Source organism: Cibotium barometz, chromosome 36 (assembly GCF_041138505.1).
Source record: "Cibotium barometz isolate CiBa-2024 chromosome 36, ASM4113850v1, whole genome shotgun sequence".
Taxonomy (NCBI): Eukaryota; Viridiplantae; Streptophyta; class Polypodiopsida; order Cyatheales; family Cibotiaceae; genus Cibotium; species Cibotium barometz.
Genome location: NC_141081.1, coordinates 10151036 through 10223124, shown reverse-complemented (window position 1 = coordinate 10223124; position 72089 = coordinate 10151036). Strand labels below are relative to the sequence as shown.

At 39.8% G+C, this 72089-nt stretch overlaps 1 protein-coding gene across 1 annotated transcript; it reads left to right on the top strand.

The window, feature by feature from the left end:
* Positions 1-43065: 43065 nt before the first annotated feature.
* Positions 43066-49348, top strand: LOC147617468 (cytochrome P450 724B1-like). Its single transcript, XM_086775719.1, has 9 exons — positions 43066-43428; positions 45654-45972; positions 46626-46778; positions 47405-47656; positions 48261-48347; positions 48445-48523; positions 48595-48701; positions 48797-48921; positions 49143-49348. The coding sequence occupies exons 1-9, from the start codon at positions 43109-43111 to the stop codon at positions 49249-49251; spliced, it is 1551 nt and encodes a 516-aa protein (XP_086631845.1). The 5' UTR covers positions 43066-43108; the 3' UTR covers positions 49252-49348.
* The last annotated feature ends 22741 nt before the right edge of the window (positions 49349-72089 follow it).

Here is a 72089-nt window from a genome sequence, read left to right as displayed (position 1 = left end):
CTTCTTCACTTTTGCCTCTAGCATAGTTGGTGAGATTATGGTCGATATGTCACCAATGGGGATGACAAGCTGTGTAACTTTGGAGTACTAGAGTTATGGCATAGTTATAGCGCCAACTCATATAGTCGAGTTCACACTATAGACCAACCATTTTGTATGGTGTGGTAGGAGAGTACTTTCCCTTTATGTATGCACCCTTATCTTTTAGTTATCTGGTTGAAGAAAATTAAGCCATCCATCTCTCTCTTGTGTCTTCCATTCTCTTGTGAGTGTGTGTATTTTCTTGCAAGGAACTCAAGCTCTCTCTCTCTCCCCCCTACATTCATGAGGTCTTTGGTGGCTGTTTGTAATTAACGATGCCTATAAATGGGCCAAACAATGTGATGTGTTCCAGTGACTCGGCCAGGCGACTAAGAGAGTCCAAATGCCTCATAATCTAATCCTTTCCCTAGAATCATCCCAAAAACGGGGCCTAGACTTTGTTGGACCATTCAAACCACTAGCCCAATTCACTGGTAACAAGTACATCCTGGTGCAACCGACTACAGTGCCAAATAGGTGGAAGCTAGAGCCCTCTAGGATAACATGGCCAAGTCCATCACCAAATTCCTTCATGAGATAATCATCAACCAGTTTGGCTACCCGATCGAGTTGATGATCAGTGACTATGCAAACACTTTGGGAATGATGTCATAAAAAAAAAATCGACAACACCTCATCCTACATATAAGAGATCCACAGGCTAACAGTCAAGTAGATCCCACTAACAAAATACTCCAACAGATCCTCAAGAAGCTAGTCAATAATAATCGCACCAATTGAGATGAGATGTACTCAGCGTAATAATGGGCATTTTGCACACCCTACAAGGTCTCCATAGAAATGACTCCATTCAAGCCGGTATATGGCACGGAAGTAGTCGTGCCAATGTAGTCTTAGTGTCGAGCCTTTGGATCGACATAGCCGAGAAGTTAAGCCCCAAGGAATCCCTGTAGCACCATCTAGATCAGCTCATCGACCTAGAAGAAGATTGATTCAAGATCTTCTTTGCACTACAATGATCGAAAGTAGAGAAAGAAGTGGGTCGACCTCCATTCCATGTTTTGACTTTTCAAATAAGAAGATCTGGTTCTCTTGTTCCAATCACGAATGGGTCCACATCTAGGGAAGCTCAAGCTCAGGTGGACTTGAACCTTATGGATTGTGGAAATATTATATGATAGAACATTCCTCCTCATCTCGGGACGCTCACAGGCGAGTGCTTCCAGAAGCTGATTGTGACTGTACAACGGGCCAATGCCACCTAATCTATTCATTTATGTGGCGGTGCTAGTAACCCGCTACCTAGGAATCCATCACATTAATATGGGTACATTCCAAGAAAAATCATCGTAGATTTGCGTGGGAAGTCAAATGATTTGATACCCCTTCATCATGGTTTTGTGGAAATCATACACACCGCAACATACGGTAACTATTTTTAGGTTATCTTGCACTGCAATTAATTTTTTTGTATCTATCTGTTTTCCTGCAGTTTCTCTTCTTGTGTAAAGCAACAACTCTGCACATGTTTTGGTATCTATCTGTTTGCCTGCATTTTCTCTTCAAGTGTAAAGCAACAACTCTGCACATGTTCTTAGCTCGTCCACAAGCTTGCACCTTGCATGTAAATCTCATCTCTCCTCTCTCGCGCAAGGCCTTCTTTGCTCACAACCATGGTGACCTTTGCACTGTTCAACAACATTGTCACCAGAGCACGCTGATGTGCAGTAGTGGCTAGGCATCACCCGCATGGTAGACTTCCTCAACATGCCATTGCACACGATACCAATGAACCTTGAAGCTGAAGGCCTATTAAAACGACAGCTGTTGCTGCAAGTAGCCCCACCACCGTCATCCTACACGTCGTCGAGAGCACACTCATAGAAAAGCTGGTGGCTAGGCAGCTGAAGATTCCCTTGGTAGGCTTGATAGATGTTGCCTTGGCCAAGCATGACTACATGGTGAAGCACTTTGGCGACCCTGTCAGCATGAGCACAAGATGGGCAATCACAAGAATGCCACCTCCATTCTATGTTATAATAAAATGTTCCTAGAAACCATCTGGTTGCAAAACAAGATGCAGCACATCTCAGCAGCCATGGGCTAGCTCCACAAGGTTGAAACGGAGAAGACATCAGCCGAGCGACCCTCTCCTTCGCCAAGTTGCAAAAATAAGCCACCCTCCTTCAGAAGAGAAACATGCACACCAAGATGGGCCAACTGCTCACAATGGACTTGCTTGAGGCCTAGACATGATGGTATTTACCTTATAGTTCCAAGGACCGTGACTACCCGTATATACCGAGGATATAATTGCATCTCTTTACTGGCAGTATATACGAGTAAATCTAAGACTTGAAATTATAAGCATTAATACTATCCATATGATGAATTCGAAGGTGGTTGATATGATTTTAAATTCTGGTTAAGAACTAATGAGTTGATTTGGATTCTGATTGAAAAATGAAGATTCCTGAATTTTGGTTGAAATGTAATAAACTAAGCAAAACCACAATGAGGATGAATGGGACGCGTCCCTATGATAATGTTCATATTAGCTAGAATGACGTTAATGACTTCAGCAAATCACTATGAGATTAGTGGATTGTGCTAGGCAGATTGCTGCTGTTAACACTTGACCCAGTGGATCAAGTTAAGGGGTGTCAAATTAAAAATCTGTAAAATTAAAAATTTCCATGAAGGAATGTTCAGATAGAAATTTTGGTCTAATGGACCATTATTGTGATAAGGATTTGAATGTTACAATCTGAGTGAATTATTATCTGATGATGATGAATTTTATATAAGGGATCTTTATCCTTATAAGCATAAGTCCCCCATATTGTGTTAAAGGCCGTCTTGTGTTGGTCCTCTTTGGTGTGCAATGGACACTTGGTTGTATCCCAAAAAACCTTCTAAGAAGCTATAGACTTCGTCATCACTTGCTACCCGTTCTAATACATGCTCCGTATATGGTAATGGGTAGTGGTCTTTCCTGGTAGCTACATTGCCCTTTTTTAGATCAACAAACACATTGAGCTTCTCATTATTTTTTGGCATGATCATGATTGGTGATAGCCAATCTATGTGCTCAATCTTGTAGATGAAATCCGCAGCTATGAGCGTATTAATTTTCTCCTTTACAATAGCTGCGTATTTAGGATTCATTTGGTAAGGTTTTTGCTTGGATGGTCTCGATTCCTCTATGTTCAGAATAGTGTGTTGAACCACCTCCAGTGGTACACCATTAATTTTAGTATACTTCCAAGAAAAACAATCCTTGAACTCTTTCAAAGAGATCAATGAGCTCCTCTTCTTCCACAACAAACAAGTCATTAGCAATGTAGAAAGGTTTGGGATCCTCTCCTAGCTTAGCAATGCCTATCTCTTTAACTTTTACTGGTCCATCGTAGGACATGGAATGGCCATTCTACTTCACTTTTTTGAGCCGTCAGTTGGACTACCTTCCACTCATCAATGGTGTAAGTTTTGAAATGGTCTAGCACTAGGCTGGCTTCATCATTATCACCCTCTTTTCGAGCCATCGCCTTCCTTGCCTCTAGCTTGCCTTCAACCAGAGCCATCCTTAGTAAGTTTAGGTGAATCAGGCTCTTGAAGAGTATATTTCTCCTCTCTTTTTCCTTCTAAGGTGATATTACTCAACTCCTCAGCCCAGTTCTTAGAGAACTCATCGTGCACCTTAGTGACCTCGAGCTATCTTAACCATTGAGCATCTGTGGGTTTAATTTGCCAAACAAGGCATTGCATCAAGCGATATACCCCTTTTGCTTCTGCCATTTCCTAAGGCATTTATTTTGGTTGTTGCAACCTTGCATCCCAGTTACTCCTATGCTTGAGGCCTCATCTTCTGTTTCCTCTTCCATGAGTTGCACATTCACCATGCACACTAGTAGGAATGGTTCCCGATTCAACATACTTTATTCCTCTTGGGGGAAAATCTATAGTCGCAATTGCATACATGCATCCAATTTTCACTAAAGCTCAGAGGTGGAAGCGATGTGTACATCTCATTCTCTTCCTCTTCATGTGATCGTTATTTAATTGGTTTGCAGACTTGTAAGGATGTGGTTCGATTTGTTGTGACCGAATCATTGCCAAACAACTATCCTTCCATGGGGTGTACCTTCCTAGTATTGCACTCTTGGAACATATGGTGATCTAGATGCAGCAAAGCCATAGAGGGTACACACACTCCAGCTGCTGCGAAGTCCATCAAGATAATTTGGCTTGACATCATTCATACCCTCTGCGGTCAGTGGGGGAAGTTGCAGGGTGGCTTTAGCTGCATGTGGAGAAGCTTTCTTGAGGATCTGGAAGCCTGGCACTTTTCTCACAGATAGAGCAGGTGATCCTACTTGGCATTATAGACCACATGTGTGGTTATTCCCCTCTCCCCCTATATGAGATAGCCTTCTCCTCATAGAGCAGCCAACCAGAGGGGAAGTGCATCTTTTGTGTGGTTGACAAGGCTGGGGATTAACTTCTTCAAGTCTTTATAGGACCATGCAAAGACACTAAAATGTTTAGCTAAAACATATTGGAAATCCTCCAAATAAAATCCCTCTAACTAAGAACCTATTAATAAACATTTCCCTTTAGTGATTTCTAATTTGGACAACTCTATTCCAATATCATGTAGCACGTAAGTAGACCGATATCTCTGACTAGATACTCTAGGAATCTCTCAAGATATGTTCATAGAGATTTATTCTAGAAGACCATGTTGATTTGGCCTAGTTGTTTCTTTATGTTTATCTTTCGTTACAAGAGTCATTGGTACATATGGACAATCTCATAACATTTGTAAAATTCCTCTCCTTGCGTCTCCATATTAATTCAACCCATAAACAACAAAGTTCAACATCAGAAATCCTCTTTTTACATTCAAACTCTTATAATTTCAAACTCCTACATGATGCAGGAGGATGACATACAGATGGAGGTTCAAGACATCTTGGCAATCACAAGGGCAAAAGAAAATGAATCTAGTGTAGTAATCACTTTGCTAGATAATGAGGACTCACCCAAAGCCCGCAAGAAGGCAGCTGTGGACTAGGAATAATAGAGGAGAAGGTGAGGATCCAAACCACTAAGGAAATAGAAAGAAGGTAAGGCAAGTAGAAGGATGGTGTCTCATGCAAAGTCATCACATAGATCACGTGGAAGCAGGTGAAAATATGCACAAGATGCTTGCAGAGAACAACAATGAAATTTGCTTGGAAGAAAGGAAGAAGGATGTTGATTGGTTGCAAAACAATGTAATATCAATGCTATTGGGGATACACAGGTTTTGCTAAGACAAGTGCTGGACTTATGTCCAAGATTCAAGGGTAAAATCTTGATGGCAAGAATTGAAGGACCAAGCAAGGAATTGAAGCACTCAGAAGAAGAAGAAACCCCATAATACAGCAGAGTGAAAGCTGAGGAACTCCCAGCAATCTAGAGATGATGAAGTGACCAAAGTCACAATCCAACTAAACAACGTGCTCATCAATGATGCAATACTGGATGGTGGTGGATCCAAAGTAAATGTCATTATTGAGGAAACTGCAGAGGGATTGGGTCTCAAATGGGAGCCCATTCCATCCAACATAATAATGGCAAATAGTAGAATGGTGGTTCCTAAAGGAATTATCAAGAATGTCCAAATGAAAGTCAAACATGTAGACTTCAAGGTCAACTTGGTGGTCATAACACTGAAAAACACACCGGGTCTTACCAGGTGTTATTGGGAAGGCCTTGGTTGAGACATGGCAAAGTAAAGAAGGACTGGGGCAAAATTATGATCTCTATCAGTAGAAAGGGGAAGCGGAGAGTTCATGTTGATCTTTCCGATGTAAAGGGATCAGTAACACCTACTCAAAGTCCAGTTCATGTGAAGACATTCAATATGTTAGAAGGCTTCGATGATGATGAAGAAGACAAAATACTCCACCAACATCCTAACTTGGTGACCTTGTATATGTTACATGTGGATGAAGTGATGGGACACTATGCAGAACCAAAAGATGAAAACGCGGAAGAAGCAACCAAAGAAATTAGGAAAAAAGAATAAGATTCCATAAAACTAGAGGGCTCAAGGAGAACAAAACTAAGTAAAACCATGTAGGAGAAAGACTCAAAAGAGATTGAATGGGCCCAAAATCTGGAGTAAGAGGAAGAGATTCAGGAGATCAATGCATTAGGGCCAAAAAATTTAAAAAAAGGCTGCATTTTAATCACTTGTATTGGATTTGGATTAAGCTTTGGCCCAATAGAATCAACCATAAATATGACATTGGGTGTCATATCCACTTTTTACTAACTTCACTAGTTTTTGCTATTTTAGTGGGTTATCACCACTTTAATGTGATATGGCGCGGCTATTTCAATGTCACTTTAGTGGGTTCCAACTTCAAGGGCATGTCCTCATGTGCCAAATGTGAGTACTTCAAAAACTAAAAAATTAAAATTTAGGTTCTCCCCAAAATGAGTAAATGCATTTGAAATTCCCTAATCTACCTTAATTTCACCTCTTTCTAGTCATCATTTTGCATCATCCTCTTCTCTATTCATCATCTAACAATGTTGAGACAAGATTCTAACCCGAGGCACACTCCTAATGCCATTTCATCATGCATTCTTCATAATGTTAAAGATGATCAAGGTGTGTGGAATGATATGAACTTTAAATTAAACAATTGGGTGACTATGCAACCATCATGAAAAGGTCCTCATAGGATAAAAAGGCAAAGAAGAGGCTTAGTACAATACTATTGGAAGGGACATATCTTGGAATTCAGGATAGAAAAAGATGGATGGAAGGCAAAGGTGCAACATGTGTACACAACAACAAGAGAGATGCACATGCATCCTTTTACTCCAACATCTATATTACAAGCTCATTGTAACATATTTTTTATAATTTTATTTATGTTCTTTATGATTCTATGCTTTATTCACATGTGTTGTATATGTGATAGATGTTTATCCATCAACAAGCATTGAGTGGCAACCTGTGGAGTCATTCATCGGGGACTTTTGAAGCCTGCATGCTGATGTTGGCAAAGTATTATTTTTCGATCAACCATCTGTTTTTTTCATCAATAAACATATATTTTTATACAACACTAAGTATATTGTCCCAACAAGAATAGAAGCTTATGAAAAACTGGAGAGTTTGGTTATACCAAGCCTAAATTCATTAGATTGGGACTTTCCAAACAAAGGTACTCTATTAGTAGTTAAACCCAATATTTTCTTGGATATTCAGAAGTCTATGAAAGCAAGAAAGTTTTCTAAGAGGATTAGGCTATCATGGTTTATACATCTTCATGTATTTGTGGCATGTTTTCGAGAAGAAACTTATGAAGAGGACAAAAGAAATATGTGTAGATATCTGAGTCTGACTTGGATAATGTAGTTGGAGCAGAATTGAAAGTGAATGAAGTCATCCATATGGGTGATCTTATAAAATGTAATGCTTGCATTGAATCTGTAGTGATGTATGAAATGTTTCCCCCCTGTAATCCTAAAGTTTTCTTAATATAATATAATTTTGCAGCCATATATCTTGTCTTATCAATTCATTTTGTTATTAAGACAAGATAACCAATGTAAAATGAGAAACTAAACTCAATATTAATTTCATATATATATTTATTACAATGGTATCTATACAAATTGGTTGGTTACAATGTATGAGAACAGAAAACTATCTACTTTGGAGGGTCAATGTCCGTAGAAGCCTTTGCCTCTTTGCCTTCCTTGGTCGGCTTGGACTCCGATTTCTTGGATGTTTTCTTTAACTTGGCCTCTTTTTTCTTAGATTGTTTCTGTTTTCGAGAAGCCTTTCCCTTATCCGCGTCTGTCGTTTTCTTCTTTTCGAATTTCAATGGAGACATCATAGGTCCTTTCTTTTTCGATGGCATCTTTGCCATCATAGGTGGGATTGATGGTGGTGGTGATGGTGAATCTGGATTTGTGGGAAGATTCACACAATTGTCGAGATCAATCTGATTGCTTTTGCTCTCACCCACCAAATGTATGTGTCTGTATAACATGAAGTTGTGAACTGCAAAAAAATTAGGACTAAAATCTTAGTATGTATCAGGATATAAAAATTTAGGAAAAATATTTAAATTTTTTACAACTCTTTTTTATGTGTCTATTGAAAATACTAACAACTACTCTTTGTGATATGTCTACTGGAAATTTTTGATTGCATATATCTCCATGTGTTTGCATGACCACTCTCCATCCACATGAGCTTCCATCAGTTTGTAATGGAACCCATAGCAATGATAGTCCTTGTTTAGACTTGAAACTAAAGCTTTATTACAAACTTAAAAGTTATCATTTATGTTATTATAACTTACAAGCAAAATGAAAAACTGATCCGGGGGTTTATTGTCAAAGAGTGGAGGATGGAGTGTTCCTAATGTGCTTATTATGCGTTTAGATGCCTTGCAAAATAACAAACCACATGAATTATTCAATCTAATACAAATTGAATCTTAAACATAATCTCTATTAAAATTAAAAACTAATAATTTGGCTTCTCCATGCATACCAAGCATGGAATTCAAGAAACATGTCTTTCTTTTCTTGATATCAATTATAATTACACTCGAATGGCTCCTACAAAATAGAGAAAACAAAAAATAATTGATAGATATCTATAAAAGAATATAAAACAAAGTAAAACATATTTAAAATAAAATACTTACACTTTATTATAAGTTACAAGATATTGAATGCCCTAGGGTCACTAACTTCTCAAATATGTAATAACTTCTCAAATATGTATCTTATTACATTGGTATAGGATGCAATAACTTCTCAAATATGTATCTTATTAGTTTGCAAGTGTGCATGCCTTTGTCCATAAGAGTGACCCTATGTGCATGGGTAGAACAAATGTAACTATCAATAAAAAATTCTATAATGAAATCTTCTGCAACCTCTTGAAGGGAACATATTGCATTGCTAGCCCATCTCATACCAAGTTTACATTCATCACAAATCTGTCTCACAACTCTCATGAAGGTAATCTTAGGTATGAGTAGCTCGACATGTTTCTAGGCTTTTCTTATCTCTCTCAAGACATCCCTCCCCTGCAAACTTGGCCAAATTTGGAGAGTGGTGTGGGCTGGTGGGAGGCACAAGAAACAATGGAAAGACGGCATGATATATGATATCGTGTGTTACCAGATTATCCTAGTCATGCTGTCTTTCCTCCCACGCATTGGTGAGCTACTGACTAGCATCACTCATATATGTGCTAGTGGTTGTGCAAATCCTATCCCTCCCTTGCAAACTTGGCCAGATTTGAAACATTACACATTGGAGGTTAAGTTACCCTGAATATTACACATTGGAGGTTAAGTTACCCTGAATATTACAATGATTCAGAAGAATTTCATGGGGTTTCCTAGAACTTGAGATGCCAAAATTACAATGGGGTCTCCACCCAAATTTCATAAGGTCCACCTAAATTTCCTAGATCTTGAGTTACCCTATTACAAGATTTACAAGAATTTGATGGAATGCCAATATTCAGCCAAATTTTCTACTTTTCTACAATAGTAGTAACATGTGGCTCCTAGTTCCTTGATTGGTCCTTCATGTGCAGAAAGAGGTGTGGGCTGGTGGGAGGCACAAGAAACAATGGAAAGACGGCGTGATATACCATATCGTGTGTTACTGAATTGTCCTAGTCGCGATGTCTTTTCTCTCACATGTTGGTGAGCTACTGGTTGGCATCTCATATATGTGCTACTTGTAAGATTCCTCCCTTCATCTTTTGAGGAGTAAAGGTATAAGAACCTCCCTTCTATTCTTATAATTATTCCCCTCTTTGAAAATAGAAGAAAGATCTTGTTTTACTCTGTTTTGGCCTAGAGAGAGAAAATGTGTAGAGAGAGATAATCCAAAATTGAGATATCTTTGGATATAAAAATCCTCCTAATGTCTAAAATGGATTCCCCTGAATCAAAAGTTCAAAATGAACTTTCCAATGTGCATTAGGAATTAATTAAAAATGGTATAAGGGATCTTAGCCTAAGGGTCTACATTTTTTAAAAAAATAGATTATGGTCCAATTAAGGTTCCAATGGGCCAATTGGATTAATCCAAAAGTGTTGGGATGAGATAAATCCAAAGAAAAAAAAGAAAATACCCAAAAATGAGAAAAATCCTCACATAAAATGAAGAGTTAACTGAGTACAAGGTTTATTAGTTAAAAATTAAGAGATATTACAAAAAAAAGAGATATTTTAAAAAAATGATGCATTTTTGACACCTTGGTAAGGAAAGGGGGACCTTTGAGGTAGGCACCTTTTTCACATGTGTGGAAGGGTTTCTTAATTCAAAAAATGTGATATTTTTATCTCTCCTCTCTCTTGGATCTAACTAAATCAATAAGGGAGCCAAACTGGTCCCAAATCCTGTCCAAATTGAGTCAAAATGAACCTCAAAAATTCTAGAGCCCAGTTGGACTTGGTAAGTGGCCTCCCTCACCTATAAATAAACCCTCATTTCTTTGTATTTTCATATTGGAGCTATACCATGCCAGTATTATATAAAAATAATCATATTTTCTATTATTCCTTAAATTTTCCTCTCTCTTGGGAGCTTGGAGCTTCTCTCTCTCTCCAACAACTCTTGGAGTTGTTCTTCTCCTCTTGATGGACCAATTGATTGGTCGGCGGCTTCATTTCTAATAGAGAATCAAACCAATTTTAGAGGTAAAATCGATCTATGTGGTTTTTTCAAATTATCTCAACGACTTTCTTCTTCTCAATCCCTCTCAAGCTTGAGAAGCTTTCTAAATGATTGTTTTGATTACAATCAAGCTTTCCCTAAGAGTCTTAATGTTTAATTAATAGAAAGTCAATCTTTATGCTTATTTGTAATACTTTCTTTAAGTAAATCTCTCTCTCTAAAAGAGTAGCCATCTTTATGGCTAAATCTCTTGGAAAAGGATGCTTCTCAATGTTAGTCTCTTAATTCAAATCTAAACTCTAGGCTCCATGAGCTAGAGGATAAGAATTGATATTTTCATGATTATGGATTAGTAAAAATAATGACAATTAATCCTTTTTAGATTGTTTATGATAAAGATTACTTTTATTCATTCTAAATGAGAAATGGATTATCCTAACAATTTGGGAAAAGAGGAATGTTGAAATTAGCTTAATCTAGTGGGATAATTATAGTTATGTCTATAATTATGGTTAAAATTATGATTTAAATTCATAGTTTAACTTTAAGAATAAAAGAGAAACTACTATCATATTTTCATTATTTACAAGCTTTTATTCTTTTAGAAAAATTTGAGAATTATCAGTAATAGCAGCGAAGCTATGGTAAATTTTTCAGAAAATAATACATATCTTATTTTTATGCATAATGCTAAAAGAGGACTTCCTACTATATTCTAGGATTAGACATCCTATGCAAAAAGAATGATTTTCATCATATTCATGGGAAATAATTTTTTTTATAATTATGCATAATTAATTGATTATGAGAAAAGAGTAATTTTTGGTAAATTTATTTTTATGCAAAAAGAGGAATTCCCATGGTATTTGAGATCCAAATAATGAAATGTTAAAAGAGGAATTTTTGGCTTAATTCAAATTATGAGTATTTATCAAAAAAATTCTTTTATGCATAAAAATCAGTATTGATGAAAGTAATACTTTTATAATAAAAAATTTTCTTTTTTGCATCAGTTTATGCATAAAAATCAATAATGATGAAAGTAATACTTTTATAATAAAAAAATTATTTTATGCATAAAAATCATTATTGATGAAAGTAATACTTTTATAATTAAAAAAATTTATGCATCATTTTATGCATAAAAATCAATAATGATGAAAGTAATACTTTTATAATTAAAAAAATTCTTTTATGCATCATTTTATGCATAAAAATCAATAATGATGAAAGTAACACTTTTATAATTAAAAAAAATCTTTTATGCAAATGGATGTGGATAGATGTGAATGTGAATGAATGGATGGATGTGGATGAATATGATGAGATGTGAATGGATGTGATGAGATATGGATGTGATGTAATGTGGATGGAATGAATGTGATGCGATGCACTACAAGCGATCGGGCTCATACCCGCGGCACTGTTAGCCGTGGAAAATGACTTGTGAAAAAAAAGTAGCGGGCTCGTGTATGAGCGCATGTATAATCACAGCCACAGACATGCGTGTAAAAGCGCGTGTATGATGCCCGTCAGATGCATTGATACACGGGCTTATACACGCGTTTGACCAGTTTTGCTGTGCCGATACACGCGTGTTTAACAGATTTTCTGCACATATAAATGCGACTTTGGCAGACTTTACGTGCAGATACACGCGAACAGAGTGCAAAAATAAAAAATCCAGACAGTGGTATTTGTTGGTGCCTGAAATCTATTCCAGCATTCCAGCACCCAATAGCACTCTCTAGATTTTTTTTGGGTGCATTGCACCATCCACGGAGAACATCTTGTGCATTGTCAATACACGATTCAAGAATGACATTATCAATACACGATTCAAGAAAGACATGAATGCAATACTATCAACAATTTTATGTGTGCTGAAATAAGCCCATGGCTTTACATGAATGCAATACTATCAACAATTTTATGTGTGCTGAAATAAGCCCATGGCTTTCATTATGTAAAAACATATATACAAGGGAGTCCATATGTCGAAGTAGCTCATGGCTTCAATATAAACAAATATATACAAAATCAAATTAGTTTGTCTAGAAAAGCCCATGGCTTCAGTTACAAAAATATATATACAACCACATCCTCAATACAGATGTGATACTATAAGTCTGAGTACTACTCAGACGCAGATGATGAGACAAGCTGCTCCCTCCAGGATCAGATGAGCTCACATCGGTATACATGTCCGAAGAGTAGTGGTCACCCTGTCGTTCACATCAAACAGGAGCAAGAGTAGCGGCGGCGGGTGGATCATCAGCGATGCGACAGGAGCATCAGCAGGTATAGTATCAGCTTGTGCCTGTTCAAGTAATATATCATATATAAGTATATATATGTGTAATTCAAAATTTAATAAACCAAAATCATTCGTTTAGAGTTTTCAAGTACCTGTCGACCGTACGGTCTCATGGCCATCTCAAACTGTGCGTTTGTAATACGTCCCTCGGTTCTAAAGAGAGTGCCCATGTGTCACGTCTGCTATGCCAATGAGCATACGCAGTCTCGTGGGTTGTGGGCTTCCTCCCCATAACCCGTCGCTGTAACATAATCAACACAATCTGTAGAGTAAGATTAAAACAATTAGCACATCAATGACTATACCAGGGAATCTAGGAGGAGGTTGGGCATACATATACTCTGTAAGCTCAACTGGGCCACTAGGGTGGTGCCCAAAATGATTTAGCATCTCCATCATCCAAGTGTCGTACGTAAATGGATTGAATGAAGAACCTGGATCCATGAAGAATCTGCAAAAAGAATCCATTTGTATGCATCATGTATCATGAAGTGTATCATGCATCATGAAGTCGCATGTAAATGAGCGTGTAAAATCCCGTCCAGGATTGCGTGTATCTCCGCATGAAAAAATTATCTAGCAGAGTACACGCAAGCATACACGCGATTATACACACAACTCTGCAAAAAAAGTGCCGAAAAAAGGCCGCCTACCGACCAACATCACTTTCGCATAAAGAAAAGGACACTTGCATAAAGAAAAGGGACACTTGAAGGAAAGAGAAGATAGGACAGTGACACGCATAAAGAAAAGGGACATTTGCATAAAGAAAAGGAAGGGAAGAGATAGGACCAACTGACTCACCTCTTGACAAGTGAGTTTCCTTTTTGGCTTTTGTGTGCACCCGTGTGTATGCTCCTTCCACCCGCCTGCAAGCTCCTTGCACTTGTGATGCTTTGGTAGCGACGAAGAAGATGAAATTGAAGAAAGCGATAGGGTTTTGGAGTAGGCGGTGGCTTTTGTTTTAAGTATGACATTGACCGTTGCGTGTATGATCGTGTGTATGGTAACATTGCAGCGCAGATACACGCGTTTTGAAACAGGGTAAATGCGTAGATACACGTGGTTATATACGCAATACTATAGAGACTTTTCATACTTTGATTAAAAACTAATTATGATTATGTATTTGCTCTTTTGTACAACACAGAATGTCATCAACCTCCTCAAGCAGTCTGGTGAAGATGAGACAATGCGTCACCATAATTGCGATGTGTGGTTGGGACAAAGGATCAAGTGTATGTGTAATCGATGTCAAGGATGCATTGTACGAGCGCGTCGCGTGTATGGTAACATTGCAGCGCAAATACACGCATTTTGAAATAGGGTAAATGCGTAGATACACGTGGTTATATATGCAATACTATAGAGACTTTTCATACTTTGATTAAAAACTAATTATGATTATGTATTTGCTCTTTTGTACACAGAATGTCATCAACCTCCTCAAGCAGTCGGGTGAAGATGAGACAATGCGTCACCGTAATCGCGATGTGTGGTTGTGACAAAGGATCAAGTGTATGTGTAATCGATGTCAAGGATGCATTGTACGAGCGCGTCGAATTACTTTGAATCACATCTCCATGTATGGAGAATGGAATCAAACACGTTTAGAGGTGAGTACATGTAAATTGATAGTATCCAAATGACTCATGGTGTCCAAATTAATGGAGTTGTTAATATATATACTCTAATTGGAATAGGATGCAGTACCACACCCTAACATGGTGCCCTACGCTCGGCGAGAGCATGCAAAGCATCGATGAGATGATGCTGGAGCTTTGGGATCTATTGTCAGAGATAAGTGGAAAAGGGATGACAATAGCCCTGCACCCCACAAAGTCATGGAAGAGGAAGTGTTTGATGATATGGTGCAGAATCTTTTTAGGGATGATCCCAAAGGTATGGACGACGATGAAACTGATCAAGAGCATCTTTACAAGGCTTCATCGACACCGGTATTTGAAGAGTGCACATTCTCTATTTTATGTGCTTCACTTGAATTACTCAATCTACAAACAGTTTATGGATGGAGCAATGCAAGTCTTGATGCATTATTGAAGTAAGCATTCTAACTTGCAAATTTGAATTAGTGGTTAAGGGTTTTGCAATGAATAAAGCTCAATATGTTTTAATCATTAATTGATGATATTGGATGTAGGCTATTATCAAACATACTTCCAAAGGGGAATAGACTACCCACCTCAAGAGATATAGCAAGGCTCTTGGAGGACTAGATTATGATCGCATACATGCATGCGTCAATGATTGCATTCTCTTTCGTGGGATGCATAAGGAGGCTCGACATTGTCCCACTTGTGGTGAAGCAAGGTACAGAAGAGATGTGAAGAGTTTTGATGTACCTCGTAAAGTCTTGCGACACTTTCCTATAATTCCTCGCATCAAACACATGTTCAAGTGCAAATCCATAGCAGAGCTTGGCCACGAGAGGAGGGTGGGCACGTTTGTCTTTCGCGTGCACCATGGATTATATCAAAGCAGGAGGAGAAGCAGGTAAAATAGGCCATCACTACTTTGCGTACTCCCACTGGATACATGAGATCATTGAAGGGACCCTTTACAACCACTAAGAAAAGAGGTGTTGAGCAACTATACGGGTTGAAGTCCCACGATTGGCACAAGATGCTCCAAGTAAGTGTTTTCCAAGTCTTGTACGTTGAAGTTAAATTTTGTAATGAACATGTGCTCTTATGTGCACAGTTCATACTACCTACTAGCATTGACCATTGTGCAAACAAGAGTTTGAAAAAATGTATTTATAAGATGGGCGAGCTTGTGAGGTATGTAAAACCCTTGTCAGATCACCCTTCATTACACCTTGCACTTTGATTTGATAGTTTTTCAAAATGAACATGCATGAGGCCAGGTATAACATACTATTCATTTGTTTTTCACATGTTAGTTCCAAAGCAATTGATCCAGCCACGTTGGATGATGCACACGTTATAGCAGTGGAGGTGGTTTGTTTTGTAGAGGAAACTTTTCCGCGAACCATTCTCACAAGCCAACTACATCTCATTGTGCATTTGGTGGACGAAATTGCTTTATGCGGCACTGTGCATGCACGTTGGATGTTCTTCCTAGAGAACATCATGAAGACCTTAAAAGACTTTGTGAGGCAAAGTGCAAGGCCCAAAGGAAGCATGGCCGAGGCTTGGTTGATACAAGAGTCTCTTGTATATATTTCAGAATTTCTTAGTCAAGTAGATAGCTCTTTGCCGGTGTGACTATGGAGCAATGAAGAGGACTTAAGGATGACCTCTATTATGCCTCAAGAAAAAGGACAGAGTAAAGTAATTGACAGAGCATTGATTGATGATCTCAATTTCACTTGCATTCTTAATATAGTGATGTGATGAGCAGATGGGTTACAAGATATGAGGATGCAAAGACAAGAAGGCAAGCAGAAAGAGCTCTCTTTCGAAGGCAACATGGCTCTCGTAAGGCGTACCCTAAGCATCTAGCAACACTTCTGAATGATATCCATGTTGATTGGTTGCATGAGAAAATGGAGAGAGCAGAGAGAGACGAGGGGCTGCATATCACGGCAGAAAAATGGGAGTATGCACGAGGATGCATGTTAAAGGTACATAGAACTAATGTTTTGCATTAGTTGTAAGTGATTTGCTTTTAATATTTATTCACATTGCTTACACAAATATGCTTCTATTTTGGTCCAGTGCACTATGTTCAATGCTATATGGTGTGAAGGAAAGCATTTTCGAACACAAAGAATTGATGATAAGAGGAATACACAAGATTGCGGTGTCATTAGTAGCTTTGAGGGAGCCAATGGAAAAATGGATGATTATTGTGGCACAATCCAAGACATATTTAGGCTTGACTTTCCTTGCTTCTTTGTGCATGTTTTGGATGTCAAATGGCAAATGAACATGGTGGAAAAAGGGCCTAATGCAATGATAAAACGCCATGCAAGTGGCTATGTAACTATTGACTCTACAAAGTTTTGGCAAACAAAGAAAGATAGGCTCGTATTTCCACAGTAGGTATGTGCTTTTTTACTAATGTGTTTCATGTACATATATATCTAAGCTCACGTACCCCTTGACTTTTGATACGCTAATACACTGCAGTATGTGTATTTGAGTAGGTTATCTATCTGCCAATGGTGCATGACACTAAATGGTGGTATGTCATCCCTATTGCACCACGTTCCAAAGTGATGTACAATACATTCACTGATATGGAGCCTATGGAGGATGCAGTAGGCCGCAATGAAGATGATGTCAAACATGCCAATGAAGATATTGTGATCGGTGATCAAGAAATAAGAGATGATCATGATAATGAGGATGAGCATGCCATTTCTCATGATCATGAGGATGACCCTACCACCATTGATGATGATGGTGATGTTGATGAGGATGATTAGGGCATCCGTACCATTGTCAATGGGGACAGAATATCGATAGTGGAATAAATTTAATCATAGCCTTACAAATTGATCAAATGGATATTGATGTTGATCGTTTGGCAAGGATGGATCTTATTGAAGATGATATCGAATCCAAACCAATCCATCATTTTATCGTTCTAAATTGATGACAATTCTATTATATATGTTGTTTTTTAATTATCATCTCATGATTTGTTTTTGAATATATATTGTTGTAAATGCATGTAGTGGGTTTATGTAATGATAGATATTGTAATGTACCATGAGATGGATAAAGTGTGTATATCTGCGTCTAAAACATAGTGTTTACGTGTATATACATGCTCTGTTACACGCGTTTATGAACTCAGCATACACGCGAATTTAGATTCCCATATACACGCGCTCGATATTACTCATATACATGCGTGACCATACACGTGCCCGTAACTTATCGTGTGTATCGAACGCATGTATGGAAGCATTGTCTTGTAGTGATGTTGATGGATGTGAATGAGATGTGATAAGAAGCAGATGGATGTGACAAGATGTGAATGAATGTGGGACGTGAATGGGTGTGATGAGATGTGAAGATGTGAATGGGTGTGATGGATGTGAATGGATGTGATGAGATGTGATGAGATGTGAATGGGTGTGATGAGATGTGAATGGATGCGATGAGATGTGAATGGATATGAATGTGATGTGATGATATCTGAATGAATGTGGTGCGATGGTGCAGTGAGAGTGAATGTGATGTAATGAGACGTGAATGGATGTGATGTGATGTGGATCTTGTTAGATATGAATGGATGAGATATGATGTGGATAGATGGTATGTGATGTGATGAGGATCTGGGTAGATGTGAATGGATGTGAAGTGATGTAAATAGATATGAACGTGGCATGATGATATGTGGATGTGATGTGGATCTAAATGAATGTACATGGATGTGATGTGCTATGAATGGATGAGATGTGATGTGGATATGTTGTGACGTGATGTGATGAGGATAGATGTGATGAGATGTAATTTGATGTGATTGGATGAGAATGGATGGACGATGGGAATACATATGACTAGATGTGGAATAAGCAATGTGAATTGATGTAGAAGAATGTGGAATAACGAGAAAGGATGTGGAACAATGTGGAAAGATGAGAGTTCAGAAATTGTATTTATGAAACTTGTTTTTAAATGAATGTTTTATGTCAAGAATGTTGGGGAAGCATTTTGACCATCTTGTGAATAAGGTCGTAGAAACCTAAGTGATAAAGTTGCAACAGCTGCTAGTGATGGAGAGTCAATGGAGGACGTCTCGCATAGCAAGGTCGATTGAGTTCTTGATAAGCCTCAGTTCAATTTAAATGGTGAGCTTCCGGTATGGTGGATGAGGGACCAAGGAAGCGGCCTATGAGTGAAGTGCTACGTGACCTACGAAGGAGCCTAGAGGGTGCTGACCATACGATGCTCGGGCTCTGGGTCATGGGCCAAAGATACCCACGCGTGCATCGGGGAAGAAAATGGAACAAATAGTTCAAGTTTTTTTCTAAACTCGGGCATGGTTTTGGTTGATTGGCCTTGCTGGTCCTCAACGGATGAGTCCATGGATCTTTTATATGGATCTGTTGGTTGATCTCGCTGATATTCAATGGGGAGTCCATCTGGATTTTTCTTATGTGATTATATTTCTGGGTACTACGAGTTAGGAACTATTAAAAAGGCCCCTGAGTGAACAAGTGGTGAGCGTTATGGTTACCAATGATGCCATAGGTACACCGATGAAGGAATGATTGGAAATTAGAATTCAAGCTAAATATTTTAGAGGATTATGATCAGTGATACTATGGTTTCATTAAAAGATTATTTTAAAGACAACTGAATCTGTGAATCTGTGAAACAGGCGAACTCTTTTCCTCCCTGGTACTTGGGGCAAAACATAACCAAATTTCTAAATGGATCCTATCACTACAGTGGTTGGGTGGTTGGGTAACTCATGGGATTGGATGGAGTTAGGCTGGATTGATGGATCCCTAAAATGAGACTCAATTTTGTTATGTTATGATAGTTAAAGTAAAATCTCGGATAACCCTTGCTCTATGGAAAAGAATCAATGGCTATGCCTCTTGATGAGGAAAAAAGCGTTGGTCTCTATGATCCAAGTGCAAGTCTCTTCCTTGATCTGACCATGTGACTTACAGGTTTGGTCGGATCAGTTTGGTTAGTTAAGACCTTGACTACGTTAGAATAAAATATCCTGGAGGAATCGCCTATGGTTGCTGGGCGAGGGGTTGCTGGGCGAGAGAAGGTTTTTTGGGTTCTGTTTTGGAATAACCGAGGGATTATTCTCTTTTCCGGATATCCGTTGGGCGAGGCCCCGAGTGAGAGGCTCTACCCTACGCAAGAAGTACTATTTCTGCTGCTAGCACCCCGGAATTCGTTGCACGGAGGGGGGCAGGGATCTTTCAGCTGGTATTAGAGCAAATTGGCTAAAGTGGAACAACTGAGAATCAAGAAATGTCAAAAATTTATGAAGTACCAGTAAAAGATTGTAATTGTGTGACGAAATTCATACAAATTGATATTCAGAATGAAGATTCATAAATTGAAAATTGGGTCTTCAGATGCAAGTACCGCAATTGTGTGAAATCCGTAACTTGCTTGAGGCCTAGATATATGATGGTATTTACCTTATAGTTCCAAGGACCGTGATTACCCATATATACCCCGTGGGTATATCTGTAGCTCTTTATTGGCAATATATACAAGTAAATCTAAGACCTTGAAGTTATAAGTAAAAATGCTATCCAGATGATGAATTTGAATGCTGGTTGATATGATTTTTAAATTCTGTGGTTGAGAATTGATGAATTGATTTGGATTTCGATTTAAAGATAATGATTTCTAAATTCTGGTTGAAATAAGATAAGTTGAACAAAGCCACAATGAGGATGAATGGGGAGAATCCTAGTGATGATGTTAGTAATTGGAAGACGATTATGACCTTTAGTACACTATGAGATTAGTGAATTGTGCTGACTGATTGTTATTGTTGACCTTTGACCCAGTGGATCTAATTAAGGAATGACAAATTGAGAACCTGCATAACTGAAATTCCCGTGGGGAATGTTCAGATGGAAATTTCGCCTGATGGACCATTGTTGTGCTAAGAAAATGAATGAATTATTCTCGAATAATGAGTTATGTATGTTCTTCTTGTAGAAGGGATCTTTATCCCAGGGTTCTGTGAGGGTTGACCAGACTATAAGAAACCCCAGAGTCAGTTGGATCTTAAGGTGAAAGAGATTATCCTCCAGCTGTGAGATGAGGACATCTCGCATTTTTTAAGTGGGGTAGGTTGTAAGATTCCTCCCTCCAGCTTTTTAGGAGTAAAGGTATAAGAACCTCCCTTCTGTTCTTATAATTATTCCCCTCTTTGAAATAGAAGAAAGATCTTGTTTTACCCTGTTTTGGCCTAGAGAGAGAAAATATCTAGAGAGAGACAATCCAAAATTGAGATATCTTTGGATATAAAAATCTTCCTAATGCCTAAAATGGATTCTCCTGAAATAGAAATTCAAAATAAACTTTCCAATGTGCATTCGGAATTAATTGAAAATGGTATAAGGGACCTTAGCCTAAGGGTCTACATTTTCAAAAAAAATTAGATTATGGTCCAATTAAGGTTCTAATGGGCCAATTGGATTAATCCAAGTGTTGGGATGAGATAAATCCAAAGAATAAAATAAAATACCCAAAAATGAGTAAATGCTCACATTAGGATGAAGAGTTGACTGAGTACAAGGTTTATTAGTTAAAATTAAGAGATATTACTAAAAAAATGAGATATTTTAGAGAAATGATGCATTTTTGACACCTTGGTAAGGAAAGGGGGACCTTTGAGGTAGGCATCTTTTTCACATGTGTGGAAGGGTTTTTTTATTCAAAAAAATGTGGTGTCCAAATCCTGTCCAAATTGAGTCAAACTGAACCTCAAAAATTCTAGAACCCGTTGGACTTGGTTAGTGGCCTCCCTTACCTATAAATAAACCATCAATCCTTTGTATTTTCATATTGGAGCTATACCATGCCAGTATTATATAAAAATAATCATATTTTCTATTATCCCTTAAATTTTCCTCTCTCTTGGGAGCTTGGAGCTTCTCTCTCTCTCCAACAACTCTTGGAGTTGTTCTTCTCCTCTTGGTGGACCAATTGATTGGTCGGGGGCTTCATTGTTGCTAATAGAGAATCAAGCCAAACTTGGAGGTAAAATCGATTTATGTGGTTTTTTCAAATTATCTCAATGACTTTCTTCTTCTCAATCCCTCTCAAGCTTGAGAAGCTTTCTAAATGATTGTTTTAATTACAATCAAGCTTTCCCTAAGAGTCTTAATGTTTAATTAATAGAAAGTCAATCTTTATGCTTATTTATAATACTTTCTTTAAGTAAATCTCTCTCTCTAAAAGAGTAGCCATCTTTATGGCTAAATCTCTTGGAAAAGGGATGCTTCTCAATGTTAGTCTCTTAATTCAAATCTAAACTCTAGGCTCCATGAGCTAGAGGATAAGAATTGATATTTTCATGATTATGGATTAGTGAAAATAACGGTTAATCCTTTTTTAGATTGTTCATGAGTAAATACAGGTTACTTTTTTTCATTCTAAATGAGAAATGGATTATCCTAATAATTTGGGAAAAGAGGAATGTTGAAATTAGCTTAATCTAGTGGGATAATTATAGTTATGTTTATAATTGTGGCTAAAATTATGATTTAAATTCTTTGTTTGATTTTAAGAATAAAAGAGGAACTACTATCATATTTTCATTACAAGATTTTATTCTTTTAGGAAAAATAGATGTGAATGTGAATAAATGGATGGATGTGGATAGATGTGAATGTGAATGCCCTTGTTTGTCCCTTGATGTGTATAGTAGGCTAGATTTTGCCACTTAACCTTCACTTAGTTAGCTACCTAGAGGGCTTGATTTTTGATGAAAATTATGTAAATTAGAGACTTGAATCTTGAGAATTTGATTAGAATAGGCATACCTTTGACATGTTGAAAGAACGACGCGTATGCTAAATTCCAATCACTTCGGTATGTGGATATCGTGCCGTTATTCCACTGGGACAAGCTTAGGTGGACAACACTCAAATTGGCTCCTATAACTAATTTAAACACCACTAGAGAGTTGGGGTAACGAAGGATAGCTTGTGTGGGTGAATACGAAGATGAGCTGGGGTAAAGGACACCTGATGCCTATGCAGATACGATCAAAAATATATATATATATATAATCCCCCCTATTTATAGAGGACGTCGACTATGCCACGTGGCATACGAACAATAGAACCATACGAGGACACGTGTATCCACACGTGCGAGTGTTAATGCACATGTGCGACCATACATCAACATTTGGGCTCACATGTGTGACCATACGTCACATGTGTGAATACATTGTGTGGCCACGTGGCATCCATACCATTGCCACGTGGCCTCATGTGCCTATACATATGTGGTTAATTAAAAAAACTATCTACCTTCGAGCTACCTGAGTTGATCGTCTTTCCCCCTACCTTGGCCCCTGAGCTGCCCTATGCCACTAAGCTGCCCTTGAAGTGCATTGATTTGCCATTTGTACCTTGAGCCCCTTGAGCTGCCCCTAAGCCCTTTGAGCCAGCCCTCTGAGCTCCCCCATCCCTGCGAGATTTCCAAAGAAGAAGGAGATTTTCCAATGTGCCCGCATAAGAAAGACAACACGATAGCGTCAATCTGCTGAAACTGGATTGCAACATTCACATTATCGTTCCAAAGTGCACTTTGCCCCTAATTTTCCCTATGCCACTGATCTTCCCCTCAACCCCTTGAGTTGCCCCAACGCCCTGAGCTGCCCCTCATCCCCCTGAGATTTCCAACGCATAAGTTGAATATTGGCCTAACATAGGAGACTGCCAATCGTGGAAAGAGAGTGTGATTCCATCAATCCAACCAAAGTGGATTTCCCATATCGCGTTGTCTTTCTAGCCTACAGTCTGTGGTCTAGACCTAAGAATTTCCTATTGGATAACCCACCTTCCTGCAACAACTGTCCCCAAACCTCACAATTTCTTCTTGGTTGTACAATCCTTAGCTACTAAAAGGTTAGCTTCTATTGTGTGCTCCTAAGCTACACCCTTCCAGGGTTGTTAACCGCAAAGAGATGGGTTCAAGTGATGACGGTGATCTTGTGATAGAGGAAACACCAACAGAGAGACTTTTTGACTTTCTACAGCTTGCAGGTGCACAAAATTTATTTGATTGGTACAGGGAATCTTTCAAATGAAATGTTTGAACTGAGTTCAGTGATTGATCACTTCAAGGAGTATTATGAAGAGTAAATGCAAGATTTGTTTGCATTGACAGATGATCGTGTGATTCTTATTGACGGTGTGAGGTTTGATCATCTGAGCATGTTGTCAGAGACAACCTCAAAAAAGGACATATTGCAAAAAAAGGATGACCTACTTCCTGACCATGTGAAGGTCACTATGGAGAATTGTAGATTACATAGTAGGAAATACAAGCTTTTTCAGCATCATGTGGGTTTCATTTTCTATCTTCATGTAAAATCAAGAATTGAAGATGTTGAAAAGAGTAGTCTTGAGAGTTCCAATGTCTAGCCTGTAGCATTTCTAGGTGACATTCAAAATCAAGAAGAAATTCATGATGTAGAAATGGTTGTGGATAAAGAGCTTTCTTTCCCAGGGATGTCACTTCTAAGAAATGGTTGAGAGATTCTTCCTATGGTAGGGCCCCAGGGACCTCACTTCTATATGTTGGCCAAGTGCCGAGTTTGGAGATTGAGCTTGAATCCAACTAACTGTGCCTTTGTAGTCCAAAGCGGTATATGCTACTAGGCACAATCATCTCCAAGGAAGGCATTGCAGTAGAGGTGATCCGAAAAGTTTCGACCCTGACAAGTGTAAAAGAGATCAGAAGATTTAGGGGGCAAGCTAGATGGCATAGCCACATGCTCCAGTATCTGGCCCACGTAGTCATTCCCTTAAACCAACAGATGGTGCATATCAAAGCGCCTTTGACTCAACAGGTTGTGGGAAGGCTGATTTCAACTAGACAGAGGAATATGATAGTATGTTCTAGACTCTCAAGCTAATGTTGTCCAAAGAACTTGTCGTCCAAGCCCCAAACTGGGAATTTCCCTTTCACGTCTTCGTAGATGCCTTTGATGTGGCAATTGGCAACGTTTTAATGCAGGAAGCCAAGAAGAAATGGTTCCGACCAGTTTACTATGCCAATCGAAGTCTCTCCAATGCCGAGTGGAACTAATCCACCACACACAGGGAAGAACTAGGCATGATCTACTCGGTCACTAAGTTTTGTCACTACTACTGCTGGATAACAAGTTTACCTTTCATGTGGATCACTCTGCCTTGCTATAACTTGTGGATAAGCAGAGTTTACTGGCAAGGTGGATGCTGATCTTCCAAGAGTTTGAGTTCACAATAGTGCCAACCCCGGGCACAAATCATACGGTGTGGCAGATTACCTATCTCGGCTGGAGTATGGAGAAGCCCCAAGTGGAGTAGCAGATGACCTACCCGATGCCGAGCTGTTCTCACTGATGCAGTCATCCCAATTCCCTAGACTTGATACGATGAAATGCTAACATTTTTTGCCACATGTCTAATGGAGGATAGCTTTTCCAAAGATCAATGAAGTGGATTGCTTTCCATAGCTAGACCTTCTAAGTGATAGTTTGCTAGTTATACAAAAGGGGGATTGATTTACTCCTTCAGCAGCGCATCCCAACACATGAATAAGAAGCTATCCTCAGAGAATCTCATCAAGGAATTAGTGGAGGACATTTCTCTGGAGAAGTAACTGGGGGGAAGATCCTCCAAGCCGATCTCTAGTGGCCGACTATAATCGGGGCGACTACAGATGGGCCAAGCAGTGTGATGTATGCCAACGTCTTGGCCAATTAATAGATAGAGACAAGATGTCGCACAATTTGATCCTTCCACTGGAACCATTCCAAAAATGGGACCTCTACTTTGTAGGCCCCTTTAAGCTACCAGCCTGGTAGCCGCCAATTATAGCACCAAGTGGGTAGAATCCCTAGCTCTCTGGGATAACACAGCCAAGTCAACTGCCAGATTTCTCTACGAGATGATAATTAGTCGGTTCGGATGCCCGATCGAACTAATTAGTGACCAAGGAAAGCACTTTGTAAATGATGTCATTCAAGAGCTGGTCACTCAGAATCTCATCATCCATAAGAGGTCCACAGTGTATTATCTGCAAGCCAACGGTTAGGCTGGGTCAACCAAAAAAATGCTCAAGTGGATCCTCACAAAGTTGTTCAATGCAAATCGCAATGACTGGGATGAAAGTTGTACTCAGCTTTATGGGGCATTTCGCACAACATACAAGGTTTCCATAGGAATGACCCCATTCATGCTAGTATACGGCATAGAGGTAGTCATGCCAATGCAGTTCCTAGTGTTGAGCCTTCGGATTGCTATTGTTGAGAATTTAAGCTCGAAAGAGTCCCTGCAGCATCATCTCTGGACCAGCTCCTCGAGCTATATGAAGAACCCTTAAAGAGCTTCTTCGTCAAAGTCATCTAGAAGAGGAGGAAGAAGTGGGCTGACCACTGCCACTTCAAGTTCCACTGGTTCTCAAAGAAAAGGACTCGGTCCTGTTGTTCCAATATCGGATGGGTCCACATCTAGGAAAGCTGAAGCTCTGCTCAACAGGACCGTTCTGGGAAGTAAAAAAATTATACGATGGGACCTTCCTCCTCGGCACCACGAAGAGTGATTCCAAAATCCAGTCTCAACAGCTACGGCCTGCAACCATACCACGTGCCAACGCCACCTAATCCATTTAGTGATGAGACATCACCACTAACCCACTACTTGGGCATCCATCAATTTAATGACGACACCCCTCTTCGAACAATCATCAAAGATTCATCTCGGGTGCCAAGCGATGTGATGCAGCCACACCATGAAAGTTTGACAGTTGTGCAGTAATTATGCATGGCAACTCTTTTTAAATCACCTTAAACTCTTGTGTATCTATTTGTTTGCATGCAACCCGTGTGTTCACTCCAAGCCACAACTTGTCACCTGCAACTCCCTTCTCCCCTCTCTCTCGCGCACCACTTGCTCTACTCCCAGCCATGGTGACCTTCAAGCCCTTCTCTAGCATCGCCCTATCGATATTGATGACGTGCTGCAGTGGCTGGGCATCAAAGAGCCCAACCTCTTGCAAAAGTGCAATCCACACATTAAGTTGGGCCACCTGCTAACCACTCTACCCGGCCCCAACTGTCAAAGCCGCAGTACCACCCCCCTATACACCTAAGAAGGTACAAAAAAAACACTTCCAGAAATCCACCAACAGTAACCAGCGCCTGTCGCCATCGAGGAGGTGAGCTCAAAACAAACGGCAAGCCACAAAAGATGGTATTCACCTCCCAAACCTAAGAAGAAAAGAAGCAATGCACCCTTCTGGAACTGCCTCTTGTGCAATTAGCCGAGAAACCCCCACCTATCCCTATTGCCCCAGCCACACAGTCCATCGACACCATGGGTCTTTCCACTGCAAGGGTGCATATCGCCATCACCAATCGCTTCCCCGATACATTCCAGATCAACACGAGCATCTGGGATGACCTCTCCAAAGCCTAGCAGCATGAGCTAAGCCATCGCTAGGATTGGCTCATGAATGAGCTCCGCCCAATCATCACCAGACAATGCAAACAACTAACGGACCGGCCAATGGACGAGCTAGAGCAAGAGCTCACCATGTGTAAAGGGCATAAGGCCAAAATCTTAGGCAAGAGGCCTATCCAAGATCTAGCCGCATCAAACCCGAAGGAAACTATCAAACCTACAACTAGCCATGGTGCATTACTCCGAAGGTTCCTCCTCTAACAAAGGACTCGCAACAATAGCTCTATTGAAGGATCATACCGGAGGCTCTCCAGAAAACTTATGACGAGCTGCAACCAAGCCCCAACCCAAAAGTCTGTGTTCTACAGCTCCTACTTCCAGAAATCAATCCCCAGAAGTCATCATCCGGAAATCATTCCCCGCAATTCAACTCATGAAAGTCGTCCTTCATTTTCTGCCTTCTTCCACATGAAAAGCACTAATGTGCTTTCCACTGGGTTCAGAAGTTTGGGCACTAAGGTTGCCGAGGCGGAGTAGCCAAGCCTCTAAAGGCTATGATCACAACTCCCAAGAAGGATCTACCATTCTAGATAGCTACAAGTTCTGGGTTCGAGTCGTCGGATTGGGAGTCGTCGGATTGGGAATCCGACCCACCCTAGGTGTTGGCCATAGGCCAAGCTAAACTACCGCACAACTGGACCGTCGCCTATGCTGCCAAGTCAAATGTCAATACCTGCCGAGAAGGTCAGATCCTGCCAAATGTACTCGAGTCTGCGCACTTTATCACAGAGTCGGCGCCTCCTTAACACCCAATCGGTGCACTTTAACACTGAGGAATCATAGTATACCAATGGATAATACAGGCAAGCAGTATAAAAGGATGTAACAAGAATTGTACAAGGCTGGCTACCAATTGTATCATATTCTCTTTTTTGGAATAAATCAAGACTGTTGTTTCTTCTATTTTCTTTGTATATGCGTCATCCCACTATGTCCCTGTATATTCATTCTGTTCATGTATTATGTCTAGTGGAGTTACTTGTTGAGTCTCTAGTGTCTTCCTCTTCTTATTTTAGCATTCGGGATTGCTTTTTGAAAGAGTTGATCGATCTTATATAGTCGAATCCTTCAAGTAGTTATCCATAGCTTGTAGGCTATGTCTGTGTTGCGTTTGATCTATATCTGCCTAGTGTATGCAGCACACATAACTAGAGACTCTCAATATGTTTCTTAGGGATAGTGGTCAGTCACCTAACAATAGTGTACATGGTTACATTTATTATGTGCCAGTGTATAATGAAAGAGTTCTAGAATCACTCTAGCTCAAAGTCTTGGTTCTTGTCAAGTGAAGCCTCATATGCTTCACACAAAAGAAAAATATGTAAGCCTAAGGTGTTATCTTTTTTAGTACTTCAGTGTCTTCATCAGCTTTTTGTAAGTCATCTTCATTGTCATATACTTTGTCAGGTAGTTGGTAGTCTTTATATTGGTTGTAGAAATGTCTACAATGTTGCGATTCAAAGGTTCTAGTCCTTGCTTTACATCTAAGATATTCTCCCGTCTCTCGTTGCTATCTTGATATATAAACATTTCATCTCCTTCAATTTCCCTTTCTTGAAATATGCACCTATTGCAAGGCGATACCTGGATAATATATAACCATTGTTCGTTGTTTGCATCGATAAAAAAGAATGCTTATAATGCTCTAAGAAGACGAATGTCTCAATTCTTTGATGTAATAATTTTGATGAGTATAGAATCCATTTATGTCCATTCTGTATGTTGCATTGTTTCCACTATGGTATTGTGTCTGGAACCATTTGACTCTAAGAAATACTTGCTTGAGGAACCTATATCCAACTTCGATGATGTCCTTGAGTGCACTAACATAACCAAGTTTGCCATTGATAAGATTTGTATCCATACTACTAGTGTGTCTTTGTTGTTAAAATCACGCTACAGTACCAGAATCCATCAGTATGTGATGTAAATCAACCCTGGCAATCCGAAGATGTTGACCATAAGCCCACATGTACTACTATACCATTGTGCCTACCCAAACAAGTAGAAAGATAGTGAGTCCATTTAGGCATTGTATGTGAAGAAAAAATGTTTACATAATGATAAAAATTACATATACATGTAATTACATGAAAACAACACCCACAAGTTATCTCAACCTTGTCCTTGAGAAATCATTTTCGATGATGTCCTCGAGTGCACTAACATAACCAAGTTTTCCATTGATAAGATTTGTATCCATACTACTAGTGTGTCTTTGTTGTTAAAATCATGCTACAATGCCAGAATTCATCAGTATGTGATGCAAATAAACCCTGGCAATCTGAAGATGTTGACCACCATAAACCCACATACTACTATAACATTATGCCTATCCAAACAGGTAGAAAGATAGTGAGTCCATTTAGGCATTGTATGTGAAGAAAAAATGTTTACATAATGATAAAAAATACATATACATGTACTTACATTGAAAATAACACCCACGAGTTATCTCAACCTCGTCTCCCTGAGAAATCATTTTCCCCTCACTTGCCTCCTTATCTAGATTCTCTCCAACCCAATCGAGTGCATTAGGCATGCTTGCAATTAAGTGGAGATGTTGTGTTCTCTTACTTTTTGTTTGCAAGGAGTCTTGCATCTCTTCCTCCTTATACAAGTCAACCCAATGGCCTATGCATAAGCCCTATGCATAAGCCCTATGCATAAGCCCTATGAATACGGCCTATGGAGCATAAGCCCTATGCATATGGCCTATGCATATGGCCTATGTATAAGCCCTATGCATACGGCCTATGCATACCCTTATGCATAATCTATATGCATAGGGTATGCATATGCTATACATAGGCTATGCATAGGGTATGCATGGACTATGGTTTAGACTATGCATACGCTATGGTTTATGCATAGAGATATGGGGCATTGTTATATGCCATCTAGAATGTTGCTTATGTCAGGTTAGGAGTGGTTATTTGTGAGATAGGTGGTTAGAGTGGAGGGGAGCCCTCAATCTTCTCTCTATACTTCTCTTGTAAAATAGGAGTTGTCTTTGGCTTTAATAGTGGGGAGCGTGTGGAAAGTCCTCATAAGCTATCATCTGAAAGGGGCACTATCCACCCTGCTTGTCTAAGAAGCAGTATTGTAGGAGGTCGTAACAATGTCCTAATATTACAGGTTATATTTTTTGTCTAAGCTTGTGTTGTTTTCTCTTGGTTGGCTTGACATTGTCGAGGTAAGTGGACTTATTCATTCAACCTCATGTTTATTGCATCCTTAGGTGCCGGGTTTAGGAAATGGACTTATGCATAGAGATATGGTGCATTGTTACATGCTCTCTAAAATGCTGCTTATGTCAAGTTAGGAGTGGTTATCCACCATGAGTAGGTGGTTATAGTGGGGGGGCCCTCGATCTTCTCACTATCCTTCTCTTGCAAAAGAGGAGTTACCTTTAGCTTTAATAGTGGAGAGCGTGTGGAAAGTCCTCAAAAGCTATGATCCGAAAGGGGCACTGTCCACCCTACTTGTCTAAGCAGTATTGTAGGAGTTACCTTTAGCTTTAATAGTGGAGAGCGTGTGGAAAGTCCTCAAAAGCTATCATCCGAAAGGGGCACTGTCCACCCTACTTGTCTAAGCAGTATTGTAGGAGGTCTTAACAATGTTCTAATATCACATGTTGTATTCTTTGTCTAAGCTTTAAGTATGGCTTGGGTTAGAGCATTCGTGTTTTGTCGACTATGCATGTATGTAGCAGTAATGTTGATCAATCCGTTACAAGATCTCGATGTGTCCAATCTGTTGTCCATTTTAAATGAGCGATATGGGCAGCAAGGTTGGTCGCAGTTTACACAGACACATGTATGGTTCCATCAAACCTTTTCACATACACAAAGTTAATCTTTTATGCATTCTATTTGTCTTATATTTCAATCTTATATGTAGGCGGGCTTACAGTCGAGCCAGTCAATGCCATGGGGGCAGACTACCCACTTGGCCAGTCACAACGCCGTGGTGGGGGCAATCTACCCCACTTGCTCAGGTGGGCACACCACGCCTTTGCTAGGCGCGCGGGGCCGAGTGGTGCAGGCCTATCATGATATGGTTGTGATGAGCCTACACCACCTTCCTCTACTAGACCCACCCCCGCTCCCTCACATCCGTCCTCACCACGACAACGATATAGTAGGGAGTCTGGGGGGAGCAGGCTGCTTTTTCTTTGGCAAAATGAGCACTAGGTCTCCTCAACAAGGGTGCTCTTCGTCTACACATTATGATCCAGCCCCCAGGAGACCCATTCCACCATTCAATCCATGTCTCCTACCATACACCATGGATGTGGATGGTACCCTCACATGATGGATGCACGAGGAAAGCAAGTCATGAAAATCGTATTCATGTACTTGCGAACCTGGAGTTCATGAACTCCTTCAAAACGTGGAAAGCACAAGATGAACTTTCTAAGTAATATGTTATCGATGTGCTTAAGTCCGAGTTCCCCGTGCCACATGCGGGTATTTTCTTCTCCGAGGAGTGGATGAAGTGGCGCATCAAGCTTTTGCTCTCTAGTACGAGAGCAAATATCAAGAGAGTAGCAGTAGCAAAGAATAATTTGGAGAAGCCTAGCATGTGTACAGCCAAGGAGTGGAGGCACGCAGCTTCGTGAGAAAGCACGTAGGTGCTTTTGGATAACAAGTGGTGGGTGAGTGCTTCTCGACTATGGAAGCGAGGGGCTTTGCACTTTGGCTTTGGCGGGAAATCCTCCTTTCTTGCTTGTTTTGTACGCATCATTTCTTCTCTTCTTTCGTTTCATTTTGTACTATATTATATTCTTGAAATAATTGTATATTTTCTTTCTTTCTTTTTTTTTGTAGAGGGAGGTTGTTGGGCGTGACCCAACAAAGGAGGAGGAGTATGACTATGGGTATAGAGTCCCCCATTTGCAATTGTGGGCATGGATGCGTACACGAGGTGTATGCTTGGATGAGTTCGTTTTGGGGACTCAAGTTGATGAGGTAATGTGTTGCCTAAACCATTCTCTTTTCTATGTCTAATTGTATTTTAATGCTCTTGCTTACCTTACGCTTGATGGCATGTATGTAGGATGAAGGGGAAGAAGAAGAGGAGGATCCAAATTATCAGTGTGAAGCAAGTGAAGAGGACGAGGAATCGGATGATGAAGATCACTTGGAATCTGATGAGAATTCCAATTAGACACCTCTTCATTGTAAAAACGTTATGTATATATGGCCAAAAGTCCAACAATTTTTGAAATATAATAACTTTTTGGGCTCAATTGCATTCTCTTCTATAATGTATGTGTTTCTTATATTTTTGTTTGTGTTACAAATCTGAAATTGTGACTCTGTCTTAATTTTTTTTTAAAGAGCTAGGGCAGACTGGGGAGTCCTATGCAGACTTCCCAGTCTTCCCCAACTCTTTTTTTGCTGTGCAGAGCGTTTGCTCCTCACCAGCAAAAATATAAGTCGCTGCTCAGTAGCAAAAATAGTAGTGATATTTTGCTGTTCTATAGCAAAAATTCGCTACTATTTTCCCTGTTGAGCAGTGAGCCTGCAGCAAAAATAGTAGTATTTTTAGCAGTAAAAATGGCCGGACACCCAGCTACCCTTTTAGTTATAAAAACGCTTCTATTTTTACTCTGCTAGACCCTCATTCTGTTATAGTTCTAGCCCAAATGGTGATGATTCTGACCATTAATGGTCAGGGGTTCGAGCGTTAGTTTTTAGGGCCCGTGAGATGACAGAGCTCCCAGCTTGGGTGTCCTAGAGAGGGGCCAATAGCCCTCAATCTGAGGGGGAAGGAGCCACTGAAGCCACTAGTGCACATGTTTTTGGTGGGAATCCTACCCCAAATGGCAATGATTCTGACCATAAATGGTTAGGGGCTTGAGAGTTAACTAGGGCCCGTGAGATAGAGCTCATAGCTGGGGCATCGGAGAGGGCCAACAGCCCCCCCCAGTCTGAGGGAAGGAGCCACCGGCCCAATGGAATGGGTTCATTATTAGTTGGAGGTAGCTTTTTTGCCGTGTTTTGAGAGGACAATGATCATGTCTATGCCCTGTAACTCCCGTGTTACATACACATCTACAATACTATGTATATACATAGTTATCATTACAAGCTAAGGCATAAAATGCTTGTGATTATCCACATTTTATACACTTAATACATCCTCCATCCAGAGTCTATCTGAATCGCTATCTAAGCTCTACTTAAGAGCGCATGGGTCGATAACACCATCACATTATACCTATCTTAGAATTTTAAATTCTCTCCATTCTCTATCTATTGCATTGTCTATTGCACTTTGTTTTGCTATCAATATTTGTGTTGTGCTATATTCTTATAGAGGTTATCCACTTTCTTCATGCTTAGAGGTGGCCTTTTCTTCTTCTTCCATGGGGTAGATGTTTTGATTAAAGAGGAGGAAGTTTTCTTGTGGGTGAGTTAGATGGTAAATTTTTCCTCTTGATTAATTTGTTTATTTTAAGGACATTGTGGCTAGTCCTTATCTTAAGCCTTGTCAAATTTAGGTAGACTAAAACTTTCTCAATCTAGGATCCTTAAATTTGTCTTCTTCCTTTTGGTTTCTTCTATATACTAATTTACCATTGGAGCTACTTTCGCACAGCTTTTTAAGTGTGGGGATGATTCACATTTCTTGGCAGGAATTATTTAATTATTTTAAGGCTTAAATTTAGTTATCACTACAATGACCAAGGTTTTATTTAATAATGACATCAAGAAGTCGTCTTGAAGGATTGCCTTAACATCATCTCTAAGCATTACAAAAATTCATATATTTATGGCTATTCACTTATTTTATCTTGAAGCTCTACCAAATTGAGAATATATTGAATAAGCTCATTGTGATCAATTTTTCTATGGTGCATCTTGATCCTAGCTACTTCCCAAATCCTCTCAAGTTTGAACCCTAGCATTGAAAGGTGATGATTTAATGTCTCCCTAAGCTATCCTTGTTTGATTTTTTTCTTAAACTTGGTTTTGTTTCATGATGTTATTAATTTTGAAATCTATGGTACCTTTACTAATGCAAGTAGATTAAGCTAATCACATGATAATGATGATGAATGATTATACTATGATAAGGTTGATGGTGTCTAATTACACCCATGATGATGTGTGTTGCAACAATAGACTCAAATCAATTAGGTTCCAAGATAGGTTGGCTTGGATTGATAGAGAGACTTGAGATGTGTGCAAGTGCTTGTACTTTCATTTCTTAAAAATGACCCATTTTATATGGATAGAGTATATCTTCACTTGGTCCATGCATGTGGGATAATCTAGTTTTGACATATGGCTTCATGCTCACCTATTCACTCCCTACCTCTACATGTGCTTTGTGGCACCACACTTCTCAACACCCCCCCTTGGTGCCATATCTATGGGCTACTCAAGGTGTTTGGATGTGAGTTACAACAAACATTACCCTCTTGGGTGCTCAACTGGCTACTCTCAAGTGGTTAGGTAGATGTAAACAACAAACAAGATGAAATGATAAGATGGGTGTCTACCCATATGGTGACCCCTCTTTTACAATAGATGGCTAGGGTAGTGGTGGTGTTTGCCTCCTTGCTCTTTAGAAGAGCCAATCACTAGGGATCTCTTCATACTTGGTGGTCTAAGTAGTCCCCCGTGAAGTTGCCTTCACTTTTCTTCAATCTGTAATCTTCTTCTTTGTGCCCGAAATTGTTGTAGTGATTACACTTTGGCTTGTCTTTGAGCCTACATTCATTTTGAAAGTGTCCTTGGGCCTGCCACAATTGTGATGCTTCACATTGCTTTTGTTGAACAATGCATGCTCAACGGTGCAGGGATTGATTCCTTTCAATTCTCTCTCCTTCTCCCCACCAAAAGGGAAGAGATAAATTCATCAAATTTTGGCTCTAGAAGATTCTTCAAGGTTGTGACAAGTGCATTATATTCCCTTGGCATGCTTTTTAAGATTATTACATCTTTATCTCCAATCTTAGCATCTATGCCATCTAAGTGGGTCATTATGCTTTTCATTTTACTGAAAAGCTGAGCTAAATACTCATTAAAGTTCATTTGTGGACCATAGAACTCATTCTTTAAGTGAATTTCCTAGTTCTTTGCCTTAGCTCTAAACACGAGATTCAATGTATCCCATGTCTCTTCCTTAGAGTCAATGTGATGAATAAGACTAGGACCTAGATGTAAACAAATAAGTGACAATGATTGCTCATCTTTTTCAATCCACCCTTCACTTGGTTCATTCGACACATTTTCCTTAATGATTTTCCACAATTTCTTATGCATTAGAAGGTACATCTATGTAGCCCATATGTGGAACCCTTCCCCATTGAATTTGTCTACAAGAGCGAAGTGATGCTTGTTGATGTTACCATAATGAGAAGGTATTACCAATGAGCTTATGATTCTTCAATTGTCATTGTCTATTCTCATCATAGAACTTGGAAAATGTGGGTGCTTTAAACAAGATGAAATGTGGGTGCTTTAAACAAGATGAAATGCAAGTAGTGCATGTGCTTCCAATTTTTTATTTTTGCTTCTAGAGCTTCCTGAGGATATCGCCAATGCAAAGTTAGTGCTTTTGACATGTAAACACACTAAATGCAACCCTAGTTGCTCAATTGTATCCCCAATTGCACCTGAGTTTTGCTAGTTGCATGTTAATTATCTTGATTAGTCTTAATCACATTAATTAAGTGGTCAAGAAAGTGGAGGCTCAAATTGAGCTTGTGGAAGCAAACATTGAAGGGGATTTTAACCCAATGTTATTCCCCTTGATGAGGATCAAAGGATTGAGTAAACAAATCAGTTCAAAAACACCTAAAAATGGTGAATTTGCGCCTGTTTGCAGCGCTGGTTTGTTTTCCTCATGTGCTTCACCCATATACCTTCACTAATGCCATTAGATTAAGCTAATCACATGCTAATAATGAATGATTATACTAAGCTAAAGTGGATGGTGTCTAATTACACCCATGATGGTGTGTGTGTGTGCAATAGACTTAAATAAATTAGATTCTAAGGTAGATTAGCTTGGACTCAAAGAGAGACTTGAGATGTGTGAAAGTGCTTCTACTTTCATTGCTTGAAAATGACCCCTTTTATATGGGTAGAGTATACCTTTCCTTGGCCCATGCATGTGGGATAATCCAGTTTTGCCATATGGCTTCATGCTCACCTACTCACTCCCTGCCTCTACATGTGCTCTATGGCACCACACTTCTCAACAATTAATTGTCCCTTAATTAGGTTGAATTAGTAGGATCTTGCAAACAATAGTCCCACCTTCCTAATGCTTTTTGGTGGAGGAATAAGAACTTCTCTTGGAACAACATTGGCCAAATTTAAGGTGTTTTGTTGCAATTTCCACTTAATAGTGAGGAGTTTGGGAGAATCCCATTACTTTGGGAATTTTATTTCCAATCTACTTTTTTTTTATATCTTGAGTATACCAATTCTAAATTTATCAAAGAATGTGGATTTAGAATTTACTCTTCAAGATCTTTCCAATAATATGTCATATGAGGGGTTTTCACAAAATCTTAAAAGGGTTTACCGTGCCCCCCCTTTTTGATCTTTCGAAATGGGAATTCGGATTTTCTCAAACTTCTGAATATGGTTGTCAATGGCTTTTTTTTTATAAAGATAAGATGCTCTCAAATGTAATTATGTAGAGTAGATTCGGAATATATATCGGGAAAGACGTGGAATGCTACTAGAAAATGATAGTAAATTCTGGCATTATTTCATGATAATGGTTTCCATTATGAGAGACATATATATATATATATATATACATATATATATATATATATATATATATATATATACATATATATACATATACATATATATATATATACATATATACACACACACACACACACACACACACACACACACACACATATAATTTGTATTTTTATTTATTTTAATGTTTGCAAGTGCGATCGAATAATTGAAGAAGATGGTAATCTTAAAAGAAGTGTCTAGCCTTTCCTTACCCACCACAACGCATAAAGGTCTATCCATCAGAGTTGAGCCCCTCTATTATTTGAAAAGCATTTCCTCATGTGAATGAAACATGTTTTACTTGTTTACAATCCCGTTGCGTAATAAAAAGACACGCTTAATGTTTTGTTTGTAACTTAAGGAGGGAAGGATGATGTCCATGTATGTTTGTGTTAATACACACTTTGTTTATGTTTTTTGTCTCTATGTGTGTTTTTTTGCTAGAAATTTAAACCTACACTATATTATTGTAGGTTTTTAGCAAAGCATAAAATGGAAGAGAATGTGTGTGTGTTAGTAGTAGTAGTGGTGGTGGTGGTGGTGGTGGTGGTGGTGGTAGTGGTAGTGGTAGTGGTAGTAGTAGTAGGCTAGGCATGTAGAAGTTGTAGTTTTCCTTAAGAGTAGAGAACAAGGGTTCTAAGATGTAGAAAACTAGTAATGAATATATAAAAGGGCTGTGTCATAGAAAGTCATCCACCCTTTTGGAATAAGAATATCTATATGAACATAGGCCTAGTTAATTAATGTAAACCTAGTATATGAATTGATACTCACAGTTCATAAATTACGAAATTTCAATTGCAAGTGTTGTAATCAATCAACTGTTGTGTAGAACTAATTGATGAGCATTTTAGAAAAAATAAGAAAATGCAAAGATTTAAATACCTTTGAAAACAATATCATGAAGTGTCCTTTGAGTTACAAAGTGTGTAATACTTATCGACCTCAAAGCCTTGTTCAACACCTTTTTTGCCAAAATAAATGTTTGACATAAACTTACCATGATACATGGCAATTAACAAGATACTCAAATACAAATATAATTACTCACCTACATTTTAACTCTTTCTAGAAATAGTAAAACCAATAAAAGTATTAAGGTTTTTTTACATAAAATTCACGAGTTCAATAAAATGCATTTTAAAAAAGAATCATCCCATGTGAGCTTCTCATTCTTTCTCTGTTACCTCTCTTGATAAGGGAATATTCTCTCTGTAATTAATATGGAAGTTAAACAATAAATTTTTAGCTACCAAGAAACAAAATAAATTCACCATGAGTCAAATCATCACAAACCCTTTACATTTATGGGATCTTGCCTTTTCATCCAATACACTGAGGAAATGGCGTATGTATATTTGTGTGCACACATACGTGTGTACAACAATGCACATGCACATTCATCTTACACATGCATGTATGTATGCAAACATCATGCATAAGTTGGTCATGCACACGTGTGTGTGGGGTTCATTATACACATACACATGTATGTGTATATTCATTATACACATGCACATGTATGTATACGCATGTATGTGTATATTCATCATACACATGCACAATTATGTGCATGCATGTATGTGCATATATTTATCACACAAATACATTCATGTGTGTGCATTAGCATAAAGGCTAAAGTCTTAGTTAGGTTGCACAAACCCACCAGCAACACGGCAGAAGGCCCCCCCGCACCTCCATCCTTATATCCACGCACCCATAAAGGGTGTTGAAAGGATAGGTGGGTGAGATCAAAGGCAATCAGATTAATGCTCAAAAATCGTGTGAATATTCCCACAGATCTAGATTCACCACCACCACCACCATCAATCCCACTATGATGCCAAAGAAGTCATAAAAAAAGAAAGGACCTATGATGTCTTTGTTGAAATTTGGGAAGAAGAAAATGATAGATGCGGAGAAGGGAAATACTTCTTGAAAATAGAAACAATCTAAGGAAAAAGAGACCAAGTCAAAGAAAACATCCAAGATATCAGAGTCCAAGCTGACCAAGGAAGGTGAAGAGGCCAAGGCTTCTATGGACACTGACCCTCCAAAGTAGATAGTTTTCTGTTCTCATACATCATAACCAAGCCAATTTGTATAGATACCATTGTAATAAATATATATATATAATTAATATTGGTTTTAGTTTCTCATTTTACATTGGTTTTCTTGTCTTAATAATGTTGAATAAATATTTTACAAAATGAATCGACAAGACAAGATAGATGGGTGAAAAATTATATTGTAATAAGAAAACTTCATGATTACAGAGGGCAAACATTTCATGCAACTATAAGTATTTTTGGACCTTCTTCCCACCATAATACCATTTACCTTAAATTTGTAGCCTGATGGTATGGCATCTAATAGAAACTCCAAGGATGTACACACATCCCTCAATGTCTATTTTGCATTTATAGGGACGACTCTATTATCATCATCACTCAAGTGGACTGTTAGGTCATATTGCACAAATGTTTCCTCTAAATCCAGTGGAATCCAAGTCCCTCTACTCTTTTTCCATCGTCTGTACTCTAAGCGAATGTACAAGGTTTGTCGAGAGATGTATGCCATCACCACAAATTCAATGCAAGCATTACATTTTATAAGATCCCCCCTATGGATGACTTCATTCACTTTTCATTATGCTCCAACTGCATTATCCAAGTCAAACTCAGATATATGTGTAGATAGCCACATTGCGTTTCTCCTCTTCATGTTTTCTTCTCGAAAACATGCCACAATACATAAAGAGGTATAAACCATAATAGCCTAATCTTCTTAGAAATCCTTCCTACTTTCATAGACTTCTAAATATCCAAAAAAAATCTTGGATTTAAATGCTAATAGAGTACCTTTGTCTGGAAAGTCCCAATCTAATGAATTTAGGCTTGGTATAGCCAAAATCTCCAGTCTTCCATAAGCTTCTAGTCTTGTAGGGAAAATATACTTAGCGTTGTACAAAAATATATGTTTATTAATGAAAAAAAGAAAATGGTATCAAAAAATAATACTTTCCCCAAGATCAACATGCATAGCTTCGAAAGTCTCTGGTGAATGACTCGACATGTTGCCACTGATGGATAAAATCTATCACATATACAACACAAGTGAATAAACTATAGAATCATAAAGAACATAAATAAATCACAAAAAATATCTTACAATGAGCTTGCAATGCAAATGTTGGAGTAGAAGGATGCATGTGCATCTCTCTTGTTGTGTACACATGTTGCACCTTTTCCTTCCATCCATCTTTTGCTATCTTGAATTCCAAGATACGTCCCTTCCAATGGTATTGTACTAAGCCTCTTCTTTTCCTTTTTATCCTATGAGGACCTTTGCATGATAGTTACATAGTCAAAAAATCATTTAATTTGAACTTTATATCATTCCACACACCCTGATTATCTTTAACATTATGAAGAATGCATGATGAAATGGCATTATGAGTACACCTTGAGTTAGACTGTTGTCTTGACATTGTTAGATGATGAATAGAGGAGAGGATGATGCAAAAAGACGACTAGAAAGAGGCGCAATCATGGTAGAAATGCATTTACTCATTTTTGGGGGAACCTAAATTTTAAATTTTTACTTTTTGAAGTAATAACATTTGGCATGTGAGGATAGGCCCTTGAAGTTGCAACCCACTAAAGTGACGTTGAAATAGCCACGTCGTATCACATTAAAGTGGTGATAACCCACTAAAATAGCTAAAACTAGTGAAGTTAGTAAAAAGTGGATATGACACCCAATGTCATATTTATGGTTGAATGTAGCATTTCTTTTGGTCCAAAGATTAATCCAAATCTGGTACACGTGATTAAAATGCAACCCTTTTTAACGTTTTTGGCCCTAATGTGTATGTTTGAAATGATTCATAGATTCGGAAAATCGATCTGCATACATGGAAGGCACACCCCATGGAAGGAAAATCCTTGGTTATCTCACCTTTAAAACAGAAGATGAAAGAGAAAGAGAGACGATTCTTTTTCTGTAGGTAGCAATTCTAGCACAAGCTTCTTCTCGAACTCTAGAAATAGGGGAAGGGGCACTGAATACTACCTCAAACTGGGAGTTTACAATTTTGAGGTTTTCTTTAGCACAAGTGGCAATGTTTCCAAGATTGTTTCTTAGCATTGTTTCCAAGATTGTTTCTTAGCAATGTTTGCAAGATTGTTTCTTAGCATTGATACCCTCTTTTTCCTTTTTCTTTTTAAGATAAGATAATGTCTCTTTATTAGGTCTATCCCTCTTTCTTACCCACCACCAATCTCTTAGTAAAAATTTCACTTGTTTTATTCTCTAACTCCTCCTCTTTTCTCAGATCGTCCTTGAGTTAAAGGAAGAGAGCCTAGTTGTCAACATGTCCCTCATTAACCTTCTTATATATATATATCTGAAGTCCATCAAGTGAAATGTGTCTTTCTTTCTACTCCTCCTATGCTTGTCACAACTCTTACTTTGGCCTATTTGAGTAGGTCTTGGGTTGACTCGGAGGCTTGAGACCAAGCCTCGCAAAAAAGGAGAGATAGTTGAATAAATGTATCTTGGATAATCCCTTCAATTTTTACATGCACAGAAGGTAGCTTAAATAAACGTGGGTAAGCATGGAACTAGCTAGCTTTAATCCGAGTACAATAGAATTTAGAATAGCTAGCTCTAATTTGAGTACAATAGAAATTAGAATGGCCATGTGGTATGCACTGTGAGTCAAGTTAAAAACCTTGACCTTAGAATTGTTGTGTCCCCATTCATGTAACACATGTCTAGTTTGGCTTTCTAATATGAAAATCCATGTGAATTCAAGACTAGATGCCGCATTGACTAGGGCATGAAAGTTCTTAGCATCTATCCAAGCACATAACTTTTGACCTTTGATTGGATGATCTTAAGCCCTTGTAATCTATCCTGATGTGGTTTTCCACCATGTTGAAATCACCGATTGTTGAAATAGCAATGTGTGAGTGTACAACATGAGTAGAGCAAGGGGGAGAGCATGAACATTAGAGAGGGTCAAGAAAGATAAGTCCTATCTCAAAGGCTGATTTTTATGGTTACTTATAAAAGGTGAAGTCCATGGTCAAAAGGTATCACATGGAATGTGGGCATTTAATTGACACATGGATGGCACAAGGGTGCATGTATCTTGTGGACAATGGCTTCTTAAGAGCTATAAAATCATTTAATCCTTGGCTCATTCTAGGAGTTTGATTAATGCAATCATCATGTAATTAGCATCGTGGTTATACTTTAGTTAATCTTTATTTGAGTGATTTCCTTACTATTTAATCATGAAGTTATTGCTTGCTATGAGCCTCCCTAACAATGCTCAATTTCAACTTAGCACCAAAGCGCCCTAGGAATGATTAAAGCGTGCATGATTCTACATGTGTCTCTTTGTCCATTGTGTGACAGTGAGTAAGAGTGAGAGAAGGGAGAGCCCTCGGATGCATATGCGGAGCTCCTTGTGGTGACAACAAGGACCGGGATTCAGAGGGAAAGAAGCTAGCACTAAATAACTTATTTAGTGGTGGGGCTTGGAGTCTTCGAGAGATACAAGCTTAGGAATCGGTAAGCCTTGGTAAATCCCCATAACAAGTTAAGGTAAGCATGATTTGATGTTTGAGCAATCTTAAGAAAGGTGGTACAAGCCATAACACTTAGGTATGAGTCCATGCTGTACCTTTGACTTGCACTTCATCCCCATATAAATGCCATATGGGTCTTGGGTAGAAAATTGAAATCCCAACTTCCCAAGCCTTAATGCCATGCCTTGGAGCGACATGAGTGATCATAAAGCAAGAAAAAAAACGGATCGATCATGGACGAATTTCGGATCGTGGGTTCCACTGTCCACTTCAGCCCTGGGCGTGTGAACCAGTCCTTAACTTGCGTATTACGCGAGTTGCCAAGGTTGGTAGGATGATTAAATGCGCTATGAATAGCTCGTCAAACCGGATTTTTGGTGTCAATAACTTTCCCAAGAGGTTTTTTGTGTCCGAGTTGTTTATCAAAAGCGGTGTCGAGACTGGAGGAGTTTCTAGCGACAGGGAGATGGCAGCAGGGACAGAGTACTTCGTCTCATCATCACACCACCCTCATGTTGATAACAATTCAGTGCAGCTTGAGCGCAATGCCCATCATCTTCTTCTTCAACCTTGCTTTCTTGCAGTGTCTTTGATAGTGTTGGGTCTGACACTTGCCGCCTTCCGCTATTACAAGAAATGCTCGAGTGATGAGCAGTCCTCAGCTCTGTACAAGCTCCCCCCTGGGAGCCATGGCCTGCCTCTCCTTGGAGAAACGCTGCAGTTCGCCTTCTTCAATAGCTGCCCCATTGGCACCCCGCCTCCATTCCTCTCCACAAGGCTGCACAGGTACTGCTCCTCTCTTCTTTATCAAATGCATACAATAATATCCGATGATGCGTTATTCTAGCTACAGTGATGAGAATTTTAATGCTTATGAGCTTTCTAAATTTCCGAAACGAACGAAACGAGCTTTTTTATTTTAGTACCAATCTAACCGCCTCGCGAAAAAAAAAAAAACTAACGAAATAGGTTCATAACGAATTGCATTTATGTTGAATAAATAATTGCTGAGAATTTACATTCTTGGGTTCTCTTTTGCAGTGAATATATATTGCTTTTGGTCAAGTGTTTTTTTTAAATTTCTTTATATTCAATAAGCACGTGTGACGATAGACGCCCACATCGCCTAGCATTTGGGATTTCCTTTTTAATTTTTAATTTTACTTTATAGGGCTGTTTTTATAGCATAGGCTTTCTCTGCTCGAGTCTCAGAGAGGAGCATGCTCGTCTCTGCTCGAGTCTCAGAGAGGAGCATGCTCGTCTCTGACCTCGGCTCGAAAAACAAAAAACATAGGCTTTCTCTCTATGCCACCTCATCGCAAGACTATCTCGAGGCCTACCCTTAACAATTTCCCCCTCCGAGTCGCCGAGTGTCAAAAATAAACTTTTTTTCTTGATTAGTGAAAAGAGGAGAGACTTTCAAACTCAACTGCTTTATTTGAAAAAATTGTATCGGTTAATCGATTTCATAACTAAAAATTCGAGTATTTGAATCTGTAAGTTCAAGGCTAAGCAAAATTACAATTGGTTTTTCTCAATTCGAGGAGTGAAAATTATAATAAAGGGTGGTGTTTCCCACCTCCCACCCCCAATATGCTACATATCTTCTTCTCTTTCCTCATGTAAAGGTGTGCTTACAGCTACCTTCCTTGGGACTAGTGCCGAAATATGGGGACGATTTCTTCTTCGCCTCTTTTTTCAATCAAAGAACATACAAGTGGTTGTTGAACATACAAGTGGTTGCTCTAGTCACGAGCAATAAATTAAGTATGGGAAAGAAACATGACTTGTAGTAGTACATTAGTTAAAGTGACTGATGACTACAAGGTTGCTTTTTGGTGGGTGTCATGCTTGTCAACCACTTATTTTGAGTGAATATGGTGCTAAATGCCAAATTTTGTTTTGATATTAATTAATTAGTTTGGACAGAGGAAAGTGATGGGTTGGAAAGGGGAAAGTGATGGGACCTTAGAGGGAGGGGCTTGGGTAAAAATCATTTTAAAGTGAGACCTAACAATGTCAAAAATCATCCTTGGATCGCTATTTTATTACTATAGGACTTAGTAATAAAATAGGCTACAACCTACCTTCAGACTTTAGCGTGCTACATATACTTTTTTCTTTTCCCTTCCTTCTAATAAATTTAAGTGTTTCCTCTTTTTTTAAAAATAAAAAATACATGTGCTACATATCTTTTTTCTTTTCCCTTCCTTCTAATAAATTTAAGTATTCCCTCTGTTTTTTAAAAAAAATAATAGGCTACCGACATTTCCTTTGAAATCTCCCCTTTTCACTTGACATCTCAACCTTGACACGGAGAACGGCTTTTTTTTTTTTGCGACAATCACACACGATTATTACCTTAAAAACATTTCCGATTCTGTGAGGAACTGCAAATTTTACTTTTTCGACCAATCAAAGTAAAGTTGCTGCTTGAAGATTGATTTTATACTAAAAATAGAAAGTGTTGAGATTCTAATTAAAATGTATAATTTGTGTTCCTTATTGCTGATTTTCGAAATGAATGCAAGAAATTGGAGTGTTTTCGAGGATGGATGTGACGATGAAATTTTTTTTTCAGAAAAAAACGTATTATTGTGGCATTTTTAGCCCTTAACGGCGAGCAATGGAAAACAAAAGGTCCCTGTAATTTGTTTTTTTTGAAGTGGAATATCTCAAAAAAAAACTATATCAAATGTTCAAATTTTATTTATTTATTTTTGTAGGGAGGGTCTTTTTCAGGAATAACCATATAAATCTACGAAAAGTTTTCTGCAAAATTTGGGATAGTTACTGCATTGCGTGCTCTGAACGCAATTCGCTCGGCGAGCAGGGATATATTTCCTGCTTTAAAAAAAGAAAAAAGAGCAATGCGGTTTCGATTATATATTTTTGGCATTATATATATGCATTGCGTGCTCGCGCTCGGCGAGCAGGGAAGAGCAATGCGGTTTTGATTTTATATTTTTGGCGATATTTTTTTTTTTTTTTTTGGGGGGGTGGGGTGACAGGTATGGGAGTGTTTTCAAGACGCACTTGCTTGGGCGGCCGACGCTGGTGTCCATGGACCCTCAGCTCAACAAGCTCTTGTTATCCAACGAAGAGAAGCTCGTGCAGGTCTACTTCCCCCGCCTCATCACCAAAATTGTGGGTCCCGTGCTTACTGTGCACGGCGCCCGCCACCGCCGTCTGCGCGAGCTCGCCACCGCCGTCCTCAACCCCGCCGCCATCCAAGCCCGCCACGTCCTTCCCGTCCAAGACCACGCCCTCGCCATCCTTCGCCCTTGGCTGCACCGCCCCCGTATCGACGCCCAACACGAATCTAAAAAGGTCAGCTTGCTATCCCATCTCCTTAATCACACCTAAACCTCACCTAATCAGACCTCTTGATTGTTTCGTTAATTGCTACTCCGGCTGTTGCTGTCACAACTTCAATGCTGGGTTGTTGCTGCAATTCCAAGGCTAGGTTGGATTATAATTAGTCGTCTCATTTCCGTACAATTTTTGGTGCTAGTTCTCGCTGTAATTCAAAGATTAGTGGTTGGAACATTAGTTGTTTTATTTTTTATTTGGTTCTGAATCCTGATTTAAGCTACTCCAGCGCACATTTTTTAATGCTAGTTGTTACAGCAGCTCCAAGGTTAGGATACCCTACCATTTTATCACTGATTTCAAAGTTCAGAAAATCAATGATCAACCTCTGAAGCGAAATTATTAAAGCCTTAGAAGAGGAAATCTATCATCCAGTTGTCCTAAAAAATAAAGTTAAAAAATCTGTCCTTTTTCTAAAAAGTAAGGAAACGCATCATTTAAATTAATTGTTGATTTATTCAAAGACCACCATGAAACATAACTATTGTTCCCAAAAAAAGAAAAAACATTTCTGCCTACTTTCATTAAGCTAATCTTACTTTCGGCATGACCGATTAGTAAGTAATTAATCCTCATCTCTCACTCAATAATGGAATCAACTGTGTGCCCAGTTCATCTTTACCTACATTGTCAAGACTCTCCTCAGTTTGGAAGCCGAAGATCCCAACACTCTGAAGCTAATGAGGGATTATCTCTTTCTAATGACTGGCTACTCCTCAGTTCCTATTGATCTGCCAGGAACCACATTCAACAAAGTGCTCAAGGTACTAATGGATTCTCATGCCATCGTACTGCATGCATTAAATTTTACACATGCATGTATGTACATATATTCATACATCTACACAGATACATGCTTACACATATACACGTGTACGTACATACATTCACAAATATGTACGTACATGTTCCTACGAATGTAGTTGCATGCATGCGTTGATACACACATACATTTTTTTGTGTAAACATGCACATAACACACGTACCACTCATACTTGCTCACCTACATCAAGACATAACATCCATGCATGTGGATGTGCGTACGGGGGGCTGAGATGTGCACTCATCTCACACAATGTTTCCCGTGTGCAGTTTATGGCTAGAATGTGCATGCATGCTCACCATCAAACATACATACGTACTTCTGTACAAGCAATATACAAACTATACATACGTCATGCAATCATAGAGCTGGCATGTATGTCACATACGTTGAGGAGACATTGCATGTGTGGCGTGCATGCGACATGTCCCCACATACACTGAGCTGGAGACATTGCATGTGGCGTGATTTTATGATTGCCTATTTACATGCATGCACATATGTACGTACATGAGAGTATATATGAGGATATACTATCTTTTTAAATGATTTCTTCATTTATGACAGGCTCGTGAGAGGATTCTTTCTATATTCAAAAATATCATCAGGCTGAGAAAAAAGGAGGCTCGGGTAGAGCCATTGGATTTTACGGATGTGTTATTGAAGGAGACGGATGAATGTGGGAGGCATTATAGTGAACAAGAGATGGTGGACTTCATTTTCTCCTTGGTATTGGGTGGCTTTGAGACTACCAGTATTCTACTCACCAATGTGATCAAGTTTCTCTCAGAGAATGCCCATGTTGTAGATGAGCTCCGGGTAATTAGTTCTCTTTTCTCTAAACCTTATGTTAACCAGTACATAAATTGTGTAATTGCCTCATCTGATCAGTATTTTTTTTTTCTTTCGGCAATTGATAATGCTTAAGAGTACTCGATTCGTTTAGTGCGACTTCAACTGGCTGTACTAAACTGTATGTGTTATGTGCACACATATGCGTGCATGCGTATGTAAGATGAACACACGCACACACACACACAAACACATGCATGCGCATACATGTGCATTTGTATATAATGAATACACGCGCACTTGCATGTATGCATGCGTATGACAAATGTGCGCATGTTTACATACATGCCCGCATGTATGATGAATGTACATGTGTGCTGTATGCACACGCACGCACACATACACAATATCTGACCCTATTTAGACATTTTACAAAGGTGAATGTTTGGGTCAGTTTACGTGTCAGTTTAATTCAGGGTCAGTTTACGTGTTTATTTGTGGCTGAAATTTAATGTTTGGGTAGTTAGTTGAATATTTAATTCAGGGTCAGTTTACGTGTTTATTTGGGGCTGAAATTTAAGGTTGGGTAATTAGTTGATTTAATTCACGGTCAGTAATCTCGCATTTGCAGAGAGAGCACTCCCTCATTCGGAAAAGCAAGAAAGACAACGAGAAGCTCACCTGGGATGATTTCAAACAGATGCAATTTACAGAACTGGTGAGTTTCTCTAAAATCAAGGCTTGATGATTATAATCATTTCTAGCAAGAGATGGTAAATGCTGACTAATTTTATCTTAAATTTGAAAAAAAAAAGGTGGTGAAGGAAGCGCTGAGGATGGCGAGTATCGTACACTATGTAACTCGAGAATCTCTGCAGGATATTGTTTTCAAAGGTAATTAGATCTCAATTGAGTATAAATTAATGCATCACATTTACTAATTAACCACACTTGCTTTATTACAGACATGATTATCCCAAAGGGGTGGATGATTTTGATCAATTTTGCTATGGTGCATCTCAACCCTAACTACTACCCAAACCCTCTTAAATTCGACCCATGGCGTTGGATGGTGATGATTTGTGTCCCTCAACTCTTCCTCAAATTTCTAGTGGAATTTTCTTTAATGATGTTTTTAATAACCCCTTAATTTTGTTCAATTAGCAGGATCCTGCAAATAATAATCCTACCTTCTTAATGCCTTTTGGTGGAGGAATAAGAAGCTGCCTTGGATCAATCTTGGCCAAATTCGAAGTTTCCATATTCATTCACTACCTTGTCACTCTTTACAAGTAATGTTTTGCTAATTTTAAGTAATAATGACTTTCTGTTCGAAAGAAGTTATTCTTAATTGTGGTAAAATAATAATGGAAGTTATTCTCAATTGTAGAAAAACATATGGAATTTTAAATTTGGGAAATTCATTATTTTCACTTTGTGTGGGCCTTCTAGATAGACGCTCCTAAATAGGTTGTTAAAAAAATGAATAATTTTTTTGATTTTTTTAAAGCAGGTGGGATCGGATAATTGAGAAAGATGGTCAGCTTGATGAGGTGTCTAGCCTCTCTTTTCCTTCAATGCGTAAAGGCCTACCCATTAGAGTAGAGGCCCTCTCTTTATAGAGAAGAATTTATTTATGAATGAACCAGCTTTAATTTTGTGTACAAAAGATAAAGTTTGCTTAGTTAATAGAAATTTTGAATTTTAATTACACTTAAATGGGGAACACTAGATGTCCAAACAATGCTAAAACGAAGCCGTAATGGGTAATCAACTAATCTCCATCAAATTAGTTATCAAAAAAGGAAGATTATCACCTAATCTTAGTCAAATTGGTTATTGAAAGGGAAGCTTTGTCACCTAATTCCCCTACCCAAGGAGGTCTCAAGGAAGTCAAATAAAGTTGAGATAAAAAATTGTTGAAAAAAGCTTTAGAAAAAATGGATATATGTGGCAATATCATGTCAATTAGATACTGAGGCTATTATTGAGATAATATTTGATAGTAACATCATATTTTTCTTCTTGGATGCAAATATTGAGTTTCCATAAAATGGTTTATATACATGAGCTCATAATTGCAATGTTCGGTCGCTCATTTACAATTGGGGGTCCAAAACTTGTTTTCTTAGCTCTATGTACATATATTCCTCATGACTTGCGTTATACAAGCCGTAACTCACTCATCCCATGTCTCTTTTACAATCAGTGCTTTACGTGGTTACAAAAAGGTAAATTACAAAGGTGTAGCTCTACAAGGTAATGTTAATCGGAGTGGTTAACAGCGACACTGCTAGATCTTTGGCAAGCATTTTTTGTAAGACTTCTACCTTATTTGACTGTATTTCAACTTTAGCTTTTTGCTTCTCCCCTTCCTCTGCACACAATTCTAGGAACATGCACATGAGGTCAGAATCTGGCTCCAACAATTGAAGTTCTCCCTCATCACCCTCTGAACTATCCTCCTCTGCTTCTGAGTCCTCTGCGGAACTAGTTTCTTCATCTTCACTCGTAAATTCTGGGTATGTTTTCTGGCTCGCAAGTCAAATGCTTTTTTCAATTTCAAGACTTGGATTGCGATGGTGGAAGTTCATTTTGAACTTCTGCTTTAGGGGAATCCATTTTAGACATTAGGAGGATTTTTGTATCCAAAGATATCTCAATTTTGAATTACCTACATTTTCTCTCTCTAGGCCCAAAATAGGATAAAACAAGATCTTTCTTCCATTTCAGAGAGGGGAATGATTACAATAACAGAAGGGGAGGTTCTTACACCTTTACACCTCAAAAGCTAGAGGGAGGAATCTTACAGCCATAGCAGTACCCCCCTGTTTCTGCCTCTATACTCGACAAGGAAACTATTGGATGCTTTTTACTGCTCCAACCCGTTGTAGCACTCCCAACCACTGGTAGATCTCTTGTCTACAACACTTCCAACCCAAATCAGCATCTCTGTACCCATGTAGTTGTATCTCTATACCAGCCTCATAGAAAAGTCCATAATCAATTGTGGACTTTACGTACCTGAGAATCTATCTAGCTGCATCCAAGTGTGGCTTCCTAGGGGTCTACATAAGTTGACTCACAAGTTCAATAGCATAACTCAAGTCTCTGGCCTAGTAATGGTTATGTAGATCAAGCTACCCATTATGTGCCTGTATATAGTGTGGTCTTCAAAAAGCTCACCTATCTCTACAGAAAGCTTTGTGTTCTGCTCCAATGGCACTGAAATAGGCTTACATCCTCTCATACCATACTTGGACAACATGTCCAAGCCATGTTTCCTCTGTCATAACAAAATGCCATGAGGTGATCTCACCACCTCTATGCCTAAAAAATATAGCAACTCACCCAAATCCTTCATCTCAAAATTTTGCTTCAAAAGCCTCCTGACATCCTGTATCTCAACATCGTTGTCACGAGTGATAATCAAGTCATCCACATATATGACTAATAGCTTGATCCCTCTATCTGTTTTTTTCACATAAAGTGAAAAATCTACATTGGATATCTGAAATCCAATGGTAACAAGATACTCCCCAATATTGTTTGACCATGCTCTAGGTGCATGTTTCAAGCAATACAAGGCTTTATGTAACTTACACACAAAAAGCTGGGTGTGCATCACTCTAATAACATAGTGGCTGCATCATGTAAACTTCTTTCTACAAACCACCATGCAAGAAGGAATTCTTTACATCCATATGATGTAAGGACCAACCCTTTGCTACAACCATATCAATGGCAACTCTCATAGTTTCCCTTCTTGCAATTGAGGTGAATGGCTCTTCGTAGTCAATGCCATAAGTCTGCACATAGCCTTTTGCCACCAACCTTGCCTTATACCTGCTCACTGAAGCATCAGTGTTATGTGTGACTTTATACACCCACTTACATCCAATTGTCTTCTTTTCCTTTAGGCAAAGGCACTAACTCCCATGTTGCATTTGTTTCCAATGCTCACATCTCCTCATTCATGGCATCTTCCCATTTCTTATTTGCAAGTGCCTACTCAAAACAAGTGGTCTCTAATTCTTGTATTGATTTAACCATGTAAGCATAATGATGGGCTGTATATTCATCATATCTCAACCTGTCAACAAGGTATCTAACCCTCTTAGACCTATGTACACCTGGATCACTACCAGGTGTCCTCAAAATAGCCCTTGTTATCCTTAGACAACACAAGAAGTAACCATAGATGGAATGCCAAGATCCTTATCAAGGCTCTACTCAGAGCTGCTAGAGTCACCATCATCCACATATGAGTGATAAATTAGACACAAAAGGTTTATCTACCTTTTCCTTCTCTCTGTGTGGCACATGCGTACCTACATCTATCCTCAACTTGCTTGACCATGGGCTAACATTGGATCCACTACTAGAGGACTCTCGAGGTCCACTAAGCACCTGTGATTTGCTACTCTACATGTGGTGCAGCGTCAGCACTTCTTACATCTGTATCTTCTATTGCCTACATTGTTGGTTCATACCAGCTACTTATCTCATCAAAGACAACATCTCTACTTACTTGCATCTCACAAGTGGTAGGGTTATAACATCTATAACCTTTTTGTTCCATAGAATAACCAATAAAGATGCATTTATCTGTCTTTGGATCCAACTTTTTTCTTACTTCATTGAGAAACATGCACATATGTAATACACTCAAACACTTTCAAGTGAAACACATCCGTTCTTATGCTTATAAACTTCTGCTCAGGCGTCATACCATGAATAGCTATAGTGTGTGTCCTGTTCATAATGTACATAGAAGTTGCTATTGATTCTTCCCAAAAATAATGTGGCATATTCTTTTCAGCCCCATCAAGGCACGTGCCACTTCTACAATGTGCCTGGTTTTGTTTTTTACAACACCATTCTATTGCGGAATGTACCTGCATGTAAACTATCTCTTAATTCCTTGCTTCCTTAGGAAATCACTGAACTCATTGGAGAAATATTCTCCCCACCATTTGATCTCAGGCATTTTATTTGCATCCCTTTATCCTTCTTGACCAACGCTTTAAATCTCTGAAAAAACACCTCACTTTTCTCCTTTATGAAGTAAACCCACACTTTCCTACTATGGTCATCAATGATTGTAACATAATGCTTGCAATCTACAATTGTTGCAATCTTCGTTAGTCCCCATACATCTGAATGTATGACATCTAATGGCCTTGCCGCCCTGACATGTTTTTTTATGTGGGAAAACATGTTTGGCCCACTTACCAAGCTGGCATGCTTCACATACTTTGTGCATACCATTAATCTTAAACTCTACCAAACATGCAACAATATTTTGGACTTGCATAGACTTCATTTATTATACATTCACATGACCCATACGCTTATGCCATATGTCAATATCTGCAATGACATCTATTTCATATGCAAGCATGGATGCCTTTACTTCAGGCATGTTCACATCTCACATCCAAAGTAAACATCTTGTCATTTGTGTTACCCTTTGCAACCAAGCGACACTGATTTTTGAAGTCTTTGACAAAACATCCTTGAGGATTAAACCTCACTTGTAGACCCTACTTAACCAGCTATCCAAGAGAAACCAGGTTTTTTATAATATTTGGAACATGAAATACATCTGCCAAGTAATTCATTTTGCCATCCTGCATAGACAATGAGACTTTACCAACATGCACAAAGAGATGCGCACTATCATCACATGTTTTTACATAACCTAGTTTTTTCATTTTTTACATGTCTCTAGACCACTCAACATGACTGGTCATGTGGTTAGAGGTGCCATAATCCACATACCATGTATCTTGAGATCCTAACACATCTCCTATTATGGAGCTGAGCATGTGCTGCATCACAAATAGCCACTCACTTCTGTCCATCACCTCCCTGTTTACTAGATCATGCATAGTTGCCTTGCTATAACTTTCCTTTTTTAATGTCATTTGCTTTTTATAGTAGTCCTTTGCCATGTGCCCTTGTTTGCCACAATAATAGCACTCTATGCTATTTGCATTCTGATTTCTTTTCTAATCACCTCGACCTCTTTGGCTCCCCCTATCTCTAAACTAGACTCTTCCACCTATGTATGATTGTTGTTTGCAAATCATTAGACTGTTGTTGTCTAGAATTTTGATTTCCTTGTTGGCCACCACCTTGGCCTCGACCACAAACTCTACCTCTTCCTCTACCTGAAGTAGAGTAAAAGGCATGTTCCGATGTTTTCTTTCTTTATGAAGAAGAGTCCTCACCTAGTGACTTTTTCTCTATTATCAACATAGACACGAAGTCTCGAAAGTTGGGAATACATTCTGATTTCTTTTCTAATCACCTCGACCTCTTTGGCTCCCCCTATCTCTAAACTAGACTCTTCCACCTATGTATGATTGTTGTTTGCAAATCATTAGACTGTTGTTGTCTAGAATTTTGATTTCCTTGTTGGCCACCACCTTGGCCTCGACCACAAACTCTACCTCTTCCTCTACCTGAAGTAGAGTAAAAGGCATGTTCCGATGTTTTCTTTCTTTATGAAGAAGAGTCCTCACCTAGTGACTTTTTCTCTATTATCAACATAGACACGAAGTCTCGAAAGTTGGGAATATTCTCCCTGACTGCAATGGAGGCCTTGAATGGCTTTTACTCTTTGCCAAGTCCATTCAAATAAACACTCACCAAATTATCATCTTCCAACCGATACATTGATGGACCCAAGGGATTCAATAATGCCCTTGGAGTCTTTAAATTATACTCATTGATAGACATGCTTTTCTTCTCCACAGTATGCAGCTCTTGCTTTAGCTACAATTTTGTTGCCTTTATGTTAGGATCATGGAACATCTACACTAGATTTTGTTACACAACTATTGGCATCATGTATGTGTCCTATCATCGTGTCTGTGTCACTAATTGAAAGCCAATACATGACTTTCCTTGAACCTTGAATCCAATCCTTGAATGCCTTTATATTTGCTGGAGTGGCATTCTCTTCAAACAACTCAGGAAGCTTTTCATTGTCTCCTTTGACGTAGTCCCAAAATCCTTTACCCACCATAAGGAAATTGATCATTTTGAACTTCCAGGCATGGAAGTTGTTCTTGTCTAGCTTCTCACTAAAAATTTGATTAATTCTGTCACATATGTTTTCCTACAATAATAAAAAAACTACAATAGACAATTTCTATATGCAACTTGTAACACAGTAGTATCTTTTGCGCGACTACTATAGCAGTACTTCAGTAAAATTTGTAGGTCACCAGATTTGATCAAAGTACATGTAAACTTCTGCTCAGATGTGGATCTGAATGAATATAAATGGATGTGATGTAATGTGAATGGATGGATGAGATGTAAGATGGATGAATGTGATGTGATGTGGATCTAGGTAGATGTGAATGGATGAGATGTGATGTGAATGAATGTGATGTGATGTGATGTGGATTGGGTTAGATGTGAATGGATGAGATGTGATGTGAATGGATGTGATGTGATGTAATGTGGATATGGATAGATGTGAATGGATGAGATGTGATGAGGATGGATGTGACATGATGTGATGAGGATAGATGTGACATGATGTGATGAGGATAGATGTGATGAGATGTAATATGATGTGATTGGACGAAAATGGATGAAGACGATGGGAATACATATGAGTGGATGTGGAATAAGCAATGTGAACTGATGTAGAAGAATGTGGAATAACGAGAAATGATGTGGAACAATGTGGAAAGATGAGAGTTCATCATAAACTGTATTCATGAAACGTGTTTTTAAATGACTGTTTTATGTCAAGAACGCTAGAAAAGTATTTTGACCATCTTGTGAATGAGGTCATGGAGACTTAAGTGATAAAGTTACAACAGCTAACGGAGAGTCAACGGAGGACGTCTCACACAGCAAGGCTGACCACGAGGTCTTGACCAGCCTTGATTCGATTTAAATGGTGAGCTTCCGGTATGGTGGATGAGGGACCAAGGAAGCGGCCTATGAGTGAAGCGCTAGGTGACCTGCGAAGGAGCCTAGAGGGTGCTGACCATACGGTACTCGGGCTCTGGGTTGCTGAAGATACCCACGCGTGTGTCGAGGAAGAAAATGGAACAAGGAGTTAGAGTTGTTTTCTGAACTCGGGCATGGATCTGGTTGATTGGCCTTGCTGGTCTTCAACGGATGAGTCCATGGCTCTTTTTTATGGATCTATTGGTTGATCTTGCTAACCTTCAATGGAGAGTCCATCTGGATCTTTCTTATGTGATTATATTTCCAGGAACTATCGACGAAAAGGCCCCTGAGTGAATAGGTGGTGAGCGTTCTGGTTGCCAATGATGCCATAGGTACGCTGGGGAAGAAATGAATGTAATACTTGATTATATTTTCGAGTACTATGAGCTAGGAACTATCAAAAAGGTCCCTGAGTGAGCAGGTTTTGGTGCCAATGATGCCATAGGTACACCGATGAAGGAATGATTGGAAATTAGAATTCAAGCTAGATATTTTGGAGGATTATGATCAGTGATACTATGGTTTCATTAAAAGATTGTTTTAGAGATAGCTGAATTTGTGAGGCAATTTCATATTGGGTGTGTAACTGGTGTGACTATCTTGAACTTTGCTTGAAGCGCCGGCTAGGGGGCCTTGGAACCCTTTTCCCTGGTACCCGGGGCAAAACATAACCAAATTCCTAAATGGATCCTATCACTACAAGGGTTGGGCGGTTGGCTAATCCATGGGATACGCTGGACCGATGGATCCCTAAAATGAGACTCAATTTTGTTAAGTTACGATAGTTGAAGTAAATCCTGGATAACCCTTGTTCTATGGAAAAGAATCAACGGATGTGCCTCTTGATCAAGAAAAAAGCGTTGGACTCTCTGATCCAAGTTCAAGTCTCTTCCTTGATCTGACCATGAGACTTGAGGGTTTGGTCGGATTAGTTTGGTTAGTGTGAAGACCTTGACTAGGTTAGAATAAAATATCCTGGAGGAATCGCCTATGTCTATGGGTGAGGGAAGTTTTTCCGGGTTCGGTTTTGGAAGAACCAAGTCTACCTCTCGGGTTTCCCTGATTTTGACGGGAGGGACCCTGATTGCTCTGGAAGGAAGGAGCTGGTATCTGGAATCTTGGTCCTTGACTTCCTTAACCTGAAAACCTTGATCCAAAAGGAGTTATACTACGATGACCGTATCCTTGGTAGTGCATCTATCTCCTTTGTTCCAGGGTGGAACTTCTAAAGTTGAGTTCCACGGGATTGTGTTCCAGGAAAAGGCCTTTCTTCCATTCTGGAACTTCCCATATCCTACGTTTGACTACGACCTTGTTGTCTCTTAGGAGGCAGCAAGTTGGATTCACTTTTCAGGGTTAGGAATCTTTTGAAAGACGATGGTGTTGGCTTCGGCAGAACCTTGACAACAAAGGCCTTTGTGAAATTCTTTGCCATCCGCACTACTTCAGCCATAGAAACTGGCTTAGCATTTTTCACCAAGGTATTCAAGGGTTTGTTCATTCCCCGAATGAACTTGGCCATCAGCTGAGCGGTGGTGAGTATTTGAGGAGGAGAGCAAATGCCTCTCTCTTTCCCAGGTATGCTTTGAGATCATCCCATGTTTGGGTGTTCCAATATCCAAGCGGTTTGTCTCACAATGATTCCTCCACGCTACTCAAGCTGTATCTACGATCTTCAGCCTGGCAAGAGCCACCTTACTCTTTTCGTTGTAACCTGTGACATAGAATTAATCTTCCATAGCTTTGATCCACTTCTCTACTGTTTCTCCCAAGTGCTCCCCTTAACCTTTGAAAGGTCCAGGCTGAGATCTATGAAGAGCTTTGCAAACATATGGGTTGAGCTCTTCCTCATCGAGTTAGGGGTTAACATTTCTACCACAACGACCTCGATCCATCATCCTATCAATTACGAAAATTCTTTGTCAAGTCCCTTTTTCCAACTTAACCAAGACACTCAGGTGAAAAGACCACTTTATTTATAATTTAAATCCAAAAGGAGTTAGACTTTAGATCCAACTGATTTTAGGGTTCCTTAAAATTTGGTCAAACCTCTCAGAATCTTGGGATAAAGATCCCTTCTATAAGGAGAAACATACAGAACTCATCATCAGAAAATAGTTCATTCATATCCTTAACACAATAATGGTCCATCAGACCAGTAATTTCCAATTATCATCTGAACATTCCCCACAAAAATTTCAGTTATACAGGTTCTCGATTCGTCATTCTACAATTGGGTCTACTGGGCCAAGGCCAAAAAGCTGCAAACAATCTGTCAGTAGCACGATCCACTAATCTTATAGTGATCTGCTGAAAGTCTTGATTGTCTATCATCACTTGAATTTCTCTCCATTCACCATTATCATGACTTATTCAACTCATGTACTTTCAATCGGAATTCAAAAAAAAATCATCATCCTTCAATCAAAATCCAAATCAATTCATCAATTTTCAACTAGAATTCTAAAATCATAGTAACAAGCATTCGAAAAATGCATCATCTAGGATAGCATATTTGCTCATAACTTCAAGGTCTTAGATTCACTCATATATATTGTCAGTATAGAGCTGCAGTTATACCCCACGGTATATATAGGTGGTCACGGTCCTTGGTGTTTTAAGGCAAATGCCATCATATCTAGCTAGGCCTCAAACAAGTCAGGGATTCCATACAATTCCGGTACTTCCATCTAAAAGCTCAGTTTCCAATTTATGAATTTCCATTATGAATATCAATTCGTACAAGTTCAACACACAATTACAGTCTTTCACTGGTAATTCATAAATTTTTGACATTTCTTTCTTCTTGCTTGATCAATTTCAACCAATTCACTCTGATATAGTTGAGAGATCCTTGCCCCCTCTGCGTGTTGAATTCCAGAGTGCTGGCAGGCAGAAGTAGCAACTTTGCACACAGGGCAAAGCTTCCCACTCGGGGCCTCGCCCAGGAATGTTCGGACAAGAGATAAATCCCTCGGTTCATCCAAAACTGAACCTGGAAAAATCTTCCCTCACTTAGAAAGCATAGGCGATTTCTCCAGGAAAAATATTACAACATAGTCAAGAGCCTTAACTATCCTTTGTATTTCGACCGAACCCGCGGGTCACATGGCCGAATAAAAGGAGAAACTATCACTAGAGTCCCCAACCCTCCTCCCACAGCAACACCAGCGCACACACATGCAGGCCCTTCTAGTGAGAGCAAGCGTGTGAAGAAGACCCCACAATGCAGCCACCCCAGAGATCAAGACAGAGAGGCCGATGATGAGCAGTTCGACTGGGTTGGTGAAAACATTCCTACATTGCGTAGCACCATAGGTGGCAAGACCCTACTACCAGGACAGGGTCCCTACCTACCCGGGAGGAACTTGATACACAGGTACCACAGCAACAGGAGGAGGAGGATTCAAACTATGAGAGAGACCAAGAGGAGGTTCCTGCAAGTGCGTGCAAGCATAGAAAGGTCAAGCTCTTCAAGCCAAGGAAGTCCCAACCTCGCTAACGCACTAACACAACACAGAGAGCTCCAAGGAGAAGGATGCGCCAAGGGCATAGGGCTCTACAAAAAATCAAGTTTTATCGGAGGAATACTGAGTTGCTGATAAGAAGAGCCCCTTTCGCTTGCACAGCGAAGGAGATTCTCCAATGATATAGAATAGAGTTCTGTGTGTGCAGGGGATTGCCCTTGAAGCATTGCAAGAAGCCTCCGCCGAGGCTTACCTAGTTGGGCTTTTTGAAGACACCAACCTCCTTGCAATACATGAAAAGAGGATTACCATATCTGCCAAGGACATGCAACTAGCTCTGCGCATTCTAGGCGAGCGAGACACGATCTAGAGATCTTAGATGTTAACCTTTTTTTTGAAGCAACTCTTTTGTTTCAAACCCCCCTTTGTAACAAGCCTATCTGGCTTTCATTTGTAACCTTCTGATAACTAAAATTTTAAGTTTCTCTTACAATGTCTCGGTGTCATCATGTTTGTTTAACATGGAGTGTCTATCATGTGCCAGTTTGTCACCCAAGGCATCAGAAATGCTCCTGGAGGACTGAGGAAGCTGTGCCAAAACACTGCGAATTTGGCCTCTGCAATGGCGATGTAGGCTCAAAATTCGCACTGTTCTGGCACTTCTCCCCTAGCCACTCAGGATCATTTTTGATGCATTTATAATGAAGTTGAGCACACTAATTGTGAGAAACAATAGATAAAAACACCTTTAATCATGTGTAAAAATATAGTGTTTATCATCCAATGCATCAGAATTGCTCCTGGAGGACTAGGGAAGCTATGCTAGAACAATGCGAATTCAGGCTCTACAGCGGCAGTGCAGGCTCAAAATTTGCACTGTTCAGGCACTGCTCTCCCAGCCTCTCAGGATCATTTCTGATGCATTTATAATGAAGTTGAGTACACTAACAATAGTTTATAAGATAAAAACAGCTTTAATTATGTGTAAAATTACATTGTTTGTCATCTAATGCATCACAATTGCTCCTGTGGTGGAGGACTGGGGAAGCTATGCCAGAATAGTGTGAATTTAGGCTCTGCAGCGGCGGTGCAGGCTCAAAATTTGCACTGTTCTGGCACTGCTCCCCCAGCCACTCAGGATCATTTGTGATGCATTTATAATGAAGTTAAGTACACTAATTGTGAGAAATAATAGTTTATAAGATAAAAACAACTTTAATCATGTGTAAAATTACATTGTTTGTCATCCAAATTTCCAATGCATCAAAATTGCTCCTAGAGGAGGACTGGGGAAGCTATGCCAGAAGAGTACAAATTTCAGCTCTGCAACGGCGATGCAGGCTCAAAATTTGCACTATTCTGGCACTGCTCCCCCCAGCCACTCAGGATCATTTCTGATGCATTTAAAATGAAATTGAGTACATTAATTATAAAAACAATAATTTACAAAATAAAAATACCTTTAATCATGTATAAAAATACATTATTTGTCATCCAATGCATCAGAATTGCTCCTTGAGGGCTAGGGAAGCTATGCCAGAATAGTGCGAATTTGGGCTCTACAGCAACGGTGCAGGCTCAAAATTCGCACTGTTCTGGCACTACTCCCCCAGCCACTCAAAATCATTTTTGATGCATTTATAATCAAGTTGAGTACATTGATTATGAGAAACAGTAATTTACAAGATAAAAATACCTTTAATCATGTGTAAAAATACATTATTTGTCATCCAATACATCAGAATTGCTCCTGAAGGGCTAGGGAAGCTATGCCAAAATAGTGCGAATTTGGACTCTACAGTAGCGGTGCAGGCTCAAAGTTCGCACTATTCTGGCACTGCTCCCCTAGGCTCCCAGGGTCATTTCTGATGCATTCACAAAAACACTGATGGTACAAACTAGAAGAAACAATGATATACTTGATGAAAATAAGTTTGCAAAAATTGTATCACAATAAGAAGTGATACATCATCTTTATAAAAGCTTTCTTACAATATTGAGCTTCCTTCTCTTGTTATTGGGTAGAGTGTGCTCAAGGAGTGATTGGGCTATTTCTTAAGGATCCTCTATGCCTATGCTTTTGGCTATACCTATACGAGCAAGAAGCTTACCCATAAATCCAGAACCAAAAACATCAAAGGCAAGGGATTTTTTAATCAGAACTATACATTTGGTGCTCTGTCATAGAGGCTACACAAAGCACCTTAGAGAGGGATTTCAAAAAGAAGAGAGTGAAGGCAGATTGAGGGGTGTAGTCCCTATGGATAATGGCGATGCCATCCATAGGAAGTCGACCAAGATAGTGCGCCAACGCAGCATCACGTCCATGGACCTTGGCCTTTGGTCTCTGCTACTACCGCCACCTCTCCCAGCAAATGCGTCAATTTCAACCACCCTCTGCAATCAAAGGAAAAATCAAAAGATTTTCCTATACATAATTACAAGTGTTTCTAGGTTGTAAAAGGTCGACTATTACCTCTTGCTCAATGTCTTCTTTTGCCAAAGTGCTGGTGGGGGCTGAGAGGTCAATGGAGGACTTAGCCTCATCCTTATTTGGTGCTTTGGTCTCCTCCATCACTCCAGCAGCAAGGGTATCCTTTTCAGCCTCTAGCTTGTCTTATAAGGTTGTGAATTCCTCCTCTGGAACTAGGGCTTGCTCTGCGGTCTCAACCATAGTTTCCTTGACCAAAGCAGCTATCTCTGCGATAGATTCTCCAAGGGGTAATATAGCAGTATCTAGGTGAGCATCTAGGTGAGCACCGAGGTTGGCGTATCAAGGTCCACCTCACATCGCGTGCATATAATGCCCAAGCATTCATCCATTCTCAAGCCAGCTGCCTTTTCCGGGTCATGAAGAAATAAGTATTCTTCACCTTCCACCACAATGGTGCTCAAGAGATTGATCTCAAGCTCTGGCAGCACCTTGCTCTCTTCGTGTGGGGAAGATGTCCCCGCATCTTCTGCTATAGTGGGCTGTTCAGCTAATTGTGCACCCTCTGAAAAGTGCTCTGATGCAAGCTGCTCTTCTACACCAGCACTCGTTCCTACTGCCTTCACTTCCTTGTCATCCCTCAAATACATTGCCAACTGTAATGCAGGCATCTCTACCTCCTCATCCGAATCCTCATCAACTGATGAGGAACGCAAAAGTGGCGAGCCACGAGAGGAACCTAGTTCCTGAATTGCCCTTCCCCAACCTCTTCACCTCCTGCTTATTGAAGGTACAGTAAGCTCTTGCGGGGATGCAGATGTCGATGAAGCGTTCAAGGCGCTGGATGTAGGGGCGGGCATATTGTTGAATGTACTTAAGCAGCTCAACAGGCACCCATCGATCATTGGGGCAATGGGGAAAGGAGATGGAGTGGGGAGCCAAGTATTTCTCCATGTATGCAATCTGCGTCTCATAATGTTGGGACGCAAGGGCGAGCGACTTTTCAAAGTTGACTTCAGGAGAGAACATGACAAAGAGCTCGCTTTTGCCCGCCCCCCACGGGGTGGTGGAGAGGAACTCACAGAAGTTGTCAAAGTGGGTAGCCATGTGAATGCAAAGAGATAGTGTGAGCTCGTGCTTGGTTTCTATCGCGTGAAAATGAGAAAGAAGGCACCTTCGGATATTTATAGTTAAAATTTAAAGTTTGGCCTTTTCACACTAGACCGCTAGACAAAAAAATTACAGTTTGCAAAAATATTAAAATTTCAATTAAATAAAGATTGGTTAAAAAAGAGCCTGCTACAAAATTACAAGCATGTCATCTAATCTAAAATTGTTATAATGTCTTCATTTTTTGCCCCTCTTGTGACATTTACTTCATGTTGATCTCCATGTCCTTGTTGACTTGAAAGCTTGTCATTGCCTTCACCTCGATCCTGAAACTCTTGCCCCTCAGAGGCTATTTTCCCATATACTCAGTTCATCTTTTCAAGCTCTTCCACATGCCTACTATGTGTTGGTAGGGCTATGCACCTTGCTGCTGAAAATTCAAGGTCCCCCATTTGCCATGATTCTGAGACCATGGTTATCCCCTCCTTACGCTTCCCAATCTATAAAAATATAGAAAGTGGTACAATAACCAGAAAGTGTAAGGGTTAATTCTAGACATGTAGTGGAATCAGATATACCTTTCTTCTCATCAACTTGAAACTTGACTCTTCCATTGTCAAAGCCCATGATGCTAAAGTGTTGACACAAGTCTGCTAGGCTCCAATGCTTGCTTGCTGCCACTCGCTCAATCCATCCATTTTGCATCATCACAGCTACCTCAATAGGCATAATTTCTTCTTCTGAGGCTTGAAGTGGGATCCATGTCCCGTGCTTTTGCATCCATCTTTGGTAGTGCAGACGCATGTACAAAATAGAGCGTGCCTTCAAGAACCTGAAAAACACTGTAGAATCTACTACATTGCACTTGTACACATCACCTTGATGTGACCCCTCATTAACCTTCCAACCCTTGCCTAGTAATCCTTGAATGAGGTAAGACCGTACCTCCTTACAAATATACATTGTTTTTGTTTGGTGCATTGGCATGGAATTGAACATGTGCACAAAAACATGTAAAGGAAAAAACCAATTTAGCCCTACTGGCCTAGATGCCTTTGAAAACTTGAGTGATGTCTTGATATCACTTACCATCTTAAACTTTAAGCATAAGATGGTCCAAGCATCAGGTTTGGGCCATTCGGGATTGTGAAGAGGAGGGTTGGGGATCTCTTCTAGCTTGCCAAATAAACCTGGTTTTTTATCTACAAAATATGAGTAAGAAAAGAAAAAGATATTGTTTTGTACAAGATCACTTGGGCTTTGAGATACAAACATTGCCTCTCCAATGGATGCATGCATAGCATAGAAAACTCAAGTGAGGCTTTGGAGTGGTTGTTCCTCAACATAATTAAAGGGGAAAATATCTGCAGAGAGACATAAGAAAATAGAGAGTCGTCAAAAAATTTGAAACAAAAAATCCAATATTAGCATGTTGTTAAAGCTGTGTTTATGTTACACTGACAATTTGAAGGAAACCTTGGCCGTTGGCCTTGAATGTACAGGTCTCCAAGGGTATACACATGTTGCACTATGGCAACCAGTCCTTCCTTCTTAGTATGCTTGAAGCCTTGTAGCCGCCCCTTCTAATGATGTAGCATATTCCCCAATTGACTGTTACCATATTATAGTAGTGATGTGTGTGAACACACTTAGGACCGCCGGGGCACTTTTTCCCTCACTAGGAGGTTTTTTCCCCCGTGCATTGTATATACGCCCATTATCTTCTAGGGCTTGTTATCTTTCATTTTTGGCACTCATAATACACTACTGTGTTGTGCTCAAGCTTCCTCATCTTCTTGAAGTTGTGTGTGCATTCCTGCAACCCTAATTCCAACAATTGGTATCAGAGCAGGCTTCCTCCTCCCGGGCAGCATCACCGGCACCTGCCGCTTCATCTCCTCCGATTGCGACGAGATTTCACGAGCGTCTGCAGGTTAGTATATGCCGTGGGAGAGCCCGTAGGGCTTGGTCGTTTCAGAATTTTGATCTGAGGTCATTTCGCCCTCCGTTTTTGCATTCCAAGTACTGCGCAGGCAAAATCGTCCTACTGTGCAGATTTTCTGTCAAGATTAAAATCTGCAGGACAGGTGCCCATTTGTCTGTTTTGGGCTGTGCTACAAAGCACAGGTCGATTTTATACAGGTTTACCTCTTACAGACAGCATTTACATCTAGTAGTACAGTCATTGGCCATGGCTGACAACAATGATGTATTCCGCATGCTGGCTGCTGAGGATAAGTTGGATGGCACCAACTATCCATTGTGGGCATATATGATGCGACATGTATTGGTAGCAAAAGGGTTATGGAATATTGTGCAGGGTATTGATGCACGTCCTATTGTGGCTGGGAATGCTGCAAACACATCAGAAACAGGTACTGTTGATGATGGTGCAGGCACAAGTGCTGTAGCAGCTGTTCGAGAACCACCACTTTCAGCAGAGCAGATTCGTTGGGATGGTAGAGATGCGCAGGCTCATGCCTTGATTGCGCTGTCTGTCAAACGTACCATTATCCCACATATTCGCTCCTGCAGGACTTCTAAGGATGCTTGGGATGTACTTGCCACATTGTATCAGGCAAGAAATGAGGCTCGTGTTGCTTATCTCCGAAAACAGTTGGAGAATGAGCATATGAACGAAGGTGATTCTATGGATAGCTTTTTGACAAAGATCAAGGATTTCAAAGAGCAGCTCATTTCTGCAGATGAAATCCTGTCAGACAGTTCACTTGTGCAGACTGTTTTGAATGGTCTACCAGATTCTTATCAGGGTTTTGCTTCCACTCTTCGCTTGATGATGAAAGGCAATCCCAATGCCTTATCATTTGAGGAGTTAGTTTCTGTTTTGCTGCAAGAAGACCAGTCAAGGCAAAACAGGAATAGTATGCGTGTCGCAGATCAAGCTTTCGTTGCTAATCAAAGAAGCGGGAAAGGTAAAGCTGGCTTTTCTTCTAGTAAGCAGAAATCTGCAAATGCTGCGCAACCAAAGAAGGAAGACAAAGATGAGAAGAAGGGTGACAAACAGAAGACATTTTGCAAGTACTGTAAGGGAAATGATCATGTCATCAAAGCGTGTCCTAAGCTGGCTGCGAAAGAGGCTAAGAAGAAAGAGGCTGGTATGGCTGTTGCAGATGCCTCTCCTTCTAACAATGAATCTGCTAATGTTGTGTTAGATACAGAATGGGCATTCAATGCGCAGTGCAGTTATGACCCATCTTTGCATGACACATGTATGTCTGCAGTAGATTCAGATGTATGGTACTTTGACAGTGGTGCCACTAAGCATATCACCTCGCAGCGCAGTTTATTCACTTTCCTTGAGTCTGCTCCCACAGGGAATACTGTCACTTGTGCCAATAACTCCTCTTATCCCGTTAAAGGAGTTGGACAGATTGTGCTGAATGTTGCAAATGGCAACACCTTTACACTTTTTGATGCATTGTATGTGCCAGGGATCAAAAAGAATCTGCTGTCAGTCTCCGCATTTGCCAAAACAGGTTTGGTTGTAAAATTTGTGGATGACAGATGTACTGTTCATGATCTCTCTTGTGGTGACATCATTGTAGCATCTGGTTCACTATGTCGAGGGCTGTATAAGCTCAATATGGATGGCAAATGTGTAGAGGATTCAGCATGTGCTATTATGGATACGCAGGCTATTTCAAATGCAAAACTGTGGCATGCACGTTTTGGTCATCTGAATTTTGCAAGTTTGCTGCGCCTGCAGAAATCTGAAATGGTGTCTTCTTTGCCTAAGCTTGAGGCACCTGTCAAGCATGTTTGTGAGGGCTGCATATTGGGTAAAATGCAGCGTGCTTCCTTTCCCAAAGATGGATCAGTGAGAGCTGAACGCAGATTGCAGCTTGTTCACAGTGATGTTTGTGGTCCCATGCAAACTCCATCATTTGGAAACTACCTTTACTTCGTGACTTTCATTGATGATTTTACCAGGCATGCATGGGTATATCCTTTGAAGGCAAAGTCCGAAGTGTTTTTGTGCTTCAAACAGTTTTTGGTTATGGCTGAAAATGTGTCAGAAAGTAAGATGGGCACCCTCCGTTCAGATCGAGGGGGGGAGTATATGTCTTCAGAATTTAATGCATTTCTGGCTGAGCGTGGGATAAAACACCAATGTACAGTGCCGTATACACCACAGCAAAATGGTGTGGCTGAGAGGAAAAACAGGTCTCTCATGGAAATGGCAAGATGTATGGTTAAGAGTCAAAGTCTACCACATGGTTTTTGGCTTGAGGCTGTCATGTGTGCCACTTATGTACTAAACAGGTGTCCCACCAAAGCATTACAGGTTGTCACTCCATATGAGGCTTGGCATGGCCGCAAGCCATCTGTTGGCCATTTACGTGTTTTTGGTTGCCTGGCATATGCATTAGTGCCTGTGCAACATCGCAGAAAATTGGATGACAAAGCTGTCAAATGTATTTTTGTTGGATATAGTGCTGAGAGCAAAGGCTATCGTTTGTATCATCCACAGACAAAGCGCATTTTGGTTAGCCGTGATGTTGTATTTGTGGAAGATGCAGTTCAGCCCTTGGTTTCATGTACTAAGGAGACAGATATCAGCTCACGTGATGTCTATGATACATTGTTGCCTCTTTTCAGTGGTGCACAGTCAAGTGCAATACCTCATGAGGCAGTTTTTCAGCCTATGCAGGTTTTAAATGATGGCACAGATCAGCCTATATCTGATGCAGATGTGCATGATGCACTTGAGGATGAGAGACAAGAGATTGAGGGCTCTAGGAATATGCCTAGATGGCTGGTGCAGACTTTGCGTGACAGCAAGTTGGATGCCCCTTTGTCTAGTCGCACTCGTTCTGGCTCTCATGGTGCCTCTTATGCGTCAGATTGTTATGCATTGGCTGTTTCTAGTATGTGCGATGAAAGTGAGCCTGTTTCATTTGATGAGGCACAAAGTTCAGAAAATTGGATGGCTGCTATGCAAGCAGAATACGATGCTATTATGAAGAATGGTACATGGTCTTTATGTGACTTGCCCCCTGGCAAGAAGGCCATTGGCACTAAGTGGGTTTACAAATTGAAGCGTAAGCCTGATGGCACAGTGGATCGCCATAAGGCTAGGCTTGTTGCAAAAGGTTATGCTCAAGAGAAGGGCATTGATTTTGATGAGACTTTTGCTCCCACATGTCGTATGACCACTGTTCGTAGCATCTGTGCATTAGCAGCTCATAATGGTTGGAATGTACATCAGCTGGACATAAAGACTGCGTTCTTAAATGGAGATTTGCATGAGGAGGTGTATGTATCGCAGCCTCGTGGTTTTGTTCAAAGAGGGCAGGAAAACAAAGTGTGCAGGTTAAAAAAGGCTTTATATGGTTTAAAGCAAGCTCCACGAGCTTGGTATGAAAAAATACATGCATATTTGACTGCACATGGGTTTCAGAATAGTCCAACAGAAAGCACTTTGTATGTTAAACGTGTGGATGGTGTACATCTAATCATTGCTCTCTATGTCGATGACATGCTGCTCACAGGACCAAATGAGAGTCATATTGCTGATTTTAAGGCTGATTTGAATGCCTCTTTTGAGATGTCAGATTTGGGGCATTTGCATCATTATTTGGGGATACAATTTAAGCAGTGTGATGGAGGTATTGCTTTGTGTCAGACAAAGTATATTGAAACATTGTTGCGGAGATTTGGCCTTGAAGACTGCAAGCCTATTGCTACTCCAATGGAGACAGGTTTGAAGTTGAGTCTTCATGATGCTGGAGATCACTTTGATGTCACACTCTATCAGACAGCTGTTGGTTGCCTCATTTATGTATGCATTACGAGGCCAGACATTCAGTTTGCAGTCTCACAGGTGAGCAGATTTATGCATAGCCCAGGCATTAAGCATTGGCAGGCAGTGAAGCGTATCTTTCGCTATTTGAGTGGTACTCGGCATCTTGGGTTGTTTTATCCCAAGGGGGGATCATTGCCGCCAGATTTACATGCTTTTTCAGATTCTGACTGGGCTGGTTGTTATGACACACGCGTGTCCACGAGTGGTTTTTGCTTCATGCTTGGAAGCTCATGCATATCATGGTTGAGCAAGAAGCAGCCTACTGTGGCCACCTCTAGTTGTGAAGCTGAGTACAGGGCAGCTTTCACAGCTACGGTTGAGTGTGTGTGGCTCAGACGCCTTATGGCTGATTTGGGTGTTGGGCAGCCATCTGCCACCACCATCTTCACTGACAGTCAGAGCGCATTGGCAGTTGCGCGGAACCCAGTGTTCCATGCTCGTACGAAGCACATTGAGGTGCACTACCATTATGTCAGGGAGAGACTCTCTGCAGGAGAGATCAGTTTGGCTTATGTGCCAACACAGGATAACCTTGCAGACCTTTTCACAAAGGCTCTGCCTCGTGAGAAGTTCGAAGCTTTTCGCAAAGCTTTGGGCTTACTCCCTTTTGTGGATACGTCCACATAGCTAGTCACTTCCCTATACATGAGTGCTAGCTCTTGTTCACCGCATCACTCCAGGGGGGATTTGTTACCATATTATAGTAGTGATGTGTGTGAACACACTTAGGACCGCCGGGGCACTTTTTCCCTCACTAGGAGGTTTTTTCCCCCGTGCATTGTATATACGCCCATTATCTTCTAGGGCTTGTTATCTTTCATTTTTGGCACTCATAATACACTACTGTGTTGTGCTCAAGCTTCCTCATCTTCTTGAAGTTGTGTGTGCATTCCTGCAACCCTAATTCCAACATTGACACACTCGATGTGGTCCCTTAGAGCTTGGCTGCATGTAGACCCAAGCCCCAACCTTGAATCTTGTTGGAGCCCAAACTCCATTCTCATCTCTTGTGTTATGCAGCACAAGCTCTTCCACCTTCTCCCTAGGTCTTCTCACATTACTGGAAGAGGCCATGGTGGTAAGAAAAGAGAAGAAGGAAAAAGAAAAGCTTGTTTTACAACAGAGGAGTGGAAAGGAGAGAAAGTTTAGGGTTTTCAGTGCAGCAATGGAAAGCTTAAAAGAGGGTTAGAGTTTGAGAATAGGCTTCCTGAACTTAGAGTAAACTAAAGAGGGATAGAGTTTCTGTAGCAATGGAGAGGGAGGGAGCTTGAGAGAGAAATAGAGAGAGAGAGAGAGAGAGAGAGAGAGAGAGAGAGAGAGAGGGAGATTGAGAGGGAGGGAGCTTAAGAAGGAGGGAGAGCTTGAGAGGGATGGAGTTTCTGTAGCAATGGAGAGCTTAGAAAAGGAAGAAAGAGGGAGAGGGAGCTTGAGAGGTATGGAGTTTCTACAATAATGGAGAGCTTAGAAGAGGAAGAAAGAGATTAAAAATGAGCTTTCCAAACCTAGAGTGTGTTGGGGGGAAGTTTGAGAAGAGAAAACACACTTTTGGGAAAAATTTATTTTTTTTTGATTTTTAGGGTTTTTTAATTTGCGTGATTCTAGGTGGGGGGACCTCTAAGTTTGGGCCCAAGAGGTAGGGGGACAAGTGTAGTAATTAGGCCCCATTAGCAAACCAAAGCCTAGGCTCCCTAGGGTCAAAGAAGTAAAAAATGTGCACCCAGCCCTCTTCCTATTGGTCCATTCCTAATCAAAAGTTAATCCAAGAGGCCCTCTTTGGGTCCAAAAAATTCCTAATGAGAGAGGGGAATAATTATAAGATCATAAGGGGAGATTCTTACACCTGCGCAGAAGGGGAGGTTCTTACACTTGCGCATCTCAAAAGCTGGAGGGAGGAATCTTACATCCTACCCCACTTAAAAAATGCGAGATGTCCTCATCTCGTAAACTAGAGGATGACTCTTTCCCTTAAGATCCAAGTGATTCTGGGATTCCTTATAGTCTGGTGAACCCAACAAAATCCTGGAATAAAGATCCCTTATATAGAACTCATCATCATCAGATAAAGATCCCTTATATAGAACTAACACCATATTGGGGAATATGGGAATTTCCCACAAGTTTGGGACACGTGGTCAAAAGTTTGGATTAACCATAACTTGAACACCACTAATCCAAAATGAGCGCTTTATAGCTCTTTAGATTCCATTTTTCAAGCGCTTTCCAACGATAGGTCATATGATAGGGTTTTGAGAAACTTACAAACATGTTATTCATGCCCCCCTTTTTAAAGTATTCAAAAATGGGAATTGAGAAATTCCCAAATTCACTAATATGGTGTTAACTCATCATCATCAGATAAAGATCCCTTATATAGAACTATCATCATCAGATAACAATTCTTTTAGATCATATCATTCATATCCTTAACACAATAATGGTCCATTAGACCGTTATTTCTATCTGAACATTCTTCCATGGGAATTTCAATTATACAGGTTTTTAATTTGTCATCCCTTAACTTGATTCATTGGGTAAAGTGTTAACAGTAGCAATCTGTCAGCACAATCCACTAATCTCATAGTGATTTGCTGAAGTCATTATTGTCATTCTAGTTATGAACATTATCACAGGGACTCGTCCCATTCATCCTCATTGTGGTTTTACTCGCTTATCGCTTTTTAACCAAAATTCAGCAATCATCATTTTTTTCAATCAGAATCCAAATCAACTCATCAGTTCTCAACCAAAATTTTAAAATCATATCAACCACATTCAAATTCATCATCTGGATAGCATTTTTGCTTATAATTTCAAGGTCTTAGATTTACTCGTATATACTGCTAGTAAAGAGCTGCAGTTATACCCTTGGTATATACGGGTAGTCACGGTCCTTGGAATTATAAGGTAAATACCATCATGTCTGGGCCTCAAGCAAGACAAGAATTCCATGCAATTGCGGTACTTCCATCTGAAGACCCAATTACTAATTTATGAATTTCAGTCTGAATATCAATTTGTATGAATTTCATCACACAATTACAACCTTTTACTGCTACTTCATAAATTTTTGACATTTTTGGCTTCTCGGTTGATCCACTTTAGCCAATTCGCTTTGATACCAGCTGAAAGATCCTTGTCCCCTCCGTGCAACGAATTCAAAGGTGCTAGCAGCGGAAGTAGCACTTCTTGCATGGGGCAGGGTCCCTCACTCGGGGCCTCACCCACCAATATCGAGACAAGAGACTAATCCCTCGGTTCTTCCAAAACCAAACCTGGAAAAACTTCCCTCGCTCGGAAAGCACGGGTAATTTCTCCAGGATATTTTTACTCTAACGTAGTCAAGAGCCTTAACTAACTGAACTGATCTGACCGAACCCGTAAGTATCATAGTTAGATGATCAAGGAAAAGACTTGCACTTGGATCATAGAGACCAACACTTTTTTTCTCATTGAGAGGCACAGCCGTTGATTCTTTTCCATAGAACAATTCTTTATCCGGGATTTACTTCATCTATCGTACCATAACAAAATTGAGTCTCATTTTAGGGATCCATTAGTCCAGCCTAACCCCATCTAGTTCTGTGGGTTAGCCAACTGCCCAACCACTGTAGTGATGGGATCCATTTAAGAATTTGGTTAGGT

Excerpts from the sequence above, each read along its gene's own strand:
- LOC147617468 (XM_086775719.1), top strand. The coding sequence starts at position 43,109 with ATGGCAGCAGGGACAGAGTACTTCGTCTCATCATCACACCACCCTCAT. Across the intron at positions 48,702-48,796 it reads TCGACCCATGGCGTTGGATG|GATCCTGCAAATAATAATCC; the intron begins GTGATGATTTGT and ends TTCAATTAGCAG. Across the intron at positions 48,922-49,142 it reads TACCTTGTCACTCTTTACAA|GTGGGATCGGATAATTGAGA; the intron begins GTAATGTTTTGC and ends TTTTTAAAGCAG.